This window comes from Sciurus carolinensis, chromosome 18 (assembly GCF_902686445.1).
Source record: "Sciurus carolinensis chromosome 18, mSciCar1.2, whole genome shotgun sequence".
Taxonomy (NCBI): domain Eukaryota; kingdom Metazoa; phylum Chordata; class Mammalia; order Rodentia; family Sciuridae; genus Sciurus; species Sciurus carolinensis.
This window is the reverse complement of record NC_062230.1, coordinates 30,831,424-30,903,512: the sequence shown is the minus strand read 5'-3', so window position 1 is coordinate 30,903,512 and position 72,089 is coordinate 30,831,424. Positions and strand designations below refer to the sequence as shown.

The 72,089-nt window shown below is 41.9% G+C and overlaps 1 protein-coding gene across 1 annotated transcript; it reads left to right on the top strand.

Annotated features, from left to right (window-relative positions):
• Positions 1–18,631: 18,631 nt before the first annotated feature.
• Ercc4 (ERCC excision repair 4, endonuclease catalytic subunit) lies at positions 18,632–48,230 on the top strand. Its single transcript, XM_047533897.1, has 11 exons — positions 18,632–18,846; positions 20,261–20,441; positions 25,695–25,890; positions 26,953–27,160; positions 28,717–28,897; positions 29,853–29,981; positions 31,114–31,224; positions 32,957–33,554; positions 35,216–35,308; positions 41,219–41,331; positions 43,551–48,230. Exons 1-11 carry the CDS (start codon positions 18,640–18,642, stop codon positions 44,282–44,284), a joined length of 2,751 nt encoding a protein of 916 aa, XP_047389853.1. The 5' UTR covers positions 18,632–18,639; the 3' UTR covers positions 44,285–48,230.
• Positions 48,231–72,089: the final 23,859 nt, after the last annotated feature.

Genomic DNA, 72,089 nt, shown 5'->3' with positions numbered 1-72,089 from the left:
TTTTTTTTTTTTTTATTTATTTATTTATCCACTCAGGCATTTTTATACCAAATATTTTTCATCTACCTGAATTTCCAATAATTGCCCTTACACCTGGACTTTCTTCTCAGTAGATTAAAATAAATCCTATAGATAACAAGTTATTTTAAAACTGCTTTTTCTAGGACTTCAAAACTCAGAATGTACTCTTTGCACTCTGTAATTCAGGATCAAAAAGCCATTGTCATAAAAATCACACATCTTATTATTTGCAAGTAATATATTTGTGAAATAGATAACTAAATGATGCAAGGATTCGCTTCCTTAAAATCATGATTTTCATTCAATGTGTATAGAAAGGCACTAAAACACAAGGAAAGAGAACATTACCCTAAACCTCAGAGAAAAATCTTAAGTTAGAAGTGATTTTCTAAAAGAAATGAACAAGTTTTTTAAAATTCTTGTCTGTAAATCACAAGGATATATCTATATATTTACGTCTGTTTATATCTATTATATGTAGATCTATATTTATCTATACATACAGACATAGATACTTGGTTTATTTATCTACACATAGAGATATAAATACTTGGTAATCACATAATATCTATATGTTCATTTATATCTAGATAGACACAGATGTAGATAAAATCAAGAAGCCTCTATGAAATAAGAGTGGAGAGCCACTGGAAAAGAAGACATAAATGTAGAAGAGCCTAATTAAATAAGAAAATAAGTCAAGGAAATCTAAATTCTAATAAAAGAATTAACATGCACATTGGAGGTACTTCAAAGCAGGAAGGACTCTATAGAAAACTGTTAGTGATGAAGGAGATAAACTTGAAAAATCCTCAAGAATGCAGAGGAGGAAAAAAAAGCAATGAAAATCAAATTTTGATCATAAAATATTAGTTGTAAAATAAAGCATGTTTGCTGTGAGAAAAAACATAAAAATGCCATTGCCCTGTCAATTAGCTGTAATCACAAAGTGAGATATCAGATAAAAGATGGAGCATGTTTATTGTGACAATAAATGTAAACAGATTAAATTTCTCTGTCAAATAACAATAAATTTCAAAGAAGGTTTTTAAAAAATAAAACTACATATTGCTTAACTTATATCTACCGAAAGAAAAGATTAAAATAAGATAATAAGCTGGGCATGGTGGTGCATGCCTATAATCCCAGAGAGGGGAGGCTGGGGTACCTACCTACCCCAGGAGGTAGGGGTAGGAAGGTTGGGGTAGGAAGATCGCAAGTTCAAGACCAGCCTCAGCAACTTAGCAAGACCCTGTCTCAAAATAAAAAGTAAAATAAAAGGACAGGGGATGTGGCTCAATGGTTAAGCACCCCTACATTCTATCCACAGTACCAAAAGATAAAATAAAATAATTAAGGAAGATATATTGGGCCAAGGAAAACAAAAAAACAAAGCACAATGAGAGGTGAAGTGAGAATTTAACAAGTGTGTACCTACACATGAACAGCATGCGCTGGAGGCATCTCGTCCTGGAGCAGACTACATGCCTCTTCTCAACTCTTCATTTGGTAACCCCATGTTGGCAGCTTGAAATCAGTCATTCCATAAGAATTTATACCACAAAAATCAGCAAAGAGTACAAATTGGGAAAGGGCTTTTGTTCTGGTTTTGCTTAGGTGGGGGCACTAACATCCCTTTGGTCCCCAAAGGTCCAAGTGTTACAGGTTGCCATTGGGAGCTGTGGAACCTTTAAGAGGTGGGGCCTAGTGGGAGGTCTTCATGTTATTGAGGACAGTGGGACCCCTGCCCCTTCCTTTTCCTCTCTCTCACTTCCTGGCCGTTAGGGGAGTGGTTTTGCTCTGTCATGTGCATCCACCATAGTATATTGTCCATACTACCACAGGGTCAAAGAAATGGAGCCAGCCAATCATGGAATAAAACCTCTGAAACCATGAGCCAGAATAAACCTTCTCTTTGTAATTTCATTATGTCAGGTATTTGTTATAGTAATGGAAAGCTGACGAGCACTGGAAGTTGTATGTTTTTGTTTTGGAGAGCTGGTTTACTAACACATCACTCTATGTACTTCTTTCTTTCTCTCCTCTCCTCAACTATTTCCAGGTTTGTGGATATAATCTAACCTTTTAGATCCAAGTACAGATGATTAAAATACTCTAATTTATTGTGATAGTTAATTTTATGTGTCAACTTGACTACCCAATGGATGTCCAGATCAAACATCATTTCAGGTGTTTCTGCAAGGGTGTTTTTTGGATAAAATTAACATTTTAATCAGTAGAATAGAGTAGATTGTCCTGCATAATGTGGGTGGGCCTCATCCAATCAGTTTAAGACCTGGATATAAGGTAAAATCAGACTCATGCAAGTAAGAAGGAATTCTCTAGTAGACCACCTTTGGACTTCACCTGCACCATCAACTCTCCTGGGTCTTGAATCTGCTATCCCACACATGAATTTAGACTTGCCATTCTCCATAATCACATGAGCCAGATCCTCAAAGTAAATCTCTTTCTATGATACAGTATATATACATCATTTTGGCTCTTTCTCTGAAGAGAAAGAGAAATGTATATTATATGCTTCTCTTTGAAGATTTTGTAAATATTTTCATGGTTTTATAGGTAGTCTAGTAGTAACTATTTAAATTTAATGTAGTACTCACTTAATGATTTATGACTAATTATTTCATAGCATGCATTCTATATTCTTAATTTTTTAATTTGATTCACTTCTCAGCTGTCTGGAATGTGATGGTCAGTAATTACTTTCAGGAAGAGTATGTTAAAGGTGCATATCCTGAGAAAGCCTTTCTGTTGAGTTCCACACGAGCAGCAGAAGAGTTGGGCATCAAAATACCAATGCAGTATTTTCCTCTCCACTTGCTGTGTAATTGTTTCATTGGTTTCGATCATTTCATTTCATGTTTCAGATAAATCTTTTTTTAAATCTCATTTTTCCTTCATGAAATAGTCTTTTATCCCAAGAAAAGTTCTTATTTTTCTTAAAGTCAAGCACTTCATCTGAATAGCTTATTTCATTGATTTGAGGATGAAATCTTTTCACGTTTTTTCCACTGAGATCACTCTACAGTCACTTCCTGCCACACAGTAACAGTGTCATGGTCCTGCAAGCCCTTTGAGATGGCATTTCTGAGACACCAAGCATCAAATCCTGGACTTGTTGTGTGTGTTAACTATTTGTTAACTCTCTTTCCAGTAATCTAATCTCTTTCTATTCTTGGCAAACCACAAATCTGACATCTAAATCCTCCTTCAGCCAAATCTGTATCTTCTCTTACTCCTCTGAATTATCCCTTCTCACTACGCCACTTCTTTCTACTTCTTTCCTGAGAAATTGCTACTCTCCCTCTGTTCTCTTTTGTCTTTTCTGAAGTCAGCAATCATGTCTTTGTCCTCTTCCTCTGTGCTGTGAGGAATTTATCATGTCTCCCACTTCATTTGATTCTGTTCTCTGTATTAAACAACCTATAAAATAGATAGCAATTGTGCCCATTACAGGTGCTAGTTTGTCAATCATGAATTTTCACTCCACACGATTCTTTCCAATCCCTACCTCTTTCCCTTTTAAAAGAACAAATGTAATGTTTACAAGGGAAATGTCCCCAAAAAGCTTGTTAAAGCCTGATTTAGAAGTACCGTGAACACACGCCCGGCTCACAGGTGATAGCCGCTCTGGGTGCTGGGTTTCGTCCTGCTCTGAGGTCTGGGACCCTTGCATCTGTGGTTGGTTTTTCTCCTGCACTTGCTCCTCTGTGGTCAAGAGCGGTGATGCTGAAGTCATTGCATCTGGAGACCCAGCAGTGTCTTCCAAACTCAGCGTGTGAGCACAGTAGGATTCACTCCCTCCTCATTCAACCTGAGGCAGCTCTTCCTTCCCCACCTCTCCCCTGTCCTCACCCTACAAGGAAACTCACCCAGAGGATTAAGCCATCCAGTCTTGCTCCATCAGAGCACAAACTAGTTCACCTCCTGGTCTCTCCACTCTATACCTAACACCTGACCCTTTCCTCCTGGTGACCAACAAGTCACCTCTCCAGAGACCAGTCAATGCATTGATTTGAGTCATGTGTTCCTTTTTGAAGAATTTGATTCTTGAATAAACAGCTGTTCCCTAGATCCCCATCAGTCATTATTCCTATGGAGACAAACCATAACCCAGAGGGATGATTTTGTTTTTACTAGAATGATGCAAGATAATTAAGATGTTATTTGCTAGTCTTGAATCATTTAGGAGTCTTAAATTATTTGTCTAATGAGATTAGAAACTCACACTGATAGTATGGGAAAGAAATTCATTTCTTTCCTCCAAACAAATAAGCAATTTCTTACACCCCCTATATTTGTGGAGTTGTATCTGGGTGCAAGATGCAAAAAAGATGAAAAAGTCTTCAGGATTTCTTGCTGATTCCATCAAAGTGGAAATCTGAATTTATGCAAGCCAACTAGAACAAGATAACAAAGCACACTAATTATTATATGCATACAAACAAGGTTAAGATTTTGTAGCCATATTCACATATAGTCTATGCTATACATTGCAAAACATAAAAAATGCCCTGTGCATGTGTATACACACTAAAAATCTGTCTATATTTAAGCCTAATTGAAACCCTATTTATGTATTTTTCAGTTCATTCCCTTGGATTTATTGTCAACTCAAAATAAATTCCCCAAAAAATTAATATTCAGTTTCCATTTATTTCATTCAATCTCCTTTCTTTGGAACCAGAGTAATTATGGTGGAGAAAAAAAATGAGGAAAAGTTTCATCCAAATATATTTTTGTTCTACTTTAATAATATATTTGAATATACAACCTAGTATGAGGAATAAAGTGGGTGGTAATAGAAAAAACCAGAGGAGGAACATGTGTTTTCTCAGGGTGCTGGCAATTTAATATGAAATATAGTCCTTTGAAGCTACAACTCAAACTAACAAAATTATCTGTGTGTTGTGTTTTAAAATCTGTGCTACCAAATTGTTCTACTTTTGAAAGAGTCTACTTAATTCAAAATATCCTTTTCCTGATACTTACTGATTTCCAACTCTGCATCAGGGAAATTTAGTTGATTCTTGAGACATTCCTATGAGGTACCATCCATTACTATTCTCCCATTTTATAGGCAAAAAGTTCAAGACTCAAGAGACTTGCCTGTGGCCACACCATTAATAAAATGCACAGGAAGAACTCAATGACATGCCTCTCTGGTTCCAGAATCTGTGCTTCTCCAATACATTGGGCTCCTTGAAAGGAAGCTCCTCTTTGGCTACTTTGGTTGCAACTCACACATACACTGCTATGGGCCTTCAAAAAGTGGCATTACCCAATTGAATAAAATGCCCATGAAAATCAAAAATGGACTAATATTAGGAAATTTAAAATTCAGCCCATTTCTATAATAGATCAAAGAGAAGATTTGTGGGATCAGAGCAATAAATGCTGGAAATATTTAATAAGATTCGACATGCATTCCCAATTTTTAAAAAATTCCTTGAAAAAGAGAAATACAGTGTGTGAAGAAGCATATTAAATGGAAATGAGCAGATATGCCCAAAGGCACAGGAAGGTAGGACCCTTGTTAAACTTTGTTCTGCAGGAACAAGCCAGCCAAGTTTCGGAGATCTGGAAGCCACACTTAAACATCCCCAAGGAGGATGCTGGTGAATTTTTCTTCCACCACTGGTTTGTTTCTTTGGAGGAACAACTAGGAAAGACCTAGTGATGATGAATTCCAGAACCCCTCAAGGAAGCCAAGCTGTGCACGGGCTCCGCCACGCAGCCAAGCCACCCCAACCTTGGCTGTTCCGTTCTTCTTTTTTTTTTTTAACCTTAAATTTATTGAGGTTGAATTTTTATTAAATTTTTACTTTTATGTAATTGCAGATTCATCTATACTTATTAGAAATAGTAGAAAAGAATCCAATGTACCCTTTGCCCTTTCTTTAATATTAATAGAAAGCCAAGAACGATCAGGACACACAGGATGGCAAGTCAGAGACAAGGTGGAACCCAAGGAGAGAGACTCCCGTGAAGCATAAAGGGCCCTCCTGCTCCCGAGCAGTGGGGTTACTCAGACACCTCCTGTTATGGGTGTTGGGGGGAGGCTCAGACCCAGGAAGCAAGGTTAGGGTGGAAGAAGATGCAAGACACAGTCAGGATAGTTGACATGCTTTATCCAAAAGTGCTCAGCGTTGCCCCCAGCCAATTCCATGCAGCCCCCTTTTTACATACAGTCCAAACAAAGCAGGCGCACTGCCAACGGGCTGTCACTGGGCACAGGCTGACAGCAAATGTTTATGACCTTGTGTATGCTGAGTTGGAGTGTTTCTGACCTTGACTACACACTAACCATAACACAGCCGACTCATGGCCTTGGCTGCAAACTGAATACATAACATAAAGCATGGCAGCCCACTGGAAGCCTCAGTGAGGGAGCCTAACTTCAGCCAGTGGGGACCTGCCCCAACACTTGGATTCTGGGTGTTGAATCTGAAACAAGAGATGCCAAGAGGCAGAGACGGAGGAGAACACATCCACCATCCAGTGGGCCACTCTTTCTGGAGTTGGAGAGGGCAATACATCTACTTATGATCTTGGTCCCTAACTCTCTTAGTTCCTGCCCTTTCTAATAACCTGATTCTCCAGTCTTCCTGGAAATCATGTGAATTGTGCAATAGCTTTCCATACATTTCTTTGCTTTTTAATAAGTCAGGATCAATTTCAATTGCTAGCCACAAAGCACTGTCTCCACTGATCCCCAAATTATAAAATCTAGGTGAAAATGTGATAGAATATGTGTGGCATCATTTAAATAAAATAACTACCCACAAAACAATGATTATGGCTAATGTTTATTTTCTTCCTTTTACTGTTCTATGCTTTCCAACTTTTGAAAACTATGCATGTGTATAACGATGTTAAAATGTACTTAATAATTGATAAATGCACTGCATGACTGTCACAAGTCAGATTCTCCCCAAAACCGAATCCAAAAGAGACTGGCATGCAGAGAATTCATCAGGGAGTTCTCAACATCTAGGAGGAAGGAAAAGATGTAGAATCGGTCCAAAGAAGATGAACTGTATTGCAGCCACAACCACAGCCTCTGCAGACCCCAGGAGGAGCTCTGAAGCTGAGTAATTCTAGAATCCATTCTAGATTCCCCACACACACAGCGAGCACTTCTGCTTGACAAGACAGAACTACCCAGACTCATTCCCAGGGATCTGAGCACTTGGTCATTTGTGCTCCTCAGGTATGGCTACTCACACTTGTCCTTTTGCCATCCAGAGTGGGCCAACAAACATCAAAAGATACCCAATCAAATCACTTGCGTGTCGATTGCATTCTCCCCTGCCATCACTGCAGAACAGCAGCCCACTGTGCTCCTAAAGATTAGGGGCAGTTGCACCTGTCAGAATGGTGACACCTCTCATTGCTCACTCTTTGCTCTTGGCACCAGGAGGCTGAAGTGACCAGAGAAGAGCCACAGCGTCAGGTATAATGACTTTTGTTGTACCTTCTGGTGTGAGATTTCCCTCTGTGAGAATCAGGAGCTCTAATCCTATAGATCCAAATTTGTGGGGACAGGAAGCACAAATTCTCCATGTGGGCCATTGGAACCACCCCTTGGTTCCCAGACCTGTTCTGCCTACTGGGGAGATGCCACCATTCCCTGGTGATTCATGTAGGGGTAGACTGCATCCTGAAAGATGGTATCCCACAGGTTATCTCCTCCAAGCTGTGCCCAGCTGCACCTTCCACAGGTGATTACTATTACTCTATCAAGGCACCAGTTTCCTGTCCTTATGATTTGGTGACCTGGCAGAAGCGAGCTTATGATAGGCAATTCTGGCCACATGGTCACTTGGTATCCTGGGTCAGGTACTCTTTTGGTACCAAGCCAGAGTAGTACATCAGGAGTTACTTTTCAAAATGGGTGTAATTCTCCAATGCAGGTAACATGGCTGTGCTCTAAAACCATACAGTCTACATTGTGGATCTCCCAAATGAATTTGCCATAAATTCATATGGTACTCATCAGCATCACAGATATCTTTACTACATAGCATCTGCATGGATCATATAGCCCAAGAAGCAGGATCATCTGGGCCATAAACTGGATCTCCTATAGAGCTCATTCTTGCCTGGTACCCTCTCAAAGATGGTACCCTTTCAAGACATTTGTATATACTTGGAAGGGGACTACCATTGGACCCAGCTATCCCACTCCTCAGTTTATACCCAAAGGACTTAAAATCTGAACACTACAGTGATACAGTCACATCAATGTTTATAGCAGCTCAATTTACAATAGCAAAACTATGGAACCAACTTAGAAGCATTTCAAAAGATGAATAAATAAAGAAAATGTGGTATATATACAAAATGGAATATTATTCAGTTTTAAAGAAGAATGAAATGATGGCATTTGCAGGTAAATGGATGGAGCTAGAGAATATCATGCTAAGCAAAATAAGCCAATCCCAAAACACCAAAGGCTGAATATTTTCTCTGATAAGCAGATGCTGATCCATAATGGGTGGAGGGGGTGCTAGGGAAGAATGGAGGAAGTTTGGATTGGGCAGAGGGGAGTGAGGGGAGGTGAGGGGTGTGAGGGTGGGAAGGATGGTAGAATGAGACAGACATTATTACCCTATATACATGCATAACCCATGTGACTCTGCACCATGTACAGCCAGAGGAATGAGAAGTTGTGCTCCATTTGTGTACAATGCATTCTGCTGTTATGTCAAACTAATCAGAACAACAACAACAAAAAAAACCTGGATCTCTTAATAGAGCTCATTCTTGCCTGGTACCCTCTCAAAGTTGGTAACCTTTCAAGACATTCGTATATAGGTTCAAGTAGCATTCCAAAGTGTGAAATATGCTGCTGATCTAGAATGTCAATGACGTTGCCAGTATAGTAGACCAACAGGATGTCCAGATGATCCAGGACCTTTGGGTCTATGTTTTAGCAGAGGGCAGAGAAGTTAAGCTATGCCTGGGACTTGATTCTTGCCCATCCAAGTAAATGGAAACTGTTTCTGACCCTCCTCTCCAACAGAGGTAAAACTCAACACATTTTGCTAGATCAGTGGCCAGGTGCCATGTTTCTAAGGATCTGTTCTAGCAAAAGGTACAAAATTCGGCAAGCAACTATATTCCAATGCTGGTTGGTAACAAACAAAACAGTGACTTAAAACAATAATAATAGCAATCACTTTGCTCCAATTCTGGAGGTCAACTGGGCTCAGCTAAGCAAGTCTCTTTCAGGTCTCTGGTGTGGTTACAGTGAGACAGTAGCTGGGACGGGGACAATCACATAGGTTTTTTTCACTCACATGTCTGGTTGCAGGGCTGAGAAGACACAATCAACTAGAGAGGAAAACATCTATGGTCCCTTGCGCATGTCTCAGTCTCTCCTCTTTCTCTCTCCCCCTCCCCCATCCAGCCCATCCAGCCCTCTCTTCTTTTCTTTCTCTCTCCTTTAACTGGTCTCTCTTCAAAGTGATCTCAGGGTAGCCAGACACATTACATGGCAGCTACAGTATCTCAGAGTGAGTGTCCCCAGGGAAACCAGCATGGCCCTTTGTGAATCAACCTTGGAAGCCACACAGCATCGCATCTGCCACACTTTGCTCATTGAAGTAGTCAGAAAGGTCCACCCAGGTCCAAGGATATAGACAGCCTCTTTTGATAAGACTGGGGTGAAAGAGTAGAGACCTCCTTATAAAGAGGAAAAGGTAGAGACCCTCTGATATAAAACAAATATATCTAGTTAAGATTGACCAACCAAAAGGGGTACAAATAAAATCATTGAGTTGTGCTGACTGTGGTAAATACAAGGACAGTCCCCAAGATAAAATAATGTGGCCATGAGTTAAGGACATTGTGACCAATTCTGTGAAGCAACCCATCCCTTCGGAGGCCCCAGAAGCTGCCGATTTCAGATATAGGTAGTCTGGCTCCCCCTGCCTAGCTTGCTCTGCTAACCGGTCAGGTGCAGCCTGAATAGATAAGCTAGAGCTGGCTGCTTGCACTCCTTGGGGAAAAAAAGGGGAAAGGCCCCTACTGTCAGCCTGCCAGGATGTTTTTATGGTTTTCACTTTAAAAACCAGCCTGCTGAAGTCACTCGCCACCACTGCCCCACTTGGAGTGGTGGTCCTGTCGCGTCAGCCTGTTTTTTCTTTCTCTCTCCCCAAAATAAACTTTTTTCCTACTTTAGGCTCTGGTGGTCTCACTACACGTCAATAACTGGATCCCATAACACTGGTGTTCATGAATTTCTAACTAGGTCTCAAAAATACCACACACTGCAATGGGGCTACTATTTTGTCAGGTTTGCAACATCCACTCTCACCTACCAGGGTTCATCCAGCTTTTGTAGGGGCCAGTCTTGTGAATCAAATGGAGACTGCCATCTCAAAATGTTGTTTTTAATTACTATTCTGGCTGGAGAGGAACGCAGGCTGCTGTTTGCCTGCTATGCTAATTTGTACCCCTCAGGAAATCCTTGTGGGGTCCTGCCAGCTATCCCCCGTGTCTATTCAAATTGTATCTGGCTAGCCCAGGAAGAAGTGTTCTTGGGTAAAGTGGCTTTTTTCATCAGAGAACAAGTATCGGAGACTCAGAGGAGATTGCGTTTCAAGAGGATGGGGGCTGAATGCCTATTTTGACTTGAGTGGCAGGGGGTTCTGAGGGGCAGACCACAGCATCCACTACAATGACTGATCATTGTGTTCTCTGGGAAGAATTTATGGTTAAACTGCAAGAATTTGTCTGGAAGTAGCACAGAAGTGAAAATGAAAATGAATGCCATTTATTTTCTTTTTTTCAAGATTGGATAAAAACTATGAGCCAGCCTTGTGATTTATTTGTCTTAAAGGGCAATTCTCATGAATAAGCTATTCTACAACCTTGTCTCTCCCACTGAAATGATACCCAAACTACCAGCCCATTTCCTTCTTTCAACTACCTGCTTAGCTTCTAAACATCACTCTCACTGTAAATGTCAATGCTGTTTATCATGTACTTCTGTATAGGTAAAAATGGGCGATGATTACATCTATTGCTCACCTTTGAGATGAGCTAACTTAAATTTCCTAAACCTGTTTATTAAATTGAGAAACCTTCACCCAGTGGTATTTCTTAGAAAAATATAGGACAAAACTCCAAATCAAGAATTTCAGAGATCAAGAAAGGACCAGGCCATGAAGAAATGGCAAAACAGAATTTTTTTCAAATGAGCTATAACTTAGAACCATTTATTTATTTAACAAAATTTCTCTTTTTTTCACATTTTTATTGGTACATTATAGTTGTACATAATGATGGGATTTGTTCCTACATATCCATATATGCACACAATATAATAATATTATTTAGCCAACATTACTCCCCAGCACCTCCCCTCGCTTGGTTCCTTTCTTCTATTGGTCTCCCTTTGATTTTTTATGATGGTCTCCAGTTCCATCCATTTTCCTGCAAATGCCACTTCATTTTTCTTTATGGCCGAATAAAATTCCACTGTGTATATATACCACATTTGCTTTATCCAAATGCATGCTTTTAACCCACAATTTAGTATGATATACCTAATTTTAATATTTTGAATTCCATTTTTAATGTCAATAAATTTGATGTATTTTGAGTTATATAGTTCAAAAACAAAATTAATTAAAAGATAAACAGTGAAAAAACTCTCCCTCTTATCTTCATTCTCATCTACCCAATTTACTCCAACAGAAAATGGGCATTGTTAGTTGTTATATGCCCTGCCAGGTTTTATGTATATGCAACATAAATTAATAAAATATTTCTTATATAAGCATTATATACAAAATATATAAATAATATATCTTATTGACAAAAGGCAACAAATTATAACACTATTCTGTACCTTGCCTTTTTCATTTATCACAATCAGTTGGTTTTGTTTAAAAAGTCTTGGGAGTTTTGCTGCAAAACATTGTCACTTGGAATTTTTTGCTCGCCATAGTATTATTACATGTGTCCTTGGAATACTAACTATGTGTTACTTATAATTTACAGACTTGATTCTGTTTCACATGTTCCTTCCCAATATCAAAGCCCTAAAATAAAATTGCATGATTTATTTACTTTTAACATTAACCTGAAGATCCCTGTAAGCAATATGACTCAATAATCAGATGCGATTTAATGTCTTCTTCTACCAAAACTGTGCTTCTATGAGACTGTAGGGAGAATCACATTTGGAAAAGCATCTGAAGTCTAAATCAAAGTCTCTTTATGAAAGACTTGCCCGGGGAATGGGCACTATTCATCATCCCAACACAAGAGGCCCAAACTCCAAATTAGGCAAATGTGTTGCAACAGCATCAATTTTCTACTGAAAAAAAGACAACTCTGAGAACACTGTCTCCTCGAGGTCAAAGCTCTTTCCCAGGTCTGGCTTCCATGCCCGTGACCTGTGCGGTCAGATTGTGCCCCATGCTCAGAAGGCCCTTGTCTGGCTGATTGCTCTGCCATTTCCATCATGAAAATGTCAATGATTTTCTAACAAGGTGCCCCACATTTTCATATTGCACTGTGCCCCACAAACTGTATAACTGGTCCTGCCCCTCAGAATGTATGCTAAGAAGGACAACATAGTACATCATGTTACCAAAAATTTTTTTTAAAAAAAGTACTTTGCAAAGCTTGCCTTACGTGGGTACTATTTTCTCCATGACAAAGCTTCCTCATGGCTTCACATAAAACCCTACAAAAGGTTAACTGCCCGATCCATATGAACCACTATCATTTTCAGAAAAGACTACTTGGTCCAAAGAGGAGCAGGTAATTAGTTTTCACATTCAGCTTCATTCTTAGTTTTTTCCCCCTTTTCCATTAATGATGAATGGCTTGTCAAACAGTAAAAATGTTTTTAATTTAATTGCAGAGTCATCAAAAGTCCTTATTTCCAAAGGAAAAGATTCACTCAATGATTAAATTCCCTCTGCCTCTATGAGTAATAATTAGTTAACCAAATAGGAAATCTTCCTTCAGTGAACCTCATACAGCATCAGAATTCAGGTGACAACATCTTCAGAGAATTAACATAACTGATAGTCACCCCCGGGGCCTCTATTTTCAGAGAATCGGTGTGAATAAAACCACCAGTGGGTTGGGGCCCCTGTAGATCTCAAGTCCTAGGCAGAGCTCCAGAGGTTTTGCAGTTTATGATGGTTCATGTTATGGGTCAACTTGACTAGGCCATGTGTGCCTGTGTGTTTGGTCAAGCATTATTCTGGGTGTTTCTGTGGGGATGTTTTTGGATGAGCTTAACATTGAAATCAATGGACTGACTTAAAACAGATTGACCTCCCCAACTCATGCTTTTCCCTGCCTTCCAACTTAGACTGAAACATTAGTTCCTCCTGGGCCTTGAGTCCACTGGCTCTGAAGAAGAAGAACACCATCTACTCTCCTGAGACTCCAGTCCACCAACTTGGGTCTTGTCAGCCTCCATAACCATGCAAGTCAATTCCTTATAATAAATCTCCCTACGGATATCTACATCTTATGGATTCTATTTCTCTGGAGAATGCCAAATAACATACACTGCTTCTCCAGACACACGTGTACCAAGCATTGTCAGAAAATGGAATCACTAACAGGCCTTTTAAATACACATACTGAAAAAAAAATGTTTTTGATGCAGGAGATTGAACCCAAGGGCATTTTACCACTTTTTATTTTGAAACAAAGTCTCACTGAGTTGCAGGGGCTGGCCTCAAACTTACTATCCTCCTACCTCGGCCTCCTGAGTCAACACACTTGCAGGCATGAAATTTTTTTAGTGTTTGTAGAAATTGTTGCATTGATAAGACACAATATATGTGCAAGTGTTGCTGAATTGATAGGAACTTTTTAACAAGTATTATCTCAATCATGGACAAAAAATCCTACTCCTGTTATGAGGCAGTGATCCAAAAGCATTTTGCCTTTATGCTAAAGGCATGCTTAAACACAGAAATAATGGGAACCATCTAAGTTACACGTTCAAGTTTAAATGACTCAGGGTGGCATTTAAGGCCTTCAGACATCTGAAGGAGCAGAAGGGGGTGAGTGATTAACAGATTTAGAAGGCAGATAACTTGGGCTCCATGTCCCAGGCTTAGCTGAGTGGCCTTGGACAAGCTTAACATCTGAATCTTAGACTCCTCACTCAAAAAACAAAGAGAATAGTAGCACCTGCCTCAGAGGGTCACAGAATAAAACGAGGAAACTGCTTAGCCTAGTGCCTGATGTACAGTGTGCACTTCACAGACCTAGAAAGTACACCAGCCGTGACTATTACCTGTTTGTGCCAGGCACAAAGCGGTCCAATAAAGATTTATTTCCCAAAGGAATAAAGTCATTTCCCAGTCTCAGTACCCAGTGCCTGCCAATTCCACCCCACGCCCCAGCTGGGCCTTTAAACACCACAGCAAACTCTAAGGAGCTCCATGGTGACCAGCCCTGGGAGAGGCATTCAGCCCAGGGATCACATGCCCCTTATGGGCTCCTGGGGAATTTCCATTTGCAGCTCCTTCTGTCCAGAACAAGTTTCTCCCCTTTGCCCCCTAGTTAACCAGGCTCCAGAGTTGTGCTCAGATGTCAACTCCTCAGGAAAGCCTTTCTGGACAGTCAAACTAGAAGAAGTTCCCTTATCATATATTCTTAGGACCCCTGAACTTTTCCCTCATAGCACCTGATTATTAAATACTGACTCTTTGGTCAGTGGCCTCCTTTTGAGAGAGAACTCCAGGAAAAGGGAGCCCTCGGGGTGTTGCCCATCCCTGAATTCTCAGCATCCAGTCAGTGTCTAGATTTAATGGGGGTCCCCCATAGACAGTCAGCTGTCTCTGTCTGTGGGCTCCACATCCACAGATTCGACCAACGACTGGAAATGCTCACAAGTACTACATCAGTAATGAACACGGACAAATTCCCCTGTCATTAGCACCAGTAGAACAACTAGCGTCATGGCATCTAGAAATTACTCGAAGAGTACAGGGTGGGGGGAGTGACATGCAAATAGCATACCATTGTGTATAGTGTGAGTGGCTGCATGTTATAGCATCTGCAGGGGGTCCCAGAACCAAACCCCTATGGATACCTATGGATGATTGTGTATATACAGAAAGACTCACCTCACAGAATGAAGTTGCTGGAGAGAGGACGGTGGCGTTCGAGCTGAGGTTAACTGAGGGGTGCTGAGTTCTCACCCCAGTCAAGAGGAAAACGATTCTTAACCTCATTCCCAGTCTGTGCCAAAGATCACGGGTGAGTGACTGCCCCACATCCTCATGGGCAAAGCTGAAACTTGCAAAGCAGCCTGGAGAGAAAAGAGATGGTTTCAGTGACCATAAGATTCTAAGGGAAAAAAGAAAAACAGTCTAAGATACAAAAAAAAAAAAAAAAAGGTTTGGGAAATTATTGAGACAGCAATGTTGGTAGGGGGTTGGTGGAATTCCATCCCTTTCAGTTGAAAACTTTTACCCAGGAACAAAATTAAATTTGTAGACATGATCTGTTAAGTTTTACAAAAGTCTGCCTCCTCAGATACCAACATTTGACACTAACTGTTGCCTACCACACATATGAAATCTAGAACTCACAAGGTATATCTTAGTATTGATGAAGTATTTAAACAATCGCTGGGAAGTTTCTCCTTCCACTTTGATTATAAAAGCAATAGAAGTTCATGGTAAGATAATCAAACAGAACAGAAGGGAATAAACCGAACTGCAACATTCGGATGCTGGTGCCAACCATTCAGTTCAACTCCCCAACGGCCACTGCTGGTGTTGAGATTTTGTCTCATTCCAGAGTTTTCCATGCAGCCCAAATGAAAATTCAATTTGCTCTTCTGATGTTTTTAGACGAAATGGGATTGTACTATATGTTATTGGTTTACAACTGCTGTTTTCAATACATAACAGGAACTGAGTGTCTTTTCCACATTCAACTTTCAATAGCTGCATGACAGTTCACTTAACAGAGATGCATGAAAAACTGACTCATCACCAAAGACTGGAGATTTAGGAGGAATGTCCAAGAAATAACAATGGTTCACACAATGATGATGAATGAACACCCTCCTGCACAAGCTTCCCACTAGAATGTAAACCCATGGTTACAGGGATTTTGCCTACTTTGTTTACTGTTAAACTCACAGAAATTAGTACGGTACACGTGGGGTGCCCAGTGAAATTCACTGGGTAAATATAACTTCACCTATGCATGTACCTATACAGGAATTTTAAATTTATATAAATATTTTTGACCAATCACACTCCAAAATGATTGCTTCACGGTACATTCTTATCACTGGTTTTGTTGTTGTTGTTTTGTTTTGATCAGCTAGGGACTTCATATTTAAAGTTCAGTACAGTACAAATAATGAATGCTGCAATCATTTCTGATTGCTTTGCTATAACAAGATAACATGTTACCTCAAACTTAGTGACTTAACCAACACAAATTCATTAGCTTCCAATTCTAGAGGTAAGAAGCACAAAATGGGTCAGTGGGGATGATCCTTCTGGGGTCTCTCGGGGAGAATTCTTTTTTTTTTGCTTTTTTCAACTCCTAAAGGCTGCATTCCTTGGCCCATGAACCCTTCCACATCACTCCAATCTTTTTCCCCTGTCACATCTCCTCTGATGCTGACCTTTCTCCCTCTCTCTTTCCCTTAAAAGAATCCTTGTTATTACATTGGTCTCACCCGGATAACCCAGGATAATCTCCTATCTCAAGGTCCTCAGCTTAATCATATCCCTCTTGGCCATGGACAATAACATACAGGTTCCCGGGATTAGGATGGCATCTTTCAGGAGACATCTGCCTACCACAGCTGGGGAATCAGGCTTACGCTTTAGCATTATCACTCCAAAAATCATTTCCTAAACATGTGCTGAATCCCTATTACCAAATCCTGAACTAAATATAAGAAACACATTAATTGGCTCCGCGGACTTGCCCGAATTACATAACCTTCCTGGGCCTCCATTATGCTCACTTGTGGAACTGCAGAGATTAACATCTGTTGCCGGGAAATGATGCAGTTCTGTCTATAGATATGTCTTTCCACTTAAGCAGAATCAGGAATTATTATACGCTGTTTTCACCATGAAAAATGTAAACAAAAAATAGAAGCATCAGGATGGAGCCTGAGGCCTACAGGCAATCTGAGCCCCCGAGCCTCAGGAGGTAGAGAGACCTTTTTGCAATCTGCCAGTGTGAGTGTCAATTGGTGCAGATTTTCTAGGGACCAGTGTGTCAATGTGAATGTAATGAAAAGACTTACAGATGTTTGTTCTCTTTGTTCCAGTAATTACCCACTTCTAGAAGTGTTTTCTAAGGACATAGTAAATTTATATACAAAGATGTTTAGCAAAAGATTATTTATAATCTGGGGGGCAGAAAAAACTTTATTAAATGTTGTTTAATAAAAGGATTAGATTAAAAAGTATGGTACACCCACATTAAAGACACCTCAACAGTCATATCAAAGGACTTTGTAGAAAGATATTAATATCATGTTTAAAAGTCTGCTAACATCAGTGACAAACTAGGGGTTTAAATTAGGATCATTTATTGTGTTACAGAGTGTGTGTATGAGAGGGTGGGTGAGTGTGCATGCGCGCGCTGGCACGGGGTTTTGGAGGGAAAAGTGCTAAAAACAGATTTATGAAGTGACAGTGGTTATTTCTGGGTAATGGAATATTAAGTCACTTTTACTTTTGCTTACTTGTATTTTCTATTTTTTGGCAATAAAAGTGGGGTCGGGGGAGGGATGGGGATTCCTGCACGGAACAAGCCCCCCAGCTGGATGGACAGGCCTCTCTGGCGTGGAACAAGTGCGACGCAAGGGGTCCCTCTAGCGGAGGCAGGGCTGCTGCGGAGACGACTGGTTGCGACTTTAAAATAGCTTATTGCATTCAAGGCCTTTAGAAGCAAAGTGGCTAATATTCTGTTTATTTTTTAAAAATTAAGGGACAGGGCGGATGCCTTGCAAAAATAAAGACCAAACCTCATCCTGAGGAAAAATGCAGGCGCACCTGAAATACTGACAATTCGCTTTTTTAACTGTCGGTGTTTGGAGATTAAATACCTGAGCCTTCCCTCTCCTTTCCTGGGGTTTTTGTAGCTTGCGTTCTAAGTCTAGGGTACCAAGAAGCATCAGGAATGGAGCCTGAGACCTGGAGGCGACAACACTCCCGGAGCGCTAACACCTCAGCATCTTCGGTTCCACTCGGCACCTCTCCGGCTCCGTTTGGCCAGGACTTGCCCTCTCAGGTTCGGCTTCCCTCGGCCTCCTTCGGCTTCCTTCGGCTTCCTTCGGCTCCCTTCGGCTTCCCTCGGCTCCCTTCGGGCGACTCTCGTCTCGGTCTCCGTTCCTCTTCAGCTACGTTCGGCTTGCTCTCGACCCGGACTCGGCTCCCTTCAGCTACCTTCGTTCGCGCTCGTCCCAGCCTCGGCTTTCCTCGCCTCCTCTTCGGCTGCGTTCGGTCAGCGCTCGCCCTCTCGGGCTCGGTTCTCTTCGGCAAAGTTCGGCCAGCGCTCGTCTAGGTTCGGCTCTTTCCGCCTACATTCGGCCGCGGCCCGGGAAGGGCGCCCATGGAGCCGGGATTGCCGGCTAGACGAACGGCTATGGCGCCGCTGTTGGAGTATGAGAGGCAGCTGGTGCTGGAACTGCTGGACACTGACGGGCTGGTGGTGTGCGCCCGCGGACTCGGCGCAGATCGGCTCCTCTACCATTTCCTCCGGCTGCACTGCCATCCGGCCTGCTTGGTGCTGGTGCTCAACACGCAGCCGGCAGAGGAGGTGCGGCGGCCAGTGAGGGGACCCCAGGGCGCGGAGGGCCCCGGAGTGCTTGCAGGCCCCGGCGCGGTTGTAGGCTTGCGACAGGGATGGCGGGACTCCGAGCAGAGGCAGGTGCCGAGCACCGAGGGAGGGCGAGGAGTGGGAACCTTGACACTGCGGGAGGACCTGCAGGAGGAGGTGCTCCGACCCGAGCAGGGGAGTGACAGGAGGAGGATAGGGGTGGGAGGTGGGGTGGAGGACCCTGCAAGGGAGGCGCAGAATCGAGACTTGGATAATGGGGAGGGGGGGGCTTCCAAAGCCAGATGTTAAGGGTGTTTCTGGGTGAAAGCTGATGGACATGGTGGGGGTGTCAGAGGGTGAAGGAAAGAAGTAAGAGGGGATGCTGAGGCTGGCAAACCCCGGAGGCTGGCAAACCCTGGAGTGAAGAGGCGGGCCTCGGGGAGTAGGACATTCCCAGGAGGGCTAGGGGAAGGCCTTGGTATCAGGGGAGGGAACTGGAAGCTGAGGATCCTGGGAAGGTTAACGGGTTAAGGAGAAGGGCTGGCACTGAGGAAGATGAAAGGGGGACACAGATGTGCTGGGGACTGTTGAACCTGAACACAGCCTGGTGTGACAAGTTACCATCCCCAAGATAGAGCATGTGGCCAGAGGGAAACGTCAGCAGAGAAAAGTAACCACAAACTCCTTCCGGGTGAGGGACCCCACTTGCTTCATCTAGGTACCCTAGTGTTTGTAGATTAAACTGAAGAGGTAATGAGCCAAAGGACCTGTTGACATTCTAAAGTCCCTCTAGGATGATTTATGATGGAACGTATATCCTAAAACACCTTAAGGAAAAAGGATTCCTTTGTTATCTTCTGGAGGATGCTTGGCTGCAAACCTGGCTTTAATGGAAAGCATTTCTAGGTAGCAGAAATCTCTTAATCCAGAGTTTAAACGTTATTTTGTTGTTACCATTAAAATGCTAATAATGACTGAAGTACAGTTATTCCACAGTGTAACCCCAAAAATAAAATTAAAAAAAAAAAAACTTGGTTCAATGTAGATGGGTTGATTGGTCTGCATAAAGTAATAGCCTAGTTTGTGTATTCACTGTTAAGTTCATTATCTCTGAAAAAGGCAGCAATTCATTTTAAATACCAGCAATCTATTTAAAACTGTCCTATGTGAGATGTGGTGACGGCACCACTGTAATCCCAAGGACTTGAGAGATCAAGGCAGAAGGATGGCAAATTGGAGGCCAGCCTCAACAATTTAGGAAGACCCTAAGCAACTTAGCAAGATCTGATCTCAAACAAATAAAGGACTGGGGATGTAACCCATTGGTAAAGCACCCATGGGTTCAGTCCCCAGTACAAAAAAAAAAAAAAAAACCTTTGTAAAACAGCCTACTAATGAGTTTGATTTGATTTAGGAGTATTTTATCAGTCAGCTGAAGATAGAAGGAGTTGAACACCTCCCTTGCCGAGTAACAAATGAAATCGCAAGTAACAATCGCTATGAGGTTTACACAAGAGGTGGTGTCATTTTTGCAACAAGTCGAATACTCGTGGTTGATTTCTTAACTGACAGGATACCTTCGGATTTAATAACTGGTAAGAATTTGAAATCTCATCATTATGTCTACATCGATGTGCACATTTTTATTTTTGTCTGTCTCCTCTACTAAACTGTAAACTAGATCCTTCTCATGGGCAGCATAGTAGCACTAGACCCTTTCTGACCAGCATCCACAAACAAATGAGCAATAGTTGTGTTTTGACCTGACAGCAGCTACTGGGGCATAGGAAGTTTTCAGTTCCATCAAAATCTTGTGGGCCTGACATCATGTATGTGGTCCATCACTGACCAAAACATTAGGTGGTGCAGCTTGTAGGTAGGTAGGTAGCTACAAGCTCCACTTTGCCTTTTATATTCAATATACATGTGGTCAACAGGCATTTGCTTTTTAGAACTTAACCAGATCTGAAATGTTTGTAAATAATCTTTGAATAGTTCCATAAATGATGGTTTTTCTTAGGAGTAATTATTCCCATGATATGAAATTAGGCCAAGTAGTTGCTTAATTAATTTGAGAACAGTGTTTTTATTTTGACCAGAATATTTATAGGAAAGAAATTTGTACATATAAGAATTCGTACACATACAACTAATTTAGGGACCTAGTGTCTGTGCCCTCAGTTTACCCTGTACTTCTCTCCCATGATAGCACTGGAACACAACTTTATATTTTCCTGTTTATTTGTCTGCCTTGCCCATGAGATAAGCTTTTTAAGCACCAGGAAGGCCTTGTTCACCCAGCCATATGACTGGTATATGGCAGATACTAAATACAGAGTTGTTGGATGCATGACGGATGGTTATGCAGTGATCTTTAATAAACTTCTGGAGGGCAGAGAACTATGAAATTCATAAGCACTCTCCCTGCTGTGTCTATCATTCTACCCTGAACCTAGAAGACCCTCAAGAAATGTTTATGAATAAATGAATGGTTTATATGGTTCATAGTGAACTGGGTAAGGAAAAGTTTTGATTCTTCAACATTTGCAGTTGTTATAAATAGCGGCATGGGCCTTGCAGCCACACTTACCTGACTTTGAATGCTAACACACTGCTTACCAACAAGTTCCTGAAAATCCTAGAACCTGTTTTCTTATTTCTTTTTTTTTCTTTTCTTTTTGGTACCAGGGTTGAACCCAGGGGTGCACTTAACCACTGAGCCACATCCCCAGCCCTTCTTTTTATGTTTTTTTTTTTTTTTTTTAGACAGGATCTTGCTAAGTTGCTAAGGGCCTTGCTAGGTTTCTGAGACTGGCTTTTGAACTTTTGATCCTTCTGCCTAAATCAAGAAAATAGTGCCTCTTAGAATTATAAAGATTAAATGAGATAAAATAGAATACCCAGAATAGTGCCTGGTACACAGTAAACTCTTAATAAATGATAACCTAAAAATGTCTTTTTTAAAAAAATTTTTTATTTGTTCTAATTAGTTGTACATGAGAGTAGAATATATTTATACATTTTGATAGATCATACATAAATGGAGTATAATCTCTCATTTTTCTGATTATACATATTGTAGGATCACATGGGTCATGCTCATTCATGTACATGAGGTAATAATGTCTGATTCACTCCACTTCCTACCCCCATGCCCCTTCCCCTCCCTTCACTCCTCTCTACCTAATATAAAGTAACTATTCTTCCCTATCCGTCCCCCTTATTGTGAATTAGTATCCGCATATCAGAGAAAACATTCAACCTTTGGTTTTTATGATTTGGCTTATTTCACTTAGCATATTTTCTAATTCCATCCATTTACCAGCAAATGCCAGAATTTCATTTTATTCTTTTTAAATCTGAGTAATATTCCAGCATATATATATGTGATATATATATATATATATCACATTTTCTTTATCCATTCATCTGTTGAAGGGCATCTAGGTTGGTTCCATAGTTTAGCTATTGTGAATTGAGCTCTATAAACATTTATGTGGCTATGTCACTGTAACATGTTGATTTTAAGTCCTTTGGGTATAAACCAAGGAGTGGGGTAATTGGGCCAAATGGTGGTTCCATTCCAAACTTTCTGAGGAATCTCCATACTGCATTCCCACCAGCAATCTATGAGTGAACCTTTTTCCCTACATCCTCGCCAACATTTATTGTTGCTTATATTCTTTTTTTTTTTTTTTTTTTTTTTTTTTTTTTTTTTGTGGTGCTGGGGATTGAACCCAGGGTCTTGTGCTTGCAAGGCAAGCACTCTACCGACCGAGCTATCTCCCCAGCCCTATATTCTTGATAATTATAAAAATGGCTTTTTTTTTAACCAGAAATCTTTCTGTGTCATGAAGTTCCTTACTGTTTGCTACTTTCTCCTAAGCTTGGTTTTAATTTTTTTTTTTTTTTTGTCGACAAAATGAAAAACACATAGAAACTTCCACTAGATGTCAGTATTACTCTGTGTCTGTTCCACCTCAACTAGTTAGGCAGAAAGCTGTTGGAATCAATGCCACCTTCAGGTCCAGCTTGTAGGTGGTTCCTAATTAAAAGTGCCAAATTCCCTTCCCTTTCTCATCAAGTCCCAACCAGTAATGAAGGTGGACCTGCTCTTGCTTGGCTGAGTGGAATGCAAATTAATGCCAGAAATGAATTCTTTCCAATTCTTCTTCCCTTAGGATCCTCCCCCAGGATCCCTATAAGGATCTCACCAAAGCTCCTGCAGATTCAAGGGCATTCCCTGGAGCATGTGACCCTCTGAAAAGGACTGATTCCCCCAACTCTTTGCTTCTCCGCTACCATCTATTATTACCACCACTCTTTCCTAGGTCTCCCTGACAACCGGTGCTCCTAAATAGAGGGAGAACTCCACAATTATCTACCCAGACTGTACTTTCCAAAGAATGTGAGACAGGACAATGCATTGTTCATTGCTAAAAATGATCCTGCTACCTCCAGAGAGAATTCAGAACATACTTCCTGGGGAATTTTTTTAAAGGAAGTTCCATATTAGAGTTGTAAACCCAGTGCTAGAATGCAATTTTATATTCATTCAACAAACATTTCATTTATGAAGGGTCCCTCATTTTGCAGGAAGGTGTTGAAGATAGGAAGTTGAGCAAGCAGTATGGTGAACTCAAGTTCAAATACTGCAGGCTGTGAGCTCACCTTCACAGTGCACTAGCTGTGTGTCCCTAGGTGGGTTCCTTAATTTCTCTGTGTCCTGGTCTTTTTCACGTGTAAATCAGGAATGCAGTAGTGCCCGGCATGAAGGCACATAGGAAGCATTCTATGATCATCGCCTGTTGCTATGATGATATTCCTGTCCTCAGACTGTTTAGTGCAGAAGTAATTACAGTACACTGCAGGATACAAATGTCATAAGAACATAAAAATGCCAGTAGGCTCTGTAGGACCAAACCTGCCCCCCAAAACCTAACCTGCTGATACTGTTTCTTTTAAAAAGGAGGGTCCAGATGTGTCGCCTCTCAGTAGGCAGAAAAACTTGGAACCTTTGGCCTTCTGCTTACTTGCAGGCTGACCCTGGTCAAGGTGCTTGGTCCCAATAATTACCTGCCACTAGAGTTATTATAAGAAGCAAAGGAAATAGAAATCTGTGATAGTACCTAACTCAGTGCCTGAGATGCAGAATTAGTTTGCTTCTCCTTCGTTCTGGGTTCTGGAGGAATGACAACCTTTCTGAACACTGCATTTTCTAAAATAGATGTTTACTTTTTCTTTATTCGTACATTTTTGTTATCTTTAACTTTATATAATATTTCAGCCTAGGATAACAGAGTGTGGCCTATACATAGAGTCCTTGGGGAAAACTACATTTTCTCAAACTGAAGTTTTATGTAGCATTTTAACCAGGCTGATAAAAAAATAGCTTATACATAGTGAGCCCTTGGAAAAACCCACCTACTTACAGAATATTTTCTGAGTAGTAAATTAGTATGTACATGTACTGGGGGTTATTAGAAAATCTTTTATCTACAGATCTCTAAATTCATTTTTATCACATTGGAGACATAATTTGATTAGAGTAAATTTTAGTTCCAGTCACATAGATCCAAGATATTTTGGGGAGGTGAGGGGTACAGGGATTGAACCTAGGGGTACTTAACCACTGAGCAACATCCACAGCCCTTTTTATTTTTTATTTAGAGATAGAGTCTTACTAAATTGCTGAGGCTAGCTTTGAACTTGCAATCCTCCTACCTCGGCCTCCCAAGCCCCTGGGATTACAGGCATGCACTACCATGCCCTGCTAAATCCAACATTAAACAACAAAATAGTGGACTCTGATTTGAGTTTACTGAACTATGATGAGGGCTCCTAAATCACTATTAGTATCATTTTCCAAACCCTGTGAGTGATAAAGAATGGTACTAAAAACACACAGGTACATATATGACAAATATCTGTGTGTGTGTTTGTGTGTGTGTGTGTGTAGCATATATATATAGACAATTTGCACTTATATATACCTGTATTTATATCTCTCCGGCTGCCTGTATGTGTATGGGTACCAGCTTGATTTAAGTCTGATATGCTGAGAATTGTCATAGAAATGGCATCTGTTTACCCTCATGTCATCTTGTGTTTCTCCCTGACATCACTAATCACATTGCATGAAAATGGCAGGTGTGTAAGAAAGAACTTCTGGCCCAGCAGTCTCATTGTATAAATGAGAAAACAGGGATGAAGTGTAGTCATTAAAGGTTCTTTTTTTAAATGGACTAGTTTACCTTTCAAATTGAATATGCTCAGATTCTGAAAATGGACTCAATCTCACAGGCAACGCGGGCGCTGCCTGAACTTCTAAACTTCAGCTATTTTGTAAAGCCCACATTGGATTCACATATAAAAAGAATCCGTGGCCCATTTTGCTTCCTTCAGCAGGCCAGCAAGCCTCCCCCCGACTCCAGGGCTCTCGTGTTTCCTGTCCCCCCCGGCCTGGCCCACTCTTGGCCCAGATGACTCTCAAGGCACTCTTCCCCGTCTCCATCCCATCTCTATTTCAGGGGTCACCCTGGTGAAGCCACCCTGTCTAAAAATCCCAAGCCACCCCCGCCACTCCGCACTCTCCCTCTCATTCATGCTTTCTTGTATGAAGCTTCACTTGTAACGTGCTATTTTACTTATTTCTATTGTATACCCCATGTTTCACAGAGGCCAGGGCCCCCACCCCTTTTGTTTGTGGCCAGATCCCCAACCTAAAACAGTGCCTGCCCACTCTCAAGTAGGCATCCCAGAAAAGGCAGAATGAACGTGTGGATAAGCAGAAGTGGGTATGGAAACCGCATGTCTGTTCTGTGGCTTAAACTGTGCCTCCCCGCCAGGCATCTTGGTGTACAGAGCCCACAGGATGATCGAGTCTTGTCAGGAGGCATTCATCCTGCGCCTCTTCCGCCAGAAAAACAAACGGGGTTTCATCAAAGCTTTCACAGACAATGCAGTCGCCTTTGATACTGGTTTCTGTCACGTGGAAAGAGTGATGAGAAATCTTTTTGTGAAGAAGCTCCATCTGTGGCCAAGGTAAATAATATGCAACACATTTTTTTAAAAATTATTTTAGGTTGTCATTGGATCTTTATTTTTATTTTTATTTATTTATATGCGGTGCTGTAGTTGTCAATGGACCTTTATTTTTATTTTTATTTATTCATATGTGGGGCTGAGAGTCAAACCCAGTGCCTTACACCTGCCAGGCAAGCGCTCCACCACTGAGCCACAACTCCAGCCCATTTTTGCAACAAGGTCTGCTGTCACTTAGTTGTACCTTAAAAAGAGACCATAATATAATACAATGTCAAATCGACTGGTTGTACTTGGTAGATGCCAATCATGTTCCTAACAAACGCCTCCAGGCATAAGTATATGGTCACCCCATTTGTGAAACTTTGGAAAATACAAAGAGATTTGAGTTCTTTTTCTGGTACCTGTTCAGATCCATCCAAGGATAGCTACTTTACTTCTTCTCACTTAGTTAAGCCTCCACAATGGCTTTTACTGAACTGCAGATTTTATCGGCCAGTTCTGCCTCTTCAGGTTTGAGGATTGCTCACTGGGGAGCTGACAAAGGAAGATTTTGCAGAATTCATGTAAATTTCTAAGGAAAACAAAAGTTTCAATTTTTAGACATTTTTATAACATGTATTTTGGTTATACAATATGTTAAGAGTAGTAATCATAGTGCTTTTCCTTTTTTGATTGTACCTTATTTCAGAGGTCAACAAACTTTTCCTATAAACAACCAGAGAGTAGATACTTTGGGTTTTTGCAGCCTATATGGTCTGTCACAATAACTCAGCTCTGTTGTTGAAAACCCAAAAGTAGCCATGTAGACAATGGCAGACAGCAGGCAGGCTGTTTTCATAAGCCTAATAAAAACAGGCCCAGGATTGGGCCCGGACGATAGTCTGCTGACCTTGCCTTATTTGATTTACTTCTATTGATGGAGGTCAAAGTAACCTTAAAAACATTTCCATTTTGCTTTCCATTTTGTTTCATAACTGCATTTGCAAAAACTATTACCGTATTAAACTGGAATCAGAAAAGCATAGCTGTTGAAACTCCAGAAAATATTTGTCTCTTTAGGTTCCACGTGTCTGTCCACTCGTTCTTAGAGCAGCACAAACCTGAAGTAGTGGAGATCCACGTTTCCATGACCCCTGCCATGCTCGCCATTCAGACGGCCATCCTGGACATCTTAAATGCATGTCTCAAGGAGCTCAAGAGCCATAACCCGTCTCTTGAAGTGGAAGATTTGTCTTTAGAAAACGCTATTGGGAAACCTTTTGACAAGGTGTTCTTTTTCTTTTCTACTCTAAGCGTGGTTTGTTGTCATTTTAAAGAATGCAAGTTATTTTAATATTTGCAGTGTTCTTTATAGGAATTTGCTATTATTTTAGAATTCAGTTGGAAGTAATGTAAGGTATACCTGCTCTGGTTTACTGGAAAGTCACTGTAGTAAAATAGACGGCTCAGCATGAGAGCATAACTCTGAATTTTGTAAACAGTTATCTCTGATTTTAACTATAATCAAGAGGAGTATAAATAACTTTGCTCTGAAATGGCAGCATTTGGATATCTACAGGTAGAGGAATTTTACATAAGAATGCTTCCTAATTATGCATGAATTTACCACCTCTTATTTGGAATAAAAAATAACGTGGATGAGAAATGTGAAATTTGTTCTGTCTTAAAATTATCTTCCAAATTGAGAGAATGGTAAGACATTAGTTTGGGGAATTTTTTTTCACCATATATTAATATTAATACTGGTATATAAATGTCTAATACTACCATGAATTATAGATCCAGAATATGCTGACTTTTGAAATTTCCAAGCAGCCTTATTTTTTAAGCTTTGGTAGAACATGTTACTGTCTTTTAAGCTCTGAATCAATTTCTATGTTACTGTTGATTATCAAAAAGGAAAATTTTAACTTCTCATTTCTCTGATTCTTTCAGAAAGTTCCTTTATTGTGAAATACTGACACATAAAACTAATTTCATGTATTGTTTCTCCATTTTAAAGTGTATTATAATTTAATGGGTGTTGATAATTTGTATGTGATATATGTGGCATATATATCATAATGTATGTATGTGTATATATTACACTAAACACTAGATAAACAAACCTGTATGTTGTACACTAAATGTCTATTTATCATCCCCTGGCTAGTAAAAGTCAAAGCATTGTTTCAGATAGTCTTTCAGTAATCACATTTAAACATAGTCATAGCTTGCATCTTGTTAAAAAAAAAAAAAAATTAACCTTTTGTAGATCTTTTTATAAGAGGCATGTGGTGAATTCCATGTCCCAGCTTGTCTAGGACAGTCCTAGTATTACCTGTGGTCCTGGCATAATTATTGATAGTAACTCATTTCATATTCACAAGAGTGCTGGTGCTGGTTCCACCAGTAGATTACATGGTCATCTAAATAACTATATCTGCTCAATATTAAATTTGTTAGATATGCTGCTGCAGTGATACTGCTTCTGTTCATAAAAACAAATACCTGATTTTCTGATGTTTATCAAACTTTTTCTCTCCTGACAATAATGTAAATATATATAACAATAGATTGACTCTAATCTGATTACAAAGATTATAGCAATAAGATATTCTGCTCTGTATTTGAAGAATTAGACTTATTATTAGAATTTTATGAACTGAAATTTTCTAGCCACTTCCTTGGGGAATAATGTTTTGGGGTTCTTAGTGTAGTAAAGTATATATATAACATGAAATTTACTGTTTTAATCATTTTTAGGTAACAAGGAATAATCCTTATTGAAGGTGCAGTTGTATTGAGCATATTTAGCAATTTTCAATTTTATTCTTGTTTTAGACAATCCGCCATTACCTGGACCCCTTGTGGCACCAGCTTGGAGCCAAGACCAAATCCTTGGTTCAGGATTTAAAGATACTGAGAACTTTGCTGCAGTATCTCTCTCAGTACGACTGTGTCACATTTCTTAACCTTCTGGAATCTCTGAGAGCAACGGAAAAGGCTTTTGGTCAGAATTCAGGTGTGAGATAACACTACTAATATTATTCTAGGAGTTGATTTGAATGAAGTGTTAGATTTGGGGGGGAAGTAGGTATGAAATGTGCTATATTCAACTACATGTTATATACTAAGATCTCAAATTACATTTTATGTTCACTGCACAAGGCTGTAGGTTTTATTGATAGCTAATGTTTCCGCCTACTTAACTTCTGTTCTGTGTAATAATAAATATTCATATCCATTCCAGGCAATTTTATTTCTAGAAAAGACCATCTATAGTACAGGCAGTCTCCAACTTAGAAATAGGTTGTATTTTGGAAGTTTAGTTGTTAGGCATTTAAAATTCATTTTCCCCAAAGAGACAGCAAGGAATGGATTTCATCAGCTAGTATTGAGGACCGAAAAGAAGAGATTTGCAGGAATTAATACATACACAACTGGCTGCCGTCCTGTTTTCCTGCCAACTCCACCCCTCCCCCACTACCCAGGACCCTTGGCATGAAGGGTCAAGATTTAATACAATTAATAATTTGTACTCCTTCAGTGACATTCTTAAGTAATAAACTATAAACATATGGCAGTAAAAAAGCATATTTACCGCTAGTACACTCTCATACCACTGCCTTGGTTTGTGCAAATGCATCAACAATGTGACCTTACCACAGTGTTGTACCTTTGTTGGAAATAGCAACACAGTGAAAAAAGCCAAATAATGTCTTTGTATTATCTTGAGAAAAGTTTGGGTATGATAGCCTTCCTGGAAACATCTTGGGAACACTCAGGAGTCCATGGACCATAGCTTGAAATCACGAGTCTAGCCAGACAGTGGTAGAGGACATAACCATGCAAGAAGACCCCATTGGTAGGAAAAGAAGATGGTGGCCAATTGGGTATGGTTGTGTGACCATCAGAGATTGTTTTAAATTAACCATGAATTGAAGCCTTTTTTTTTTTTTTTTAACTCTTCGCACTAGGTTGGCTCTTTCTTGACTCCAGCACCTCAATGTTCGTAAATGCTCGAGCAAGGGTTTATCAAGTTCCCGATGCCAAAATGAGTAAAAAAGGCAAAATGCCTGAAAAGATGGAGCTGAAAGAAGGGCAAGGTATCCTGTAGGCTGAAGTCATTAAATACACCTTTTATTTAAGCATTTGGTGTGGAAACACCAAGTTAAACTGTGAATTACACTCTTCAGCAACATGTTCAATGGATATGTGCATGTTATGTTACATAAATTGAAGGTATTGCGCATGGCAAGTCTTGGAATCCATTGCCAGAGGATTCCAAATAACAATGGACAAATACCAATCAAGAGTATTCTTACTGCTACGTAAGACTATAAATTGGTTGTTTTTAAGTAAAACTCCAAAGTAATTCATTACTATTTTGGTTCTTAAAGTCTTGGTGTAATTTTTTTTTTTTTTTTTTTTGTACCAGGATTGAACCCAAGGGTACTTTACCACTGAAGTACATACATCCCCACCCCTTCTTATTTTGAGACAAGGTCTTGCTGAATTGCTGAGGCTGCCCTCAGACTTACTACAATCCTCCTGCCTCAGCCTCCCCAGTTGCTGGGATTACAAGTGTGCCCACCATGCCTGGCCCCTTTTAAAGAATGTACATAGACTAGAATGAGGAGCCTGTGGATTTGATTCCAACATCTAACTGGAGTATCAAATATCACTAGTTTTCTTAAAGGGATGGAATAGAATTAATACTTGCTTTCTGTCTAGTGTAAAGGTCTTTCTCAATACTTAAACATATGAATGCTGTGTTTGAGTACTTGCAGAAGTAAATGTTTGTTGTCTACTTTTATCCATGTCCAGGATTGTGAAAATGGGAGGGATTCTAGAAATAATACTGTCACTCTGCACCAATTCCCTATACAAAGCCTCACAGTAGAAAACTAACACAGAACCATCTCTTTTTAGCATGTAACTTTCTGTCAAGGTATTGTGTCCACCTGTGTTGGTGCGGGTTTGAAGTATCTGTCATTTAGACCCTAAGTAGGCCTTATTTAGGAAAGCAGATCCTATCTAGTAACATGAGCAATGCTCAGCTACACCTGTCCCCCACTTCCCGGGATCCTGGGCACCAAGGGGCCAAAATTTAATAATTGATAATTAGAAGGATGCTGGTGTAAGCCTATGGGATGGTGCTGGTGAACTAAAAGCCTTCAGAATACTTGAGGGGTAAAGAGTATCATAGAGAATGAGGTTACCTTTATGTCTCCACAGAAGCAACAAAGGAACTGGTCCTAGAAAGCAACCCGAAGTGGGAGGCACTCACTGAAGTACTGAAAGAAATTGAGGCTGAAAATAAGGAGAGCGAAGCCCTTGGTGGCCCAGGTAGGAATAAAGGACATGATGACATTCGCTTTCAGAGGCTTTCAAATGGGCCTTAATTTGACAAGCTCTTTAAATGTAACTATTTTGTTTACAAAATGTAGCTGAATAAATGCCAGTTGAATGCAGATCCTAGTAGCAGCCTCCATTCTATTCCTCTGATGTGATTCTCTTCAGGTTAAATTATTGTACATTCATGAAGCAGGTTTTTTGCTGATTGAGTATCAGGACATCTATTCAAAGATTCAGCTAACCTCTGCATATATATTTACCAGGCCTTCAATCTGGAATCCCTAAGGAATAAGCCAATGGGTTTGTTTTATAACTCAGCAAAAAAAGCTTAACTCCTGTGGAGTGACATTGGACCAACCCTAGGAAAAAATTTCCAAATTTTAGGCCTGCTTTCTTCAAACATAGGTATTCTGCTAGATTAGCACAATAGACCAAACATGAGCTATAAATTTAAAAATAAAACTAGATCTGAAAGAAAACTTTGTTTTTAAAAGTACTTATTAACTCTTTCAACTCCTGCAGAGCAACCAAGGAATACCCAATCCTTGGGTTAGTAAATGCACTGGTGATAACAGCCCAGAACTTACAAGCTATGATTTATGACCCAGGGTCATAGGGACTCACTGCAGGAAAAGTGGAAAGAATAAAAGGGAGAAGGGGATATTGCCTGTAGCCCCTAATGTTAACATTGATATGTTTCCTTCCAGGTTTTCTTTCACATGTTTTCTATTTCAGGCTGTTAAGGTCATAGCATAGGTTAACAATTTCTGCATACAGAATTAATGGGTCAAATGGTATTAGCATTTTTAAAGTTCTTGAGACATAGTACCACACCAATTTCCATCAAGTTTTCATTTCCTTTAGCAACACAAGAGCTTATCTCTTTTCATCTAGCTGCTTATTGCTGCTGATTATGTGTACTTGTGTGTCTGTACACATTTTTATATACATGTTTTATTAATTTGATATGAAGAAGGTATCTTGTTTTAAATTTTGGTATTTAATAAGCTCTATATTTTCTAAAATGTAGTTTTCTATGAATTGTATTTATGTCCTTGGCCAGTTTAGACTATGTCCACAGTTTGTATTAGCTCTTTATACAGTAAAGATATTAATATTTATCAGAGTTATTAAAGGTTTTTGACTTAGCCTTTTTGAATACAGCTTGCTTTATTCTTATGAAGCATAGACAACAGTCTTGGCGGGGGAGGTTGTTGTTTTGCAGTGCTGGGGATCAAACCCAGCGCCTCCCCCTGCCAGGCGACTCCTCTGCCACTCCTCTACCACTGAGCTCCGTCCCCAGCCCCTCCCACTGCTTTTAAGTCCAGAAAATCCTCTGCATCTAGAGAGATGGAGGATGGTCGCTTCTTTTTCTTTTCGAGTTAATTTTTAACATTTGACTTTATAATCCATTTGGAATTTATTTGGGCATAAAAGATCCTCTGGAAAGTTATTAATTAAAAAGAGCTTCCTTAAAGCCGCCCGTTCTACTGTGGCTGACTTTCCTGAGCCTCTAAATGGCTCTTGCCATTTAGAACACAAAAATTTGAACACAAAAGACCTAAGAAATCCTGCCAACGAGGGGAAAGCATGCGATGAGACCCTTCTGATTTGAAACTTGGGGCTCCTTTAGCGGAGGCGGAGGTGCCTTGCCTGTGGAGGAAGCGCGGGGCGGCCCGGGAGGGGACGAGCGCGGCCCGGGTAACCTGTCCCCTGCTCCTAGGTCAGGTGCTCATCTGCGCCAGCGACGAGCGCACGTGCGCGCAGCTGAGGGACTACCTCACTGCGGGCGCGGAGGCCTTCTTGCTGAGGCTCTACAGGAAAACCTTTGAGAAGGACAGCAGAGCCGAAGAGGTGTGGCTGCGACTCAGGAAGGAGGACGGTTCCAAGAGAGCTGTGAAGTCCAACAAAAGACCCAAAGAGCCCCAGAGCAAAGAACGGGCCTCCGCCAAAGAAAGGACCCGCAGGAAGAAGAAGCGCAGGTTGACGCTAACGCAGATGATCGGACAGGCGGAGGAACCCGAGGAGGCGGCCGAGGCGGAGGAGGGCCGCCGCCGAGAAGGCGGCAGCAGCCCCGAGAGCAGCGCCGGGGAGGTGAAGCACGAGGCCTTCGACGCCAACCTGTCCTCGGACGCTGCCTACGGGATCCTCAAGGAGCCGCTCACCATCATCCACCCGCTGCTGGGCTGCAGCGACCCCTACGCGCTGACCAGGGTGCTGCACGAGGTGGAGCCGCGGTACGTGGTGCTCTACGACGCCGAGCTCACCTTCGTGCGGCAGCTGGAGATCTACAGGGCCAGCAGGCCCGGGAAACCTCTGAGGCAAGTCGCAGGGGACCTTAGCTGTTTGCTTACCTCTCCCGTGCCAGCGTGGCCACGCAGGTTGGGCTCATGGAAGCTCGTTTTGCTCTTTGGTGAATCTGAGCAGCGCAGGGCGAAGGTCAGATGCAGTAGCTGAGCATCAGACCTAATGGGACTACCCCTGTTCTTGTTGCGCTGAACCATGTTCTTTCCGTGTAGTTTCCAATTATGGGATGCAGTATCTGAAAAGGATTAGGAAGTGTTTTAGCATTCCAAGTTGTACCAGACGTAGTTATGACTGTGACTGGCTAAATAATTTTAATCTTCTAAAATGTCTTTTTATAAATTTTAACAAGTGCCTGTACATTACATCCACATGAAATGAAAGTGTTTGGGGGATTACTGTACCAAGTTTTCTTGAGTTTCCAGAAGGATAAGATGAAAAAATCTACAGAAATACCACATGAGAAAACGATGCCTCCCAAGGAATATAGTGTTCTGACTCTCCAGTTATCTGAGGGGAAATAAACAGCAAAATTAATATCCTGAACTCAGCCTGAACCAAAAACAGAGCCAAAAGAAACCTTTCTCGAAGTCTAACTAATGCAGCCTTTCAGAGTGGAGATGAATGGAGGAGCTGGATCAGAAATAATGCAGAGATAAAGAGATTAGATGAAGCTGGTAAAATAATTACAGGCTGGTAAATTTTTTGTACTTTGCTATGGATCAACTTTGTAGATGGCTTGTGTGCAGAAGCTTCTTCCTTGTTCAAGCACAGATTAGCATATTATTTAGAGCAGAAGAGACCTGGGGGTTCAGCCACCAGCTGTCAGTGGGAAACTGAGGCCCAGAAATGGTGAGGGACTTGGCCTCAGCCATGTGACATACCCACAAGAGAGCTGAGGTCTCTTAATTCTTTGCCCAGTGATTTCCCTGTCTGCACATTAAAAGAATATAATCCAGGAAGATAAAGGCTAAAAGAAAAACTGAGGCTGAGAAAGGACAGTACCTCTGATAAAACCACGGAGGAGCGGAGGTGCTTAATTTAGCTCTTGGCTACAAATGAGATATATTAAAAGCAGGCCCTTTTAAGGGAAAATATACCAAATTATTTTTTGAAATGCCTAATATAATCCATATGTCTTTTCTGTCCATGTATTTCCATAAAATGTGTGATGACTCTGTTCTGTGAAGACATGAATAAAAGAGAACCAAGAAAGTATTGTGAAGATAAAGGTCACATAGATTCATCTGTTTATTTTTCACCAATGTGACCTTTTATAAGCCGGTTTTTATAACTCTTCTCCAGCTTAAGTTTGGCATAGATGCAAAGAAAAAATTGAAAAAAGAGAAGCCTCTAAAATTCTGTGTTTTATGTTTATGAGGAAAGAATTATGCTATCCCTCCAGCTAAATTTCAGTATTTACCTGTACTCTGTTCCCCTCATTTGATGGAAGAAATTAAAAAAAAAAAAAAAAAACCTCTTGGGATAGTGAGACCTTTAACAGGTGGGTTTAGGTGACTGAATTTGACTAAGTACCTAATGAATGGTAACTTTGATTCTTAGTCAAACATTTATTATTTGAGCAGTTTGGGTTGCTGGTTTCAGATGCTCTGCTGCACCTTTCAGGGATTAAAAAGTGCGTTCCTGCAGCCTAAAGGAGTTCTGTCTTAACTTGCAGGGTTTACTTTCTCATATATGGAGGTTCCACAGAAGAGCAGCGCTATCTCACTGCTTTGAGGAAAGAAAAGGAAGCTTTTGAAAAACTCATAAGGTACTCCCTCAATGATCGCGTGGAAGTCGAGAGAACACTGAAGGCCCGTCACAGGCCAGGGACCTTGGGTGGGGGAAGATGCACCAGCCCTGGGTGGAAGAGAAGGGGGAGGATGCGGAGTAGGGTCCGGTCCAGTGTGTCCCCAGGCTGAGCCTCCTGCTTACTGCCCTTGCCTCCTCCCCTTCTCTCCCACTATCTCCACCGCTTTTCAGTGGTTCAGTAAATACAGCGCCAGTTGTATCCCCTACGTGGAAGGCTTCAGAGAAGAAGTTTTGTTTTGTTTTTGTTTTTGTTTTCAGACTTTGAAGTATTGGCACATACATAATGAGATATGTTAGGGATAGGATCCAAGCCTAAACCCAGAGTTCTTTTTGTTTCAAATGCACCTTATACACATGGCCTGAAGGTCATTTTAGACAGCATTTTTAGCACACTAGCATTTGGGCTGCACCCCCCAAAGGAGTCAGATGGGAAGTGTTCCACTTGTAGCAAAATGTTGGCACTCACAGTTTTGGAACATCGTGGATTTCAGATTTTCAGATTAGGGGTGCTTGACCTATATTAGGAAAATGATAAAGAAAACTTCTGCTTATAAAGAACTAGAAGAGGAAACATCCGAAATATTACTAAAACATTACTTCTTTAAGAAATATGTTCTCAGATCTCCCTCCTTCCCACCTTATACATAAGATTCCTCCTTTTCCATTAAATTGTGAGTCTTCTCCCCTCCTTGTGAAGTAGGCAGGTGGCTACTTTACCATTTACTGGGAAATAACTTTTATGACCCATCCAGTTCTGACCACCATCAGTAGAATCACTCCAGGGATTGTTTATCTAAACCCGTGTGTATGCTTTTGATAATCTGTAATGTGGAGATCTGTAACGTTCCAAATCCAAGTAAGAAATGTTTTCAGCTTAACATAAGGAAACTGTCTGTGAGATATTTACAAACTGGCTGGCTACCTCTTACCCCTGAAAGCTTTCTAGAAATCTGATGATCACCCTCCAGGAATGTTGTCATGGAAATTGCAGGTTGGTGTGGGAAGATGTGCCAGATGATCTCTAAGGGGCCTCAGAAGCCAGGGCCAAGCCTGGATCAGGTGTTATTGAGCTAACCCAGAGAGAGGCTGGACCAGGACAGACCACGGCCTGGATGAGTGGGGCAGGTCCGGACCTGGCTTCCGCCCCTCGGACACTGGCCGTGTACCAGTGGCAACAGGGGGCAAAAATTATTTTTTAGTGACAGCCTGCCAGGGCACTAGACAGGATTTCAAAATGGACAACCGTCGTGCCACACTGCCTCTGTGTTCTGGGTCGGAAAAGTCTCTGCCCTCCTAAAGTTCATCCTCTCGTACAATAGACCTTGACTCTAAATGACCATAAATAGTATAATAAATAGGGTTGAGAGCAAAGGTAAAAGAAAAGGTGTCGTGGGAGAGCGAATAGAGGGACCCACCCAGACCAGAAGCTGGTCGGGAGCAGCTGCAGGAGGCAGCGGTACTCACGCTGGTTCTCGAGAAAGCCGTGGGGTTGCCAGGCAGATGGGGTGGGAAGCGGGTCACGCTGAACAAAGGGTTCAGAAGTACAAGAGGCCCACTGAGGATCTGGGACTCCAGGGCACAGGACAGCATCGCAGCACTCTGTGGGAACCTGACTTAGGTGAATTTGTAAAGGTTTTCTCTGACGTGAGGAAGATGAGCATGGAAACTAGTCAGAAGGCTGCTGTAATTGCCAGGCGAAAGAAGGTGGCCTCCAGCCCTGGGTTAATGGAGAGGATGGGGCCGTTTTAAGAGAGATTTAAGGAGGTAGAATCAAAGAATTGGTGATGTGGGCCAGTACCTCCTACCCATTCTTTCAATCTTTTTTTTTTTTTTATTGTTTGTTCTATTTAGTTATACATGACAGCAGAATGCATTTTAATTCATTGAACACAAATGGAGTATAACTTTCCATTTCTCTGATTGTACATGATGTAGAGTCACACCTTTTGTGTAATTAAAACATCCTTTGCTTACATCATCTCTAATTAAAGTAATTGTTGCCAAATCACAAATGAACACCAAAAGCTAAAATATTCAGATTGGGTTATTGGTGTTCACCTCAGGGGTCCCCAGGACCACTCTCAGACTCACTGATTATCTAGAAGGATCCATATGATTCAGAAAAACTGTTATATTCATAGTAGGGTTTATTACAGCAAAAGGGTACAGATTAAATCAGCAAGGTAAAAGGCAGTTAGGTGACATCCAAGGAAACCAGACTTATGCTTCCAGGTGTCCCTGCCCTGGAGTCTCAGAGATGTGCTTGACTCTCCTGGCAGCCACGTGTGACCACTGGGGCAAGGCCTTGGCCACAGGGAAGCTCACAGAGCCTTGGTGTCCAGAGTTTTCACTGGGGCCCAGCCACATGGACAGGTACCAAGTGACTGACTTCAGCCACTCAGACCCCAGACCCCAGAGCAACACCAGACATTCACCATGGGCCACATTGTTAGCACAAACTGTCTAATCAAATGGTCACAGGGAGCACAAGGCCTCAGGCATATAAAAACCCTCTTACCAGGAGGAATATTCCAGGGCTCATCACTCATGGGCCAACGGCCAATCCCAAGGAGTCAGGCCCGTCCTGGAAGTGGGCAGTTTGAACCTCTCCCATCTCATGAATTAACCCTTTCCCTGCATAGCACTGTGGCCAGAGGAGCCTACACTGCCAGGCAGGTGTCATCTGAGGGGTGGGTTTTCTGTTCCAGCCCCTCATCATGTGGCTGCCTCTTCTCTGGGACATCAGGAACCTAATCAGAGAGGGGTACTTTCAGTAGATAGAGGTCAGGTAGTGGGGACCCCATGCCACTCCTGGTTTATCCTCAGCGACGACATGTAAGTTAGCCCCTGTACTAGGCCTCACCCAGCAGAACCTGGAACACGGGCTCCCCCACTTCAACCAATACGATGTTTCCACATTAGGTTTTACTCTAATTTTATTTAAGACCCAGCATAATTTTTTCTAAACCCTCAATGGCAATTGCTTGCTTGCTATGAATAAGATCTTCCATTTTACACAACAATCAGATGGTTCCGCTTTCTAGAATCTTAAGATATTTGCCTTCCCAGAAAACTGGGGTTATTCGAGAGGTGTTTGTTCAGAAAACAGCATTTGAAGTGCCACTCTGCCAAAAGAGCATTTACCCTTCTCCTGTACTTAGAAGAAAATTTAACGTGAGAATAAGACAATGTGCTTTTTGCCAAGGCCTCCATGGGTGGCATAAGAACAAAAGCAATACTCCTGTTTTACCAGAAAGGAATGAAAGGCGAACTGGCAGTGGAAGGATTGTTTGGCTGTGTTAAAGATGAGTAGGTTGCAGATGACAAAAGAGACTGCATTGCTAGGTATTCATAATAAAATGTTCCCTGGGTAGAAAACTGTAAGATACTCAGCGTACATCATCTTGAGGAGGTTGCTGCTTTTCAAAGGAAGTGATAAGACCACTTGAAATTTTACTGTTAGAAAATACAGTCACAAGATAGGTTAGCTCGAGGGCTTGAGTAAGTGCCCATTTGAAGAGAGACTTCTAATATAGCACCTCCTTCCTATATTAAAATATCATGCAAGCTGTTCATATGTCACTGAAAATATCAAAGGAAAAGGAGGAGCCCTCAGTACTTTAGGCAGAAGCAGGAGTCTGAATTTCCAAAGTGAGTCTATCACGTAGAGTAATCTGGATCGTTTTGCTAAATGGGAAGACGAGGAACCAAATGTGGATAATGGTGGCGAGTTCCTGTTAAGCAAATTCGAGTGACGGGTTAGGAAGACTTACCTTCCTCATATTTCAGGTTTCATTTCTGGGGTATATTTTTTCTCAGAAATGGAAACAGTCGTGGGATCATTGAAACCATCTTCATTTTTTAGTCTAAACCTGGATGTTTAGGGTTGAGGTCGACACATTATAAGGACCATACGGCAGCCCTGACAGCTGACACTGGTGCAGCAGTTATTCTGTGCCAGTTACCATTCAGAGCAACTTGCATATCTAATGCAATCCTCAGAACGGTCTTTTGAGGTGGGTTTCATTATTATGCCCATTTTACAGACGAAGAAATTGAGGCACAGAGCCATTAAATGACTTACCTACAGTCACACAGCCAGTAAGTGGCTTCGGATCCACATGACATGGAACAGGGACTGCACTCTAAACCCTGTGCAGTCCAGCCCATCACAGGTGACAGACCAATCAGGAAATGGGAATGCCCCACGTGTGAGTCATAGCTTAACTGGCAAAATAAGCAGAAATAAAGAGGAAAAAAAAGAACCAAAACAATGAACTTACTAATTTCTTATGTTAAAGAAAAAAATGTTTAAGAGCAAAACTTTTCTTGCCTGGTTAGCCCTTTGTCCTAGGCAGTGTAGTGGCTGTGGTAGAGCAGCAAGGCGTGGCCACCCGAGGCACTGCCAAGGTGAGGATGGTCCCGCAGGGAGAAGGAGGAAGAACACACAGCTAGAACCATCGTCTGCCCCCTCACCATCTATTTGTGCTGTACTTAGAATAACTTTGCATCTGTAGATGGTTTCAAATAGTACAGAATTTAAAATTACAGTTCCTGTTCTTTAGTGGTATTTTAAGCGGTATTCTGCTCTAAAACATCATTTGTCCAGAGTATTGAAGAATGGCTCCATCTGATTTCATTTCCTTTAGTCAGAAAATCTCTGCTTCCCCCGACCCTTGTTGAGGCTGGTCAGTACGGCCACGCCCCCGACCCTTGTTGACGCTGGTTAGTACTGACCATGCCCCCGACCCTTGTTGATGCTGGTTAGTACTGACCATGCCTCCGACCCTGGTTGAGGCTGGTCAGTACCGGCCATGCCCCCGACCCTTGTTGAGGCTGGTCAGTACCAGCCATGCCCCTTCTGCCTCATCTTACTCTGGTCTATCCTGCTGCAGTTGCTCGGTTCTGCAAGTTTTTCATAGCTTGCTTTGTTTCCTCGACTCACCGGCAAGCCCCGGGGGGGTTGGGGGAGGCCCAGCAATTCTGTCTCTCCTGTGATACCTGGCACAGATGGGACACTCAGTCCTTGCTGTTCCATGAGTTAATTATAGCATCCTTTACTGGTTTTGAAAAATTTGAGTACAGCAAACCTTGGCTACTCTGGCTGTGACTGTTGAGGAACGTGTCATGCTGTAGCTCTGAGTTGCAGGCCTTGCTTACAATTGTGATCTGCCAGATGTGAGCCACCTCGAAGTTAGGGGCTCCTGCATAATGGTGTCTGCATCCCCAGTGCCCAGCCCAGCACAAGAGGCACCACACAGTGGATACCTGAGTGAGTGACAGACACTACTGCAGAGGTTTACCCGAGGTGTTGATTTCCTGTTTCCATTTGGTTCTTGTATGAACCTGGACTTCCCTTTAAAATTGAGGGTGTTTAATGGGGCCACCACCCACCTGGAAATTTTTAAATCAAAGCCCTATCATATATGTATTTTTATTTCCTTAATAATTGATTTTTAACTTTCACTAGTTAATGACTACCCTGAAAATACATTTAAATGATTTATTTTTAAATGCTAGTAGCACATCAGCCTTACAAACAGCCTCAAGTAATCTCTAACATTTTTTTAACATGCGTGTTCATTGTCTCAAAATACTTGAATCTAGAAAAAAATATATATATAAATAGCTCTTTTTCATTTTTTTTTTTTAACTCTGGAGAATCAAGAAGCAACACCCAACCAAGAAATTCTCCCTGCTCCCTTTACCTGTCAAGGTGCGCTTGTGCATTTACTTCTGATGTATTTGTCGTATACTCTTTTACAGCTGTACAGTCGTGTGGATCATTTTAGATGTTAGAATTCTCCAAAGATTAAAATCTAGAATTTTAAAATCAATTCAAAAAAACGGTCAATGTTTCCTCCCCCAGGGAAAAGGCGAGCATGGTCATCCCAGAAGAAAGAGAAGGCCGAGATGACACCAACCTGGACCTAGCAAGAGGCACAGCGTCCACAAATGCTCCCGCGGACACCCGCAAAGCCGGTGAGCCCTGCCCTCTGCCAGGAACCCTGCTGCCAGGAGGCGGAAGCTCCAGAGTTGGTCTGCAGAACCTGGTTTTTCTCCACAAACTCCTAAAAACAGAGATAGGGCCAGGGAGAGGACATCTGTTCCCACACCCTGGTCTCAGTTCTGCCATTTAATAGCCACACATCTTCCCCAGAACAAGGCCACTGTGTCACCTGTAAAACAAGTCGGGTTGAGTCCCAGGCTCCCCAGCTTAGAAGCTGTTGTGTTCTAGTGTTGGATTTAAAGTCAGTTGGTTGAGACTCAGAATGCTCTTTTCCAAAGAAAGTTTGGTGGATGCTGATTAGGTTTTGATCTTAACCTAAAGAAGCCAGTTTGACCCTCAGCTGAAGGCAGTTTCTCCCTCCTTCCTCTGCCTCTCTCCTTAGGTGTTTACATAGGGATGTACTCTTTGCACATACATCCCAGGTGTCTGGCAATCTCATTGCTGTGCAGTGTTTGAACTGGCATGCCAACAAGGCCTGCAAAGGCCAAGTACACCATGATCCAGAAGTAACCATCTTCCATTCCCCAAATCCCCGTTTCCCCGTGACAGCAGCTGGTGGGTCTGGAAGTCCAGTGGGTGGTAGAGTGGTTGCCTAGCATGCACCAAGGCCCTGGGTTCCATCCCTATCCATCCCTAGCACCACAAAAAGAAAAAAGAAAAAAATTATAACCCATGAGAGCTTGGATTGGCCAAGCAGCATGAGAAAAGCAGTATAATTGAGTTGATTTAACTACTGGTGAGGTCAGGTCCAGTTATAGCACTGAGTCTCAGAATTTAGTAGACTTCAGAATAACCTCAAGTGCCTCTAGGACTATAGATTCACTGGCCTGCATTCATAGCAACTCTGATTCAGTGGATGTGGAATGGGATCAGCATCTCCTCTGGTGGAAGTGGTCCTTGGACCACGCTTTGGGAAACACTGCTTCAGAGCATCTAGGTCTTTTTTGAATAAGATTTTTAACAACTCATCAAGGTTGGTGACATTTCATGAAGGACTGCAGAGTGGAAGGCAATATGAGGAGGATATGTATGAGCATGTAGGTACCACACAGAAGTCTCTTTGTATAAGTCTGCCCTTTTGACTTCCATCCTTGAATTCTCTATATGAGTTTCCTTTTGCTGCTATAACAAATTACCACAGACTTCGTGGCTTAAACTAGCACACATTATTGTGTTACAGTTCTGCAGACAGGACAGAATTCCAGATTGGTTTCAGTAGGCTAAGATGAAGATCCAGCAGAGTTGTGTTCCTGCCAGAGGCTCCAGGAAAGAATCCATTTCCCTGTTTTTCCAATGCCTCGAAGCTGTCTGCATTCCTTAACTCATGGCCCCTTCCTCCAACTTCAATGCCACTACTGCAGTGTCTTCTCTCCCCTCTGACCTTCCTCCTTCCCTCTTTCACTTCTAAGGATGTAGGGGCCTACCCAGACAATCCAGGATAATTTCCCAATCTTAGGATGCTTAACTTAATCACATGTGCAGACTCCCTCTGGCCATGTCAAGTGTCTTATTTACAGGTTACAGATTGGGGCAAGGGCATCTTTGTGGGGGGCCATAGCTCTGCCTGCAATCCCCTCAATACCTAAAAGTGCAGCCCTTAACAGCAACATAGGCATCTCCTGGATTGTGTTAGAAACACAGTCTTAGACCCTTAAGTCCCAGCCCTACTTTTTACACGATCCCCAGTGACATGTGTGAACACAAGTGCATCAGAAGCTGTGTTCCTGTTTTTCTTGCTGTGTCCTCTTTTACCATCTCTGGAATCACTGAAATCATTACAGCGGCTCTAAGGCAGTTTACTCAGTGGGCATGCTAAGTGTCTAGCATGTAGCAGGTCCTGTCCTAGGACTTAGGAGTACATGCCCAGCACCATGTGGTGGACACAGCACAGTGAGGGCCCATGAAGGGAACCACCGAGTGCAAACCAAAGCAGATGTGTCTGTACTCCAGAGTCATTGCAAGTTAGGAATGACCCGTAGAGGCCTCTCCATTTGGTTTAGTTTAAGGGAATTTACCTCTGTTTTCTCTATAAATAAACTTTTTAGAAAAGATCGAAAAATGTGGAATAATGCCACATGGCATTATGTAACCATTCATCAGAGGTCAGCAACAGAAGCTTGGATTTTAAACTCTATCGTAGCTCCTCTGTTTCTCCCCAGTGACATTACTGAAAGGGCTACTTTTTTTGTAGGTGGCCAAGAACAGAATGGAGTGCCACAAAGCATAGTCGTGGACGTGCGTGAGTTTCGCAGTGAGCTGCCGTCTCTGATCCATCGCCGGGGCATCGACATTGAGCCCGTGACCCTGGAGGTTGGCGATTACATCCTGACACCAGAGATGTGCGTGGAGCGCAAGAGCATCAGTGACCTGATTGGCTCCTTGAACAACGGCCGCCTCTACAGCCAGTGCATCTCCATGTCCCGCTACTACAAGCGCCCGGTGCTGCTGATCGAGTTCGACCCTAGCAAGCCCTTCTCCCTCACGTCCCGCGGTGCCTTGTTTCAGGAGATCTCCAGCAACGACATTAGTTCCAAACTCACTCTCCTTACGCTTCACTTCCCAAGGCTGCGGCTTCTGTGGTGCCCCTCCCCTCATGCGACTGCGGAGTTGTTTGAGGAACTGAAACAAAATAAGCCGCAACCCGATGCGGCCACGGCCCTGGCCATCACAGCAGATTCCGAAACCCTCCCCGAGTCGGAGAAGTATAACCCTGGTCCCCAAGACTTCTTGTTAAAAATGCCAGGAGTGAATGCCAAAAACTGTCGCTCCTTGATGAACCACGTTAAGAACATCGCAGAATTAGCAACCCTGTCACTAGACAAGCTCACAGGCATCCTGGGTCACGCTGCGAACGCCAAGCAGCTTTATGACTTCATTCACACCGCTTACGCGGAAGTCGTGTCTAAAGGCAAGGCAAAAAAGTGAGCAGCGGCAGCATCTTGTCACCCCGGGACTGGCCCGGCCGCCCTTGCCAGCCACACTGGGTGGTCATTAATCATCTGCTCAGCGATTCCTTCTTTCCCAGTGCTGTTAATGGTTGTGTGTTCTGTCTCCAAGGTCGGTGCACCAGAAGCCAAGCTTCCTCTGCACGTTGGGCTTAGGTGTCTTTCTAACTGTCCCTTGCCCGTCTCTTTCCCCCGCTGCACAGTCCAGGTCAGGCCGAGTATATTCCACCTCTCCATGAGGAGTGTCAGGACCAGGCAGAGGTTCTGCTAGCGTTTGTAGAAGGCCATTTGGAAGCAAGCAGGCCTCTGTGTCTCGTGCACACAGTCGTGTTCTTACCTGCCGTCTACACGGGGCCCTCTGCGACCCTGAGAAGGAGCATCTCTGCCATTCCCAACCAGTTCTTTCCACCACATTTTCTTCAGCTTCATACTTCTTGGGGACTTCCTATTACTGCTCATTTAAGACAGTCACCTCTAAAGCTGGCTGACTGGTCCCCTAATCACCCAAATATATGTAGCACCTGCTGTAACTTGGTTATTCAAAACCAGTATTTTTAAGACATAAATGAATTACCTGTTTACAGAATTGAGTGGCATAGGTGAAGGAGCCCTTAGAATTCTCAGTTCTTGCACCTGTTCAACCTCCTAAATCCCAAAGATCTCCAAGCCCAAACGAATACTCACAGAGTCTTGTAAAGACTCCCACTCTTCCCACATCCCTTCGCTAGTCTAAGAAGCTCACAGCACGTCCTCCTGAAACACACGGTCCTCTGATTGCCCCTCCTCCCACTCCCGTATGAGGGTGTCTCCTTCCTTCCCTGGGTGAGCTCTCAAACACAAGCACATGAGCGACCCTCGGAGCTCTTAAGACTTGGTTTTCTTTCCTGTTGAGATAAGAGGATTGTAGATAAACGGAAGATCAAAGCATAGAACATATAAAGCTCAAATGAAATGTATAAAGAGACCAATCTCATTCTAAATCTCCTCCTGATTGACTTAGGTCTACTTTTTACAGAAGTGTGCATGCAAGGTCTCCATAGCATCTCTGCTGTTTTTAAACTTTGATATTTAAACATTATCAACTTAGCTATTATTCACTGTTTAGTCATGAGCAGCTGGTTTTCTATCTCAAGAGCTGCTGTAGGCATCAGTTCCGCTGCCCATGTCATCGGGTTTAACATTTGATCAGTGTTAGCTCCGTCCTAGTTGGTCATGGTGAACCAAGACAGTGGACCTTATAACAGAAACGTGTCTTCTCTCTTAACAAAAGCATTTACTGAACCTCTTATATTGGCATCTTGATTCCTTGGTACTTAAAAGTACCTCTGTCCCTCATTGTCCATGGAGACTTGGTTCCAGTACCCTCCTGTGGTACCAGATCTGTGGATGCTCACATCCCTCCTACAAAACAGTGTACAACCTGTGCACATCCTGTGTGTATTTTAAACCATCTCTAGATTATCTAAAATATTGAATACAATGTAAATGCTGGGTAAGTAGTTGTTAGACTGTTTTGTTTAGAGAATAATGACAAGGGGGAAAAAAGTCTATATGCATTCAGTACAAATGCAGTTCTGTTTTGGTTTTTTCCCAGAACTTTTTCAATCCTCAGTTAAATCCACGGATGCAGAACCCTTGGTGCAGAATGTGGGTTTTGAACTCCATACAGGGTACTTCAGGAAAGAATTGAGGGGTATATCAAGAGCCAGTTTGATTACCATAGGACTCTGTAAGGTGGTGTGGAGAAGAGAAAGGAAACAGGTGAAATAAAGATTCGAGCAACTAATTTTGTCCCAGTGATAAAAATGTACCCTCCAGGGTAGGGAACAAACCCATTGAATGATTACAACATTAGTGCTAGCATTCATTTCTGTATTTATTATTCTATGGAAGAGTTCAAGCAGAGTGTATTGTCCTTTAAAACAGACATACCACTTCACATGATAATGGTTATTATCCATGAAGTGCAAGGCTTCACCCTATTTTGCACTTCAGCTTGGAGTATATAATTCCACCTGCCTTTTATTGTTGTTTCATGACCTAAAACAAAAATCTTAACAGCATGTTCCATGATGGGGGGTTTCATTCCAAGTTAAGTGTTCAAAACTAAACTCTTCTGAGAGCTACCACATTAAGCAATCCTTGTCATCTAATACAACATGGGTAACAGTCTCAACTGTATTTATTTCCAGTGTCCCTCAGCTCTCAAAATCTGCTGTCTGCTGTTGTACCTGTGGGACATGAAGACAGGTGCATCGTCTCACGTATGTTTGAATTTTGACCAGTAATTTCTAATGAACTTTAAATGGTCATTATAGGTGAAGGACTCTCCATGTTACTCACCCAACTAAATAAGTGTATTTTAATATATTTCCAGTTGTGGAAAACTTTCAAAACATCCATCAAATATTTACTTTTCTCAAATTTTTTTTTATAAATTTTTACAAAGAATCTTTGATAAAGGAGCTAGCGATGCATGCCATTGCAAAACTAAAGTATTACTTTATTTTCTAGCAGCATTTTACTACTTTTGCCCTTTTCCTTCAAACTAGCAAACATCCAATATACTGATGAATTCATGCATAGGTTGTTCAAAACCTTTTTTAAAAGCCAGATCATCTTCATTGTTCTATTTTAAAAATTTGAACACATGAAATATTGTGAGAAGTCATTTTGAGTTTTCTTTGTTTAAATCATAGTACATCTCTTTGATTTTCCTTAAAATTATATGGGAAGAAATCATTTTTCATAGTGACCATAAATATTGTCCTTTAGGTAGAAAGTCAGTTTATTAAGTCTGAGGCTTAGTAGATGGGGTGTCTACTAAGAATGCAGTTTCCCGGCTCAGGAGGACCTGAAGATAATTGTCTCATCCACCAATTCATCAGGACATGAAGGGGTAAATCCAGGTTTGGTGGTGGTGGGTAACACAGGAGTCACCAGGGGGCCTTCAGTAGGAAAACCTTCCCTGAAGCAAATCTGGAGAAGTGGCTGGGGGAGGGAGACAGGCATTATTGTCCTTTGCTCTTGTTTTTCAAGCACAATTTGATTTTTTTTTTTTTTTTTTTGCTCAGAGAACTTTAGGGAAATTCTCCTTTGTCTTCAGTTTAACCTAGAAGTGGACCCTGAAAAACCAACATGTTAGGAAAATTCTTTTCTCAGCCTCAAGTAGATTCAAATGTAACCAGGCTTCGAAATGAGTTGTCACTGGGCTGTATTTGCTTCATAGCTATTTCCTGTCCGATCCTGAACTTCAGCACTTCATGACCCACCTTTTTAGCAGCCTTTACCACTGTACAAGTGTTTTTTAATTTATGGTTGTGTAAGTCAGTATCTTGATGGGAGGGAGGTGAAACTGAAATATATCTGTCACTGAGGGGTGTGTGTGTGTGTGTGTATGTGTGTGTGTGACAAAATGTATATTTATTCAACATTCTTCTTGGTCAGTATCTTACAGACAAAGCAAAAATAATGTGTAGTGAAAGGGCATATATTGCCAGCAACATGTTAGTAAATATTTAAAAGTCAGAGGATCTTTTCTTTTTCATTACTCAAAATAAATGATTAAAGCTGAACATTGGTGAACTGCTCACTGCCTCTGCTGTTTGACTTGCTGGTGATCCACTTTCTACGCCATCAATATACTTTTCTATGGGTTATTTTTCCCCCTTCCTGCTTTTCATTCTGCTGCAATCTCCTAAACCAAGGCAAGGAGGAAGTATTCTCCTTTTGAAAATACTCGATTCTTTGGTGTGCAGTGATTGCGCAGTAAACACGTTTCTGGGACATCTTAAGGAAGGTTAATTTCCTGCCACACCCGCCCACATAGATAGTTGTTCCTTTGACATCAAAATTGGAAGAGAATTGTCCCTTTGACACACCTGGAGTTCATTGTGATTTTTTTAAGCAAGTTTAATTATTAGTTTACAAATTGACTCGTCTCAATGATTTAATTATTCTTGATTTTGCTTTAAAATGTAGATCCATGTCCCTTTTTAATGAGATGTGGGACAGGTTATTAATCCAAATGTTAAAATGTCTGAATAAAGATTTTGGCAGCCTAATGAACCTTTTCTTAGTAGTAATGGGACTTGCATTTATTAAGCATTTATGCATTATCTCACTTAATCCTCATAACAAAACCATAATGATATTATTCAATCCTGTTTTACAGGATCAAAGCTGAGGCACAGAGAGCTTAAGGAATTTATCCAAGGTCACCCACTGGAATCGTGATCAGAAATCGAGTAGTCTGACTCAAGAGCCTAAAATGAAACACTGGGGGAAGGGTTGGGGAAGGGGCAGTTTGTGGGACCGGATCATGTCCACTTTTCTATATCTAATTACACATATGCTCTGGAAAAAGCAAATGGGTTTGCATTTGTTGGCATATTTTTCCTGCATCCCTTTGATTGACCAACTCTAAACCTCCAGTTCTTGGACTCTCTCCTGAACTAGTCTTAACATCTTCCTGATTTCCTCATTAATTCAGTCAAATAGAATCTTTGACTTTTGATTTTTTTCTTTTTAATGAGTCAGACTTTTAACTTCTTGAAAATCATACTTTGCAATAGTATTACCAAGGTGAGCTCACATAACTCCCATGTAATGATAAGACCCATTCCAACCTCATGCGTCCTAAAGTTAAACTTTGCAAAATGGAAGAGAAAAATACACATATGTACATATATGCTATGTAAGATAGACATATATATATAATTTCTTAAATATAAAGAGAAGTATAATTTACTACAATGATGTTACTATATTAAAAACTGCAAGTTGATATTAAGTTTAGGAACTATAGACAATTTTAAGAAGTGGGTTTGTTGCTCGATGGACTCTCATTCTTTTTGCAAAAGCCCAGTGTTTGATCTGAGTTCCTTTCCTGAGGAGCCATGGATTATCTATGGGTGTTAAAGAGACTGGTTCATGGATGAGAAAAGAAGAATTTTCGGTAGTCTCAGGGATCTATCTGTGTGACCAAGATATCCACAGAAGAACATGACTCTCTCAGAACTGGAAGATAAACAAAGCTTGTGATTTCAAAGGGGTTTCCAGGAATTGGTGAAAAGAGTAAATAACCCAGGACTCATGAAATGGTGGCAGAGTACAATGGAGATGGGTCGTCAGGAACCCTTTCCTATGATTTTCCGCTCCAGGATGTGGTATCAATTAAAAAGTGCCTCTGCCTGAGTGAGAGATTTGCATCCTGTGCCGCTTCATTTCTAGTGTGTCACCCGGCAGCTTAGGAGAGAAGACAATTTAGTAAAGGAGCGTGACTGGGCAGGTTCGTCCAGCATCAGACATTCATTGCATAAGGTGAAGAACTGTCTGGGTCTGATGCTGTTAACAGTCCCTGCCGTCCAGAGACATGCCATCTTGTCATAGAGAGACATCAAAGGGGCTGGGGTGGTAGCTCAGTGGTAGAGCACTTGCCTAGCGCATGTGAGGCAATGGGTTTGATCCTCAGCACCACATAAAAATAAATAAATAAAATAAAGGCATCGAGTCCATTAAAAAAAAAGAGATCAAAGCAAGTAGAATAATGAAAATAACACAGGAGAGATGTAAGGTCTCTGGAGGTCAGAGGAAGAGGTCATGTCCACATAGGGACCTAGAGGGGTCTTGGAGCAGAGGTGGAAGTCCAGATGGGTCTGAAAAAAACTGCTAGGACTTGGACAAATGTGAGTGATGCCCTTTGGTCAGGTCAGCAGAGATGTGGAAATAAAAGGATGGTGTTTAAAGAGCTGTGAATGGTGAAGCAGAAGCAGCACAGTGGGACCACCTGGTATAGGGCTCCCAAGGGCTGGGATGAGGGGCTGGTACAGGGCTCCCAAGGATTGGGATGAGGGGCTGGTACAGGGCTCCCACGGGCTGGGATGAGGGGCTTGTTCTCATTTCAATAGAAAACCAGAAGGAAAAGATGTGACCAAAAAGTCCATTTGTGTTTGAGATAGAAAGGAGCTACTATTAATTGAACACTTAACAGTGTGCCAGGGATTTACTCCTTATTATCATAACTTTACAGACAGGGGATTGAGACTCTTGAGAGACTGAGAAATTCAAACCACAGTGGAAGTAACTGCAAATTCAAACCACAAAGCTCACCTTCTTTCTCCCATTCCTTGTTGGGAGAAAACCACTGCAGAAGCCACTGTACCATCTGAGCAACAGGCGATGAGGCCCAGAAATAGGAAGGTGGTTTTGGAAATGGAAAGAAGGACATAAAGAAGCATCCAAGAAGGTCAGGAAAGAGATGCCTAGGAGGAGTCTAAATAACGCTGGGAAATGATGGAAGAGTTTAACAGGAAAACCGTGAGTCTGGAGAAGGGCCTGGTTTGGGGGAAGAAGAAGCTCAGTTTGACGGTTACCATGAGATGTGTCAGGCTCCATTGAAGATGATACCTGCACAGAAATGAGAGGTGAAGGCTTTGAATCAATAAATGGCTAAGGTGAAGAACCAACAGGCAGCTTTAGACAATGCCCACCTTTAGGTGGAAGATAGAGACACAGAACAGGGGGAGGAAGCAGAGGCAGAACTGAATCACAGCAAGAAAGGCAGGAGAGAATTTCAAGGCACCGACCCCAAAGGTTAGGAGTCCAGCAGTCCTGCTCTAGCAGCCTCAGGATACACCACAGAGCACACTGGTCATCCTGGGTCATGGGCCAGGAGCCTGGGACACACCTTAGCCTGAGAGTCTGAGAAGCCACGGGGAAGGAGAAGATGGGAAGAGCCCAAGTCAAAGGTGACTCTGTTCATGGGTGAGGGGGATGCAGGAGCAGAGCTGAGCAGGAGAAGGAAAGCCCCAGAGAGAGAACAGATAACCAACAGGACTAAATCTCAGTGCTGGGGGTGGAGAAAAAATCAAATGGCCTTGCTTCTCTTCCTTTCACACCTACAGAAAACCTGTTTTTATGTTGATTTGCCTCTTCTTAATGGCCAGCATTTATGTCACCATGCATACCCCCAGCTTGGAACAGAGCTGCAAGTCACAGAAAATAACAACAAGCCCTTTTCTGAAGCCCTCTATTTTAACAAAGCAGTGGTGCTGTTTGGCCACAAGGGCTTGCTGTGTTTAAACTGGTTGTGGAAAGACCTAGAAGCCCTCTGTTTGTAACCTGGGGTTTACAGCTTTATTATTATTTAAAGCATCCCTTTCAGCAAGTTACAAAATCAAAACACTCAGGTGCTGGCTAATGGCACCTGAGGCTGCAAGCTGAAGCTCTCACTCGCCAATCCCAAGACTTAGTAAGGATTTTTATTTTGGTTGTGCTGAGCTTACTGTAACTGGGGCACCGAGTTGCTATGGTGATTTGTTCTCAAAACAAAGCACTTTGCTTCAATGCATTGAAACAGCAGATAAATCTACTTTATGTTGACTTGATGATGGCATTAATTCTAGTTGAAACATCCCACCCCCATGCTCCCATTAGGACTTGTATATAAGAATCTGAAGTCCAGGCCGAGAAGGCGTTGGTAAAAAAAAAAAAAAAAAAAAAAAAAAAAATGCAACTTTGCTTTTTAAACCTGGGCCTTCACAATTCACAGAGTTGAAGGCTGTTGGCTTGCAGCCTGGAGCTGTACTATGGGGGCGGCCTGCAGCTGGGGGAAGGTTTGTCCCCGAAGTAATTATGTGGTTAATTACTCCAGTGTGGGCATAGGTTGAAGGTTGTGACTCACGCTTCGAACTCACCAGTCCATGCAGGTGGGGCGGACAGGATGCAGGATGCATGGAGCTCAGCTGCTGCTTCCCCTTCCTCTTACACATCTGCAACCTGTCCTCCTCTACCCTTGAGGTGTGGGAAAGGCAGACCTCAGCTCCTCAGCACGGACCCTCCTGGTCTCACCAGTAGGGGTCCCCGTTGAGTCACGAGTCCTCAACTGGTTAGGCTGGAGTCACCGGACGCTTTAAGGATGACTGCACTTTGACTGGGGTGTATCTGCCTCTGATTCTTGCCTAACCGTGACATGGGAGAGAAAAAAAGGAGATGCCTGACTTCCAGCGTGACTCATTCAATATAAACAAACGGAGGACAGATTCACTGCCTCTTATCGGAACCGAGTATGCGCCCCAGGACAAGTGTGAGTCAGAACAGAAGTCCCAAGTCTTGTTGCTCAGAGCTTTCTCCCTCCAACCCCACCTCCCCAGGAAGAGGTGGATTTGGGGGTGTAGTGCTATGCGTTTCTTAAATACTAACAGGGACCCCATGTTAAACCCTGGACTTCTAAGTGAGTTTAATCCCCTTAAAACCAAGAAGTTTTCCAAACTGACGATAAAAATTGGCCATATCTACAAAGAAACTCATTTGGAGTGGACAGAAACGTTTGTAATCTTAGCAGTGATGATTTCTCAACATATGTCAAAAATCAACAAAGGACACTTTAAATATGTACAGTTTACTGCATGTAAGTGATACTTCAGTGATGTTTTTAAAGAAGAAATACAATTCACAGTCTGGCAGAGGCAAAAACACCTGGCCACAATCCATCTTCACTGTGCTCTGGGTAGCTCTTCACTTTCCACCCATACCCATCTTTGCTTGTGTTTGGGTGCAAACACATATAAGGCAGCAGCCTGCAGGGGTCCTGATGCGGTATCATCGAATGCTGATCCCAGTCTCCCAGAGCATGTGTTGGTAAGCACGTTACTTATTCCTCACACCACGGACTATTCACTGGAGGGAATGGAAGCAACAGGAATGGGTAAAGCACAGGTCGGCAACCAGTCCGGAGTGGTGCAAGCGGGCAGATGTTAGGTAGCAAAGGAAAAAGAAGCACCTTCTGTGGACTGGGCCCCGCCCCAGCTCAGGCAGCCACGGGGTGGAGAGGGCTGTTTGTGCCTTCATGTTCTAGCGAAGGCAAGTCGGGTCAAGTTAACAAAAGGACTGCTCTCAAGAGCTGACTGTCGGCTGTGCCTGCAAAACACGTGCATGAGAAATGACTTAAGGCTTGGAGACCAGCTTACCAGCAAGCCTATTAATTTAGGGAGAAACAAACACAGGCACTTAGGTGGAAAACTAAACAACAACAAAAAATGAAGTCGTTTGGCAAATGGAGTTATCCAAAGAATGAGCAGCCACCAGCAGAGGGACTGCCCAGATTTTTTTAAATATAAATAATCTCAGTTGGGAAAATATGAACATGTGTCTATGCGTGGATGTCCTTCTGACTTTCTGAAAAGTATGTGGGATTTTTCTCCTTTTGAATAAAATGCCCTTAGTGGACGGGAAAGGGACTTTTTCTTTCTCCTTCTAGGGGTATTCTCTTGTGAATACCTGCTTCTGATGGCTAACCGTATGGGAAAGGTCTGTATTTCTTTCATTTTGACAGCTAACTTTATCCCAAAGGGCTTAATTATTTCTTTCATTTTTCCCTTCAGTCTCTAATATGACCAGCATTGGTCCCTGCTGCTGTCTTTTGGCAAAGAAATTCAAGGTTCTTTTCCAAGCCATCTGGAGAATTTGTCATTTTAACAAAGGACCCATCCATGTAAGAGGGCTTGTTAGTCTCCTAATTGCTCGGTGAGTGGTGTGTGTGTGTAAGCACACACAAATGCTGCCTCTCCAGATTCTATGCACTCTTTCAAGGTATGTCCTTGCCATGTGGATGTCCTCAGGCACAATGGCTTTTGGTGTCCTTAATTCTCAAAGATAGTCCCAAATTTCAGCTTCTTTTGACATATCCCATAAATGGATTCATACTCTTTAGATCAAATTTTGCTGTAGAAAACACGGTCTGGAAGAAGCATGTTCTCAACAAGTCTTTTCCCTTGAAATCCAGAGTCTTCAAAATTAATATGTGGAAAATCATGCCTGTTTATTCAACAAGCATTCATGAAGTGCCTACTGTGTGCCAGAACGGTAGAACACATCCCAGAGGTCAGAGTTAACAGGTTGCTGTTCGCACCAGGTCCTGAAGAATCCACAAAACAGAGCCAGCTTTTGTGTTTGTAATAATGGAATTACGGTAACACATTACTTACTTAAAACAACAACAGCAAACTCAAGGCCTAGCATGGCCTGGTCTGCACAGCAATCCCGTAATGCATTCCGGAGCTCCGCGGCACTATAAGCATGGCTTACAGAAGTTGCACAAGGATACTTGGTGGCCAACTGCCAAGCAAGGCCTTATTTCACACTTAATGCCTTGTGGGAATAAGAGAACAGGAGAGGAGTCTTTTGAGCAGACAGGAGAGTTGAGTTGTCATGAAAAGCAAGGAACCCATGTCCTCTGTTGTTGGGGATCTCCAAGCCTTTCACTGGTTTGGCAGAGCCGGGTCTGAGAGCGAGTTGGGAAATGGAAGAGAATATTTATGAAAGAAAATACATTCATCAGGTCAGGTAGGTCTTTTGTAATGTACTCCTGAGAGCTGTCGTGGAGATGTTTTGTCATGGGGCTTTTTAGCAGGGGATCTAAACCTTCCATCTATCCCTTTGAACTGAATCTTCAATGTGTGGTCCAGACTCAAGCCTCCTATGTTTCCTCTAATTAACAACCTATTTCCCTCATTTTAGTCTAACTTCTGTTTAAAATAGGTGTTTTTATAGTTGGGCCCCTGGTAGGTGGTTCATGAAACACGCGTTGATCCACACGTGACCTTCTTTGTTATTTTTAATGAAGATAGTATTAACAAAACTCCCCCTCTCCCCACTGCCAAGCTAGGACCTTGACAAGAAAAGAAAACATACACCAACCCTCTAGATCCACATGCATCTGATTTCCCTCCTCCCAAGTCAAAGTGAATCCTCATCAAAGTGAATTATGTTTAATATTCACTGGCTGTCTTTTCTGTAGGATCTTATCAAATCTTCTTTGTGTTATACATATTCCAAAAAGTCTGGGTATGCATAGGTGTTGTTTTACCTTTATAAAAAAAGTGTGGTTTTAGGGCTTACTTATATTGGTAAGATCCATCCTGGTGTGCGTGTGGCTGGCATTCAGTTTGGGCTTCTCTATAATATTTTATTATATGAATAGATCAGAATTTATTCATCAACCCTCTCTTTACTGGGTGTCTGGATTTGCTCATAGGTTCTTGATATTATAAACTGTGCTTTTATGAACACCCTTGTATCTATCTAGTCGTATCCAGGTGCAATCTAAGAGTGAAATTGTTAGGTTAAGGTTTATAGTCAACTTTAGGGAACAGTGTCAAACTGGGTATTTTTTATGTTTTTATTGGTGCATTTTAGTTTTATAGAGCGCATGTATAATCATATATGCATGGAATGTAATTTCTCCGCTTCGGTCCCCAGTGCTTCCTCTTTTCTTGCCCTCTTCCCTCACCAGCTCCCCTTCCTCTACTCTACTGGTCTTCCTTCTTTTTACTTATTGCTTCTTTTTCGGTTGGTGCTTTGTGGGTATACACGAAGGTGGAATTCACTGTGACATACTCATGTGTTCACAGCATTATTTGATCAATTCCATTCTGCGGTTCTTCCCTGTTCCTGTCTCTCCTCCCTCCACCTCTACACCACTGATCTCCCTTTTTTCCCTCTGGGATCCACCCTCCTTATTTTTTCCTTATTTTGCTCTAGCTTCCGCATATGAGAGAAAACATTCGACCCTTGAATTTCTGAGCCTGGCTTATTTCCCTTAGCAGGATGTTCTCCAGCTCCATCCATTCACTTACCAGCAAATGCCATCATTTCATTCTTCTTTATAGCTCAGTAAAACACCATTGTGTGTATATACACCACATTTTCTTCATTCATGTATTGACGGGCACCTGGGCTGGTTCTATAACTCAGTTATTGTGAATTGTGTTGCTATAAATGTTGATGTAGCTACATCCCTATAGTGTGCTGATTTTAGGTCTTTTGGATAAATATCAAGGACTGGGATAACTGGGTCATCTGGTGGTTCTTTTGAGGAATCTCCATACTGCTTTCCAAGTGCTTTTACTAATTTGCAGTCCCACCAACAATGTATGAGTATACCTTTTCCCCCACATCCTCATTTTCTCCCTAATATGCCAGGCAGGTTGATAGGATGCTTTGGATCAAGTTGCCAGAACAGGCCATGGGGTCACATACCATTAAAGCTAGAAGCTTTAGAGATATGAATGAGGAGCCTAACTCAGGCTTATCCATTCAACAAATATGAATCAGGACTAACTTGGTGCTAACCACTGCACTAAGCCCTGGAAGTTCACTACAGAATGAGTCCAACAAGACCCCCACTTTCCTGGAGTTACTTTCTCATCTTGGGAGGGAATCAGGATGACAGTTTGATTAAAATACTACGAAGAAAATAGAATGTGAGAAAGGGAGAGAGGGAGAAACAGAAAGCCACCGTCTGGGGCCTCCCTTCCTCTCCTTGGCCCTCCTGGGAGTGATGCTGAATAATCCGGCAATCTACAACCACTCAAACTCCCATCTGAAAATGCCCCCCACAGCTGCCTGGGTTGCTGTCTGGATATGCCAATCAAAGCCAGTTGTGCAGCCCAGCACCCAAGCTAGCCGAGCATGATTCAGAGAGTCACAGAGCTCTGAGTACACAAGACTGGATAAATTCCGAAAACCACTCCTGTCAGGTATGCCCTTACTGAGCACCCACTCTGTGCCAGGGTCCTGTGGCAGATTCCAGGGCTTCCAAGATGTGAAAGTCAGTGCTTCTGCCCTCCAGGAACTCACAATACCCTGGGTAAGGCAGAGACACATGGTGACACTTTGAAAGCAATGCATGTGTTGTGATGGAGACATGAATAGAGTTCACTGGGAACACAGAGGAGAAACACCTAGTCTGGTCTTGGAAGTCAGGGAAGACTTCCTGTAAGAAGTGACGCCTGTTGGAACAGCTCTTGCTCTGTAAGGCCACCAGTAGCAGAGAACTAGTTGGACGCTAGAGAGCTAGCTGTAAGGTTAAGCATGCAATTTACGCTCGGGCTCAAACAGCCTCACTTAATATCGTAAGTTACCCATCCAGCGAAACATTCGTTTTCTCATCTGTAAAGCAGGGATGATAGACAGAGTACATACGTTTATTAGGAAAACTGAATTAAAATGTGTCAAGCACTTAGGTCGTAAGTCAATTCCTTTCATGACCAACTCACAGCAAATCAATCCAATTGGCCAAATAACCAATACACTGAATTTGCCAAAGTTACCAAGTAACTTTAATTAGAGTATTCAACTTTGGGTTTCTGATTGTAAGATATGCTTTTCTGGTTATTAACTAAATTTGACTTGATAATGCCACCCAGCAAATGAAACTGTTAAAACGTGGCATGTGCCACCTGGGTTCAACCCTTATCGCTGCAAGAGAGAGACAGAGAGAGAGAAAGAGAGCAAAGCAGGAATAAGTCTAAGCTGATTTTTTTTTCATGTGAAGTGCTACTTTCCAAACAAATTTTAAGTATTTCATGTCAAACAGATGTGCTTCAGTTTCTTCTCATTTCCTCTTGATACTTATGAGTGACTTTTTCTATTCTTCGAACTACAAATTTTTTTATGATCTTTCATCATGGTATATCAGGCTTAAATTTAAATTCATTAAGTTTAAAATTGAATCTAGTCGGAATTCAGTTTTAAACAAGTCAAATTTTAATGCAAAACATCCCAAAGAAATCTGAAATCTCAATTAAGTTTAAAAGCATATTAGAGAAATTAGGGTTAGCTGAAACAATCCTTTCCTGAGAAATGCTGAAAATTTTGGCTTCTAACAAGGATCGTTTGGAATACATGAGTAAGTAGCAGTTTGCATAAGGATTTGACATAAAAATGTACTAAACAGTTCTAAGACGAGAAAGTTCATTTCCTCAGAATGAACTAGTATAATGAATCATGTTATCAGTACCTCATTTCTGTATGCATTAACCAGAAATAGAAACTTTAAAGGAAACATTCAACAAAACCAACTTCATAAAAGCCCAAGATTGCTAAGTGATCATCAAAAAGTTAAACAAAGATTGTAATCAAGCATTGACCATGTTCTTTTAAAAAAAATTCATTGTAACCATTTTACAATCCAGATAATGGGTACACAGGAAGTTGCAGTATATTTTTTCCGTATTTTCGGGGACTGAACCCAGGATCTCACACGTGCTAGGTAAGCACTACTACACTCTACCACTGAGCCTCACTCCACAGCCCTGTATAACGTTTACATAAGTTTGAAAATTCTAAGTATGTTGGTTGGAGGGAAAAAGTCGATCTAAATCAAAATTTTCTATAAGAAATGCTGAAAGTCTATTCTTATCAGTAACAACCAAAACTAAACATGACCTTTAAAGTCGTGAAATTTTCTGGTGAAAGCTACGGAGACTTTTTTGGTTTTAAATGAATATCCAAACTGGCTAATTTTGGCCAGTGGTTCATTCTGGAAAACAAAATTGATAAATGGGTTTCAATAAATTCATTCCCAGAATATTAAACCTTAAAGAAGAGAATACAATCCTGGCAGAAAAAAAAAAAAAAACAAAACTGAAAGTAGAGGCAGGAAAGAGGAAGCAACAGAATTTAGTTGGAATTCTGCAACCTGGAGAGGGAGAGAGAAAATGGAGACTGGCGGGTCCCAGGCCCCGGGGGGCCATTATAGCCATGGTAGGGTTTTACGGCACTTGGAGGCTGAATTGTGAGGTTGTTTCCTGATTATAAGCATAACATGATCTCATCAAATTTGAACTAAGGAGAAGAATCTAAAGAAGAAAATGAAAACCATTATCCTGTCGCTCAGATTTTTACTGGACACGCTAGTACGCATTTTTCTTGATACATTACTTTTTCTCCTGAAAGTCTGCAAGCTTCATATAACCAGCAGCAAGTATAAGGATCCCACTGCCTGACCCCGGTCAAGGACACGTTCCAGACAGTACCTTTCTCTACCCTGCAGCACCAACCAGTATTGACCATTATCTTTTTATTATTATCTTTTTATTATTTTTTTTTGATTCATTATACACAAAACGGGTACAACTTTCATTTCCCTGGTTGTACACAAAGTAGACTCATACCATTTGTGTAATCATACATGTACATAGGATAATGATGTTTGTCTCATTCCAATATCTTTCCTTCCCCTTCCCCCTCCCCACCCCTCATTTCCCTGTACACAATCCATCCTTCCTCCATTCTTCCCTTACCCACTCCCCACATTATGTATCATCAATATATACACAATGGAATATTATTCAGTCATAAAGAAGAATAAAATTATGGCATTTGCAGGTAAATGGATGGAGTTGACCATTATCTTAAAAAAAAAAAGAACTTCTGATAATGAAATAAAAGCAATTATAGCAGTCCCCCTTATCCATATGGGATAGATGTCTGAAACCACATTGAACCCTCTACCTACTGCTTTTCCTATGCATATATGTATGCCTATGATAAAGTTTAGTTTGCAAATTAGGCACAGTAAGAGACTAACAATAATTAATAATAAAATATGACAGTTATAACAATATGCTTTATATGCAAACATGGTCTCTCTCTCTCTCTCTCTCTCTCTCTCTCTCTCTCTCTCTCTCTCTCTCTCTCTCTCTCTCTCTTCTCTCTTTCTCATCAAGACAAATGTTTCCAAATCATAATTGAACAGAACTTCAGTTGAGTAACTGAAACAGCAGACAACAAAATGCTGGATAAGAGGGACTATTATATACTTTTAGAAAATATGAGAGGGCTGGGGACATAGCTCAGTTGGTAGAGTGCTTGCCTTGTAAGCACAAGGCCCTGGGTTCAAACCTCAGCACTGAAGAAAAAAATATGAAGAGGAGATAAATAAATAAGTGTGTGTATGTAAAATTTTATTAGCCAGATATCATTTCCAGCACTTCAATGTGTACCCTAGAATTTTTTTTTCTGTCTTTACTCACATGGATATTATGTTTCATTTAAAATGGAATCTTCTTATATACAGTATAGTCTAGTTTGTAAGTTTTCTGCCTAATATTACACATAGTTTATCAATGTTGTAAATGTTCATCTATATCAGTATGTGAGTGGTACAGAGTATTGCATCCTGTGGATGATGTCTAAACTCTATTCCAAATATGCTCCACACTCACCAACCAATCACAATGGATGCTGGCTAGTGAGCTCATACACTGTCATCATCCGGGTCTTCATGATTCTTACATTGTTTCCATTTGTTCCCAAGCAAGGATGAAATGAGTATCTTGTACACTAAACCTTTATGCACAACCAGGATCATTTTCTTTTTTCTTTCTTTTTTTTTTTTTTTTTTTTTTTTTTTTTTGTACAGGGGATTGAACTCAGGGGCAATGAAACCATAGAGCCACCTACATCCCCAGCCCTATATTCTATTTTATTTAGAGACCGAGTCTCACTGAGTTGCTTAGCGCTTCACTTTTGCTGAGGCTGGCTTTGAACTTGTGATCCTCCTGTTTCAGCCTCCCAAGCGCTGGGATTGTACAAGGGTGTGCCACCACACCTGGCTCATTTTCTAAGGATATGTTTTAACTCTTATAATATATTTATATATTAGTTTTTATAATATATTTAACCAAATTGTTCTCTAACATTTTATCCATTTATATTTACATTAGGATACAAGAGCCCATTTACCACACCCTCTGAGAATACCATCATCAATATTCTAAGTTCAAATAACATTTTACTATTTCAGTTTGTGTTTCTTATTACTATTGAGATGAAATTCTCCATGTTTCTTGGTCGTTTGTATTTGTCTGTGTTCTGAACTGCCTATTGGTGTCTTTTCTTCTCTTATCCACCAATTATCCTTTCTCTTATTTATTTGGAAGAATTATGTCTATTAAGAGCATTGTTTTTGCAAAAGCTGCACACCTTTTTCTAAATTTGCCTTTTGTCTTTTTTCTATAATTTAACCTTTATATTCTTAAAAATGTTATGTTGTTAATCTTTCAGGATTTTAAAATTGTCTTCATTTGAATATATATATATATATATCATTCACCCGATTTTTCTATTGGCATTCTTTTTTCATTCTCTATATTTAAATCTCCGTTCCACTGAGAATTTATGTCAGTCTGAGATACAATGCAGGGATCTAACCTTCTTTGAAATGGTGAGTTTAGCTGTCAAACACCATTTGTTGAAAATACTCTCTTTACCTCCTGATTTTAATTGGCAGCTTCATCTTATATTGTACATATGTTTGCAGCTGGATATAGTTTTGTGCTTTCAATTCTGTTCCTGTATTATGTTGATTATTCCCACAATCATATATGCATATCATTCTGTGGTGACTATTAATAACTTGTTGAAGAGTTGTCTTTTTATTATTATGCTGTTTGAAATTTTTGTTGGCTAACTGGCCATCCTTAAGCACTTATTCTTCTAGATGAACACTTAAGATTCTTTTTGTCAAATTTCCAAAAGAAAAATGTGTTTAGATTTTTCTTGGAATTATATTACATTTATGTTATTTTGGTAATCGGAATCCTCACAATATTAGGAAATTAGTGTGTTTTGCCATTTGTTGAAGCCATCTTCGATGTTCTTCAGTCATATTTTATATTTCACTCCGTAAAGATCCAGCAATTAACTATGTTTGGAAGGTCTTTTTGTTTTTGTTTTCTGTTTTTTTAATTTTACCTGGAGCTGGGAATTGAATCCAGGGTCTTTGTTGTGGTTGTTGTTGTTGTTCTAATTGGTTTTACATGACAGTAGATGCCTTTTGACACATGGTACACACATGGAGCACAACTTCTCATTCCTCTGTACACGGTGCAGAGCCACACTGGTCGTGTAATCACACATGTATACAAGGTAATAATGTCCATCTCATTCCACCGTCCTTTCCCACTCCCACACCACCACCACCCTCATTTGCCTCTGCCCAATCCAAAGTTCCTCCATTCTTCCCTACCCACCCCCCATTATGGGTCAGCATCCACTTATCAGAGAAAACTTTTGGCCTTTGGATTTTTGGGATTGACTTATTTTGCTTAGCATGATATTCTCCAGCTCCATTCCTTTACTTATGAATGCCAGAATTTCATTCTTCTTTAAGGCTGAGTAATTTTCCATTGCATGTATATACCACATTTTCTTTATCCTTTCGTCTTTGAAGGGGATCTAGGTTGGTTCCATAGTTCAGTTATTGTGAATTAAGCTGCTATAAACGTTGATGTGTCTGTGTCACTGTAGTGTTCTGATTTTAAGTCCTTTGGGTATAAACCAAGGAGTGAGTCAAATGATAGTTCCAGTCCAAGTTTTCTGAGGAACCTCCATACTGCTTCCAAGTGGTTTCACTAATACGCACTCCCACCAACAATGTATGAGTGGACCTTTTCCCCCACATCCTCACCAACACTTATTGTTGCTTGTATTCTTGATAATTGTCATTCTGACTGAAGTGAGATGAAATCTTAGTTTTGATTTGCATTTCTCTAATTGCTAGAAATGAATAATTTGTTGATTAATTGTATATCTTCTCTGAAGTGTCTGTTCAGTTCCTTAGCCCATTTATTGATTAGGTTTTTTGTTTGTTTGTTTGTTTTGGTGTTAAGTTGTTTGAGTTCTATATATATCCTGGAGACGAGCAATTAACTTGCCAAGTTAATCCAAGGCTGTCTGTCACATGGTGACTGACCTCTCCTCCCTCGGCCCTGCCCTGGCCGTCCTGCTCTGTGAACTTTAATGGGTTTTGTAACTCACCACCTAGCAGGGCTCACTCACCTTGAATGCTTTTTCAGCTCATACTTTTGAGTATTACAGGTGGGACAATGATAACTTTGTGCCCTTTTCAATATTTCTACTTTTTTCTCTTGTCCTGAGATTGGTTCAGGAATTCACAAATTGGTGGGTGGGGGGCAGTCAACCTGCCACACTGTCCCCAGATCCGTTGGACCAGGAGCACTCTTGTTTTCCCCTCTCTCTCCTCAATACCCAATTATCAGGGTTGGGACCCTTTTAAACTTTAATTGGGACACTTTTAAACTTTCCTTATAGCCTGAGCCAATTGAGTTATATAGAAGTGCCTCTTCCCTTAACATGTGATAGAATTTGTCCACCCACCCCCAAAGCACCTGAACCTGTGTCCCATAAAAGTGGTGGGGAGTTCTTCATCGGTTTCTTCCATGGATTTTAGCCTCACCGGATTTTCCTCTCTCCTCTTGAGCAGGTTGCTTTGACCTATTCTAGTCAACATTTTATTAGCATAATTTAAACCAGTATACTTTCAACCTTTATCTTCTTTGATAATAGGGATAGAACCCAGGGGTGCTCAACCACTGAGCCACACTCCCAGACCTTTTTATTTTTTATTTAGGGCCAGGATCTTGCTAAGTTGCTCAGGGCCTCACTAAATTGCTGCCTTTGTGATCCTCCTGTCTCGGCCTCCTGAGCCACAGGGATTACAGGCGTGCACCACCAAGCCCAGCCTTTAATGGTCTTTTAAAAGAGCTAGTCCTTTGATTTCTTATCAGTTCTATTATTTTCTGATTTCTAATTTACTTAGGTCTGCTTTTATCTTTCATTTTCTGTTTCTACCATCCATTATATTTTGTCTTCATTTTTTAGTCAATTTAGTGTTTCCTTTTTTTCTTCATTTTTATTCAATTATAAAACCGTTTAACTTTGTTTTTTCTCCAATAAGTGACCAGAAAGAAGGATGCACAGAAAGGACACTGTAGCTAGGAGAGCGGGCTCAGAAATAGAGAAGATCACCTGGGTGGTGGGGCTCACCGGTCATCCCAGTGACTCGGGAGGCTGAGGCAGGAGGATTGCGCGTTTGAAACCAGCCTCAGCAATTAGCAAGACTCTCATCAACTTATCAAGACCCTGTCTATAAATAAATTATAAGAAATGACAGGGGATGTGGCTCAGTGGTTAAGTGTTCCTGGGTTCAATTCCCAGTACCAAAAAGAAAGAAAAGAAAAGAAATACAGAAGATCAAGACCACACTTCTCAGTTGGGAGCCTGCTGCGTCTCTCGGGTGCTAGCTTTTCAAATGATGCCATTAAGTGCATCTTCTCTTTCGCGCTTCACTCCCTGCTAAATGTTAACCAGAGAGCCACAGCGTCCCAGGGCCGCGCTCCATCTTTCTGGCAGTCATGGAAACAAAGGGTATGCCAACTTTATCGCTCTTTCTGAATCAGTTTTGTCTTGCTTGCAGGACCCTGGAGCCTAAGCAGTACTTGTTTGGAACTGCACCCACCAACCTGAGAATGCTGTGGCCAGATGATAGACAACCTTATGCACCGAGTGTTTCTGACACCCTGGCGCAGGAGGCCCCCACCCCTCCCCCCTCAGCCATCTCTCATCTCCTCCTGGTTCTGGTGGGATTTGTGGAAGGACTCGTTTCAGAGCATTAAGCAGACGTGAGGGAGCATGCAGTGAGAGTTGATTGGATATATTAAATTTCTGAGGAGGGTGCAGGGAGGTGCCCTGACACACTCTTCAGTCAGACCAGGTGAAGTCTACTTGGGACATCTCCAAAGGCTCAGTCTCAAGGCATCCGAGGGCCTCAGCAGAGAACCACAAGGAACACCTGATTTTAATCCCTGGCTTCTAGTGGAACTTGATGCAGGGCAATGTCAATATTCATGGTCTCTTGCATATGGTGAACAGCAGGAAGAAGTACAAAATGGGGGAATGGAAGGAGGTGGGTGTCTGCGGCGTGCCCACTTACACAGCCCCACTTCTTCTCTGAATGCAGATCTTCACTTCCGATCAATTCATTGCAGGAGCTCAGTCCCCGTGTTCATTCCTGAAATGGTTAGCACTGATAAGCGTTTCCTGAGCTTTTGCTATACGCCAGATATAATGCTTAGGTATTCTTTTTTAATAACTTTACTGGGACCAAATTTACATACCTTAAAATTGATCCATTACATGTATATAATTCGAAGAATTTCAGAAAATTTGAGCAGCTGTTATCAAAATTCAGCTTTAGAATATTCCACCATCTTCCAGAATTCCTTCAACCTGTTTGTGGTTGACCTGTCCTCTATCCCATGTTCAGCTCCAGGCAAGAATCCATCCGCCTCTGTCTCTACAAATTTGTCTTTTCTAGGAATTTCATAAAAGATGAATCGTACACTATATATTCTTTTGTATCTGGTTTCTTTCACTTGGTAGTGTTTTTGAGATTCATCTGTGTGATAGCATGTACCAGTATTCCACTCCTTTTATTGCTGAATAATATTCCACTCTATGGATATACCACATTTTGTGTATCTATTCACAAATCAAGGGACATTTGGATCATTATAGCTTTTCAGTTATCATGAATAATGGAGATATGAATGTTCACCTACAAGTATTTATGTGGACATGTGTTTTTGTTTCTTTTAGATAGATACTTAGGAATAAAATTGGTCAGCTGCATAATAAACTTATATTTAACTTTTTAAGAAACAAACTTTTTCTGAGGGACTGCATATTTTACATTCCCACAAATGATATATGAAGATTCTAGTTTCTCCATATTCTTGCTAATACTTGGTGTTGTCTATCTTTTTTATTGTAGCCAGTCACATGGGCATATAAAGACATCTTGTTGAGTGTGGTTTTCTATGTCTCATCCCCTCACCATTAGTCAGGATAGGCTAAGTTATGCTGTAGTAACAAGCAACCTCCAAGTTTCAGTGGCTTAAAACCACAAAGGTTATTTCTCACACATGCTACATGGCTAGTGATGACTAAAAACGGTGAGGAGAGGGAGTGCTCATCAAAGGCACCCAGGGACCCAGGAAGACGGGAGCTCTTGGAGGAGGAAAAGCCAGACTACAGTGGTTTCAGTGTTCCCACCAAAGGTCAAGGTGAAATTCCGTTGCCATTGTAACAGAGGTGGTGCCTTTAAGAGGTGGGATCTTTAAGGGCCATGAAGGCACCACCCTTGCACTAAGGTTTTATCACAGGAGTGAGTTTGTTATCAGTGGACTCGTGGTAAAAGGATGAGTTCAGCCTGCTTCCTCTCCTTGCCTTTCTGCCATGTTACAAGGCAGCACAAAGGCTCTGGCCAGACATTGGCACCATGTTCTTGGACTTGCCAGTCTCTAGAGCTGTGAGAAATTCTTTTCTTCTTTATAATTTACCCAAGTGTGTGTTATTCTGTTATAGCAACAGAACATGGACTAAGGCACAGACCACACCGAATCGCAAAGCTTCTGCCTGGCAGTGACAAAAATCACTTTCATTCTTATTTCGCACGGTCACTGTTAACTTCAGAAGTGGGCGAAAAATAGGATCATCACTGTATCGTGTACCAATGGGGGAAGGTGAATTGGAATATCCGTGAAGATCTGATGCATTTCATAAATGCTGAGGAAGGTATTGTCACCTTTTTAAAGATTAAGAAGCCAAAGCTCAGAGCCGAAGTGCCTTGAGGAGGAAACATTGCTAATAATTCAAGCCGAGGCCAGTCCACCCCCCAGGCCTGCGTTCTTATTAACTACGAGGACACGTTCGCTGAGATACTGTTTCCTACAGAGCTTTGAAACATCCACACGAGAGAGTAGGAAGAAAAAAAAATGGCTTTGCTCAGCTCCACAGTGAGATGGAGCTCACATCTAGAGGAGAACGGTGTCATGGTCTCTAAATTCTACTGACTCTGCCTGCCAGTCTCAAACTAGGGTCCATGCAATCATCTCCTTAAAGATACAGAAGATCCTGGCCCTGTCACCAACTTTCACAGCTACACATAATATCCTTTTACTACCCAACACACACACACACACACACACACACACACACACACACACACACCCCGTGGTTTTGCTCTCAAAAAACTCCAGCCCAAATTCCAAACAGAGAAAACCCTGTTGCTTGGAATGGGTCAAGTCAGTTTCTTAATTAAAAGCCAGCAAAGACCAGGAGAGGGTCTCTCACTGTAAATAGGGAAGAGCAGCACCTAACTCCAAACAGGCTGAGCACCCCAAGTAGAGCACAGCCAAGGGGTTTCCAGGTACATGTGCCAAGAATCACCTCGTGGTTAGTGATGCACTGTATCCTCCAGGTTGGGACCTGGTCCAGTTGGCTGGCTTTAAAACCTTGCACAGCAGACTCCTGGAAGCCTTAGTTCCCTCCTTGGTAAATGGCAATTATAGGAGGATCTACTTGACTTAGGATCCAATGAGAAAATATATGAAAGCCCTTAGCAAGTCTCCCAGAGCTTGGTGAGAGCTCGGCGGTCATGTTAACCACGGGAGCACGTAGTCATCATAACATATTCAGGTAGCTGGAAATGGAAGGCTCCAGATTTGGTGTTTAGGGACTTGTTGGTCTTGGAATCAGTGTCTTGGCTGAAGTGATCCTGGGATAACTATCTCCACTTCTGATTATGCCCACTTTTGTCAGTGCTGGTCCAGGCCATTTATGATAAGTTGAGGAAAAGGAAAAAAAAATCAAGAAGGCATTAAAGAGATCAGGAGGGGGTTGTTCCCATTAGGAAGAGGAGCGCTGGTGATTTCCACCAGGGGAGAAGCAGCGTACGGTGTGGGGAAGAACATGACCTCGCCTTTCTCACCACCTCTGGGCCCCTGAGCAGCTCACCTCGCCTGTCTGGCCTCTGGGCAGGAGAATTTAAGGAGTGGAACTTTAGTTTTGCCTCTGGTGGCTCTTTGAGGTTTCAATGAGGTAAGTCCTTATCCTGGCACTGGATAAGAACTTCAGGCAGGTACCAGAACCTTCCTTTTCACTCACAGTTTTTAAAAAGTCCTTCTCATATATCTGTTGATTGCTTGTAGATCTTCTTCTGTGAAATGTCTGTTCATTTCCTTAGCCCATTTGTTGATTGGACTATTTGTATTCTTGGTGTAGAGTTTTTTGAGTTCTTTATATATTCTGGAAATTAGTGCTCTATCTGAAGTATGAGTGGCAAAGATTTTCTCCCACTCTGTAGACTCTTTCTTCGCATTGCTGATAGTTTCCTTTGCTGAGAGAAAGCTTTTTAGTTTGAATCTATCCCAGTTGTTGATTCTTGCTTTTATTTCTTGTGCTATGGGAGTCCTGTAGGGTTAGGTTTAGGGTTAGGGTTAAGGAGGGTGGCAAGAATGGAGGAAGGAAGGACTGTATAGAGGGAAAAGAGGGGTGGGAGGGGTGGGGGGAGGAAAAAAATAACAGAATGAATCAACCAACATTACCCTATGTAAATTTATGATTACACAAATGGTATGCCTTTACTCCATGTACAGAGAAACAACATGTATCCCATTTGTTTACAATAAAAAAAAGTCCTTTTATTCCTAAGTCACACCTTTAGTCTCATTTCTAAAATCAGAATGTCCAATCCAACATACTAAACTATACTTCAGACTTTATTTGAAGACAGACTTCTTGCTCTTCCTCCATGTGGTCCACTGTAGAGGGTTGCTAGTCCTCTGGGAAGAGTCCCAGATGGTACCCTGTGGATGTGCTTGGGCACCAGGTGGGCTGATGACTTGGCCCTGGAGGAGCCACCAGCACTCGGGCAGCTGCAGCTACGGTCACCTTAGGAAGCCCTTCCTGCTCTGCAGACTCTGGTGGTCCACCTTCCTGTGTGTCTGATGGGGATTCATGCCCTCTAGATGGTCCTGTGAGACCATATCTAAGGATGGCCCACTGTCCGACACTGTCCGTAGGAAACATACTCTGCCAGGACAAGCTTTGGGCATACAAACCCACATCAGTTTCTGCGTTAGTCAACTTTCCTTGACTGTAACAAATACCCAGTTCATCAGTTTATAAAGAGAAAAGGATTCTTTGGGCTCACAGTTTTGGACGTTTTGGTCCATGACTGGTTGGCCCCATTGCTTTGGGACCTGTGGTGAGACAGCACATCAAGCAGGAGCTTGTGTTGGAGGAAACCCATTCGCTCAAGGCCAGGTGCAAAAGAGACATATGGGAAAAGACTGGGCTCCAACAATCCTTTCTGGGGACATCCTCAGTGACCTAAGACCACTTGGCCTCTTTTTTTCTTTTCCTTTTTTGGACTATGGATCATACCCAGGGGAGTTCTACCACTAAGCTACACCACAGTCCTTTTTTAAAAAAATATTTTGTTTTAGTTGTAGGTGGACACAATGCCTTTGTTTTATTTTATGTGGTACTGAGGATCACACCCAGAGCTTCATGCATGCTAGGTGAGTGCTTTACCATGAGCCACAACTCCAGTCCCTCAGTCCTTTTTGATTTTTATTTTGATTCAGGTCCTGCTAATTTTCCGAGGCCACCTTGAACTGTGATCCTCCTATCTCAACCTCCCGGGTAGCTAGGATTATAGGCTCCTCTGAACTCAGCTGGGTTCCACCTCTCAAAGGCTCCACCACCACCACCCAACAGCATCAAGCGGGGACCAAGCCTTTAACTTATGGGCATTGGGAGACCCTAACCATGGCAGCTTCCTCTCTGGTCTCTAACCTTCTGTACTCTCAGGAGTAGCTGCGTGCAGTCCCCTGTGCCTCAATCTCTCCAGCCTCAGAGGATCAAACTCCCCACAGCCTCTCAAAGAAGCTCCTCTCACTGGACTGGAGGTGCAGGAATAGTTAAAAAAAAAAAAAAAAAAATACACCCGCAACTTTAGTATATGTGTGTGTTCGTTAGGAGGCAAATAACAGCCTAGTATTTGTAAAATCCTCTAATACCTATTGATTCTTTTATATCCTCTCTGTGGGCGAGGGATTTGTGAAACGGGCAGGATTTGCATAGTGAGACAAATTCTAAAGCTTTGTGGAAATGGCCATCTTTATTTGGTAACTCGCTTGACGATCGCACAGCTTTGAAATCTCGGTGTGTCATCATCGTTTCCTCCCGCACTACCCTGGGACATGCAGAGAAGAGGACATCATTCCTTCTTATCTAGTGGGGGTTTTCAGGAGATGTAGTTACACTACTGATGCTCACTAGGCGCTGAGCAGAGTGTCTGACACTTAGTCAGACTCGGACACGAGACTGACATTATTCCCTCCAACTCTTCAGCCCCTAAAGAGAATGTAGCACATAGGAAGCATTCAATAAGCGTTAATGAATGGCTTGTAGCTAACCCAGTGTATTTCAAGGCAGATTAAAATAAGCACTAAGGGGTTGGGGAGATAGCTCAGTTGGTAGAGTGCTTGCCTTGCAAGCACTGAGGCCCTGGGTCCCATCCCCAGCAATGCAAAAGGAAAAAAAAAAAAAAAATTGCTAAGCAGGTACAAGTTTTGTATGGCGACACTCAAAGACAATAGCCGGTAATTCTACCTGGTGTAACCTAAGGAAGCCTCAGGCAGGAAGTGGGCTTTTGGATTTGAGTCACTGGGGATGGAGCATGTGGGACGTGCAGATGGGTTCTCATTTGTGGGTGGTGCTGGGTTATCGGTTGGACCAAACTGTTTCTTTATGGGCCAGTCTCTCTCAGGTAGAGCTCTTTTCTACTGTTAAGTGATAGAAGATGGACTTTAACCAACTTAAACAGTAAGGGGAAAGAGTGCCAAAAGTCAACACGGAAGCATAGGTTCCAGCAGCAGGTCCAGCAGGACTCAGGCCCACATGCCACAGGATCCATTTTTCAGTTCTGGTTATTCTCAGTGCTGATTACATTCTCAGTCCAGTAGCCAGCCGCCCTCCGGGGTGGCAAGGTGTCAGACACTTCCAAAACTGCCTGGTTCCAGTTTGAACCCAGTGTGTCTTCCTTTTCACCTTCCCAACGACAGTCCTGACATCTGACGCAATCACCTGGCCTCTGTCCCAGGACTCTGCCTGGAAGATTCCTGAGGGTAGGGAGGTGCCGCCAGGGGCTTCACCCCAAGGTAAGGTACCAGAAGCACCTGAATTGAGAGTGGGAAGAGTGGCCTGTGGTCACCTGGGAGGGCACACTGGGAAGGGATACTCCAAGTACTTAATTTTTACTATGAGACACCAGCCAGACTCTGGAGCAAACACTGCACAGCTTCCAACCCTCACTTACCAGCCGTATGACCTTGTGCAAAGTCCTTCATCTCTCGGTGCTTCAGCTTCCTCATCTGTAGAAAAGAAATAGTAATAAGTCTGACGTTGCAGGGTTAGAGGAAAACCTACTGAATTTTTACAAATCTCTTAGAATAGTGCCTGAAATTCCCTGGCCACGTGCTGAGTTGATGGAATGGTTTCGTTTCCCTGTGGCTTTATGTTTATTCAGTTATTCTGGACGTTTCCGGCCTCCACTTGGCAATCATGGTGGTGGGAGTCATCCACCTCTTAAGCACGCCTCCATGTGATTAAAACCAAAGTCACGCTAGGGCTTGGCCTCTGGTCCATGTTGCTCCCTGCCATGAAGATCACCATGCACATGGAGGGTTCTTTCAATCCGCAGCTCAGGGTCTGCTGTGGGAACATTAGCCATCCCTGTGTTTGGTGGCATTAGGGGAAACCAGGAGGAAATCCTAGCACTTGGGTCCTTCCCGTAGGGAGTTTGCAATCTAATCTAAAAAGCCAGAACACTCTGTCAAATGCAATCTGAACCAGGACCCATTCCCAGGAGGGAGCTGCCCAAGTTGGCTGGCTAGGATGTTGATAGCGTGACCTCCTTCCTCTCAGGCCCCTGCTCTGGGTGTGAATGAGCATGTCGCAAAAAGAGGGAGAGAGATGAAGTCGACAGAACCCGGTCAAATCCAAGTGTCTGACTCACCTGCTTTATTTTCTCCCTCCTGGACAGTACTTGAAAAGGTACAACCCTGCCACACGTAGTACCGGGGTAACCCGAGAACATCCAAGTCCGTCCCCGTGAAGAGGACCTTTCAGTGACACTGAGCCCAGCGTATCCCCTCTCTATTTATAGGAACTGTTTGTTTAATTTGAGTCTGGTCTCTAAGAATAAGAAATGAACTCATCCTGGAGCACGAGCCAGGGCCTACAACTTGGAGATGACCCGTGAATCACTCTGACTTTCCTTCTGACTC

Coding starts and splice junctions, on each gene's coding strand:
- Ercc4 (XM_047533897.1), top strand. CDS start 18,640: ATGGAGCCGGGATTGCCGGCTAGACGAACGGCTATGGCGCCGCTGTTG. Junction 27,161..28,716: donor TTGGGAAACCTTTTGACAAG/GTGTTCTTTTTC, acceptor TTCTTGTTTTAG/ACAATCCGCCATTACCTGGA. Junction 35,309..41,218: donor GCTTTTGAAAAACTCATAAG/GTACTCCCTCAA, acceptor TTCCTCCCCCAG/GGAAAAGGCGAGCATGGTCA.